This window comes from Aulostomus chinensis, chromosome 2 (genome assembly GCF_037954235.1).
Source record: "Aulostomus chinensis isolate RoL2024-O1b breed Wild chromosome 2, RoL_Achi_v1.0, whole genome shotgun sequence".
In the NCBI taxonomy this organism is placed as follows: domain Eukaryota; kingdom Metazoa; phylum Chordata; class Actinopteri; order Syngnathiformes; family Aulostomidae; genus Aulostomus; species Aulostomus chinensis.
This window is the reverse complement of record NC_141321.1, coordinates 29,372,731-29,444,819: the sequence shown is the minus strand read 5'-3', so window position 1 is coordinate 29,444,819 and position 72,089 is coordinate 29,372,731. Positions and strand designations below refer to the sequence as shown.

The 72,089-nt window shown below is 41.1% G+C and overlaps 1 protein-coding gene across 1 annotated transcript; it reads right to left on the bottom strand.

The window, feature by feature from the left end:
- Window positions 1-14,965: 14,965 nt before the first annotated feature.
- tox3 (TOX high mobility group box family member 3) lies at window positions 14,966-58,597 on the bottom strand. The gene is made up of 7 exons (XM_086195560.1): window positions 57,816-58,597; window positions 33,800-33,865; window positions 26,438-26,689; window positions 18,434-18,697; window positions 18,109-18,339; window positions 17,786-17,866; window positions 14,966-17,639 (listed from the first exon to the last, which is right to left on the bottom strand). The coding sequence occupies exons 1-7, from the start codon at window positions 57,915-57,917 to the stop codon at window positions 16,830-16,832; spliced, it is 1,806 nt and encodes a 601-aa protein (XP_086051686.1). The 5' UTR covers window positions 57,918-58,597; the 3' UTR covers window positions 14,966-16,829.
- Window positions 58,598-72,089: the final 13,492 nt, after the last annotated feature.

Sequence of the window (72,089 nt, the reverse complement as noted above, 5' to 3'; positions counted from 1 at the left end):
CTTGCCGCAAGTGCCCAAGCTGAGGCGCACTATGTGAAAAAGAAAGGTTCACGTCCGCAGAACATTACAGACAAGACACATGGCAAACAATGCCCATGGTATTGTTTCCAGTGTGGTTAAGATGGACACATTGTCTAAGTTTGTGATAATAAGCCAAATCCTTTGCTGGTGGCAGCTAAGAAAAAGCAGTTTTGAGAGAGAGAGAGAGACCAACTGGGAAGCCGCTACTGCCCAGAAAGACAAAGCACATTTAGGGACATATAGGAGTGACACCTGGTAAATTCAGTCCCAATACTGAGAAACTTGCCTTTGAAAAACCTTTGTTCCCACCTGGCCTGGTGGGAACAAAGACCAGAGCTCAAGTGACGATTGCATGGGAAGAGACTAGTTGTCTCTTAGACACTGGTTCACAGGTAACCACTGTACCTCCGTCCTTTTATGAGCAATATCTCTCAGACCAAACCATTCATCCACTGAATGATCTTCTTGACGTGGAAGGTGCAAATGGTCAATCAGTTCCTTACTCAGGATACATCGAGCTTGGTGTCACCTTCCCTAAAGAATTTATAGGGTCTGAAATCGAAGTCCAAACCTTTCCGTTGGTCATTCCACACCTCATGAACAGGTGCTTATTGGGACCAATACTCTTGACATTGTTTATGCTGACTTCCAGACAAACCACAAGCGCTCATTTTTTTTCCAGCCTGCATGTTATGGCTATTGCTCTGTCCTTAAAATTCTTGAAATGCACAAGCAGAGCTCAAACTATAGTTCCCATGGCTGGGCAAAAATAGTTGGAAACATGCCTGAAGTCATTCCAGCAAGACAGACAGTTGTTCTTGAGTGTTTGATTTACATCTCCAACGCTCACTTTGAAAAGAGTGTCATCATCGATCAACCATCAACCACCTCCCTACCAAATGGTCTTCTGCCATGCCACAAGGCCATGTCACTTACCTGTAGTACTGAAAAATGAGAGAACATGACATTGTCATACCACCTAAAATGATGCTGGCAGATGTAAATGCAGTAGCTCATGTGCTACACAAAGAACACACAGTAAAAACCCAGAGACCCCAGACTAGTCCCCAAAACCTTCAAAGCTAAGCTTTGAGTTTGGAGACACTCCATTGCCAACTGAATGGAAGGAACGAGTGACAAACGGGTTGAACTCAATGCTAGATGTCTTTTCTCACCAAGATCCGGATTTTGGGCATACGGATAAGGTAAAACATTGTATTAAGTTAAACAATAAAACACCTTTTAAGCACAGAGCGTGCCCAAGCCATCCTCACGATGTTCATGCTTTGAGAAAACATCTGCAGGAACGACTTGATTCTGGGGTTATACAGTTCTGAGTCCCCATTTGCTTCTCACATTGTTGTCTTATGAAAGAAAGATGGTTCTGTTCATCTTTGCATAGACTTAAAAAAATTAAACCTTCAGACCATCAAAGATGCTTACGCCCTCCCAAATCTTGAGGAGGTATTTCTGCTCTTGCTGGATCTAAGGGGTTTTCTGTTCTTGATCTGAAATCTGGGTACTACTACATAGGATTAGGATTCAATCGAATGCCTCAAGGGATAATAAATGCTCCGTCAACCCTCCAACGCCTGATGGAAAAATGTATGGGAGAAATGAATCTCAAGGAAGTCTTAGTCTTCATTGATCAACTGATCAGCTTTTCATCATCCTTAGAGGAGCATGAGCAGCGCTTGAAGCGTGTCTTGCAGCATCTGATGGAATACGGATTGAAACTGGCACCTGAAAAATGTAAATTTTTCCAAACCTCGGTATGTTATTCTGTTCACGTCGTTTCAGAGAGGGGTGTGGAAACAGACCCAGAAAAGGTGAAGGCCTTCAAAACCTGGTCAGTACCCACCAATCTAAAAGAACTTCGGTTCTTCTTAGGATTTGCCGGGTACGTTTGGAGGTTCATTCAGGGGTACTCTCATATCACCAAGCCACTTAATGAACTGACATCAGGCTACCCACCCCTTCAAAAGAAAAACAAGCTCCTTGTTAAATCTGTGAACCAAGAGTATCACAACCCAAAGGATCCTTTCGGTCAACGTTGGACACCTCAGTGTCAAGAGGCATTTGATCTTTTAATCAAAAAGCTGACATCAGCTCCAGTCTTGGGTTTCACAGACCCCCAGCTCCCATATGTTATACATACGGATGCCAGTACCATGGGTATAGGGGCTGCCTTATACCAGGTTCAAGATGGCCAACCAAAGGTCATAGCCTTTGTGAGTCAAGGACTTTCAAAGAAGTACCCATTTTATAAGCGTGAATTCTTGGCTCTGAAATGGGCAGTTACTGTAAAGTTGTCTGACTTTTTATATGGCTCATTCTTCACAGAGGTGACCGACAGCAAGCCACTTAACTTACCTCTTACCTCTGACATCTGCAAAGCTTGACGCCACAGACTATGGATGGTTGTCCAGTCTTTGTTTCCGGAGAGGCTGCACAGTGATCAGGGTCCTGACTTTGAGTCAAAGACAATAAAGGAACTTTGTGAGCTCTCAGGCATCGAGAAGATACAAACCACCCTGTATCACCCTAGAGGAAATCCGATTGAACATTTCAACCGTAGTCTCCTCCAGATGCTTGGTACATTGAAATAATTAACTTCACCGGAAAGATTTTGTTAAGCCTCTTGTGCACGCCTACAATTGCACAAAAAGTGAAGTAACTGGATTTTCCTCATATGAAATGATGTTTGGGATGCAGCCGAGGCTTCCCATTGACCTGGCTTTTGGGTTGCCTGCAAAAAGCTGAAAGCAGACTCATTGCGGCATTTGAGTTTACCGCAAAGAATGCTGATCGCAGCAAGGTTAGATTTGATAAATGAGTCGTCGACTCTGCCTTGGAAAAAGGCGACAGAGTACTAGTCCGCAATGTCAAGCTCTGAGGGAAGCATGAGTTGGCAGACAAGTGGGAAAATTACATTTACATTGTACTTGAGCGAGCAGGTGATATGCCAGTGTATACAGTCAAACCTGAGAAAAAGGACGGACTGGTGCACACTTGCACACTTTGCAATGTGATTTGCTCCTCCCCTGTGGGTTCTTACCTGTAATTACCACAGTTAAGCCAGTCAAGCAGCCTACGGTTAGGAGACCCTCAACAACACAACATCTCATTGTTAAGAGTGACTATGAGAATGATTCAGAGTCTGAAATTGACCCAATTTGGACATATCCTCCTGTATGTACAGCAGAACCTGAGATATTTGTCACAGTGCATGATACTCATGAGTTGAAGCATCCTCCTTGTGAAGGAACTCAGTCACATAAATTTGAAGGGCCAGTTGTTCCTGTCCCTTCAAATCCCTCTACAGTGGAACTCCCTGTACCAGATGGAGATGCACGTGTGCTGAAGGTCAACCTACCTGATTGTGAGGACTTGCCCAAACAAGACAATTTACCTTAACAGGTCAACTTACCTGAACATGACAACTTACCTGATCTAGTCAATCCACCTGATTGTGACAACTTACCTGACAGACTTGAATGTGACCATGTTCTTGAGAAAAACCCTCCTTGTAGAAGTGAGCCATTTGATAATTATAATAAATAAACAAAATTGATGATAAATAAACAATTTGGTTCCCGAGTCTTCTTGTAATTAATCCTCACAGCGCTCCAGAAGTCGTTCCTGGTGGCCTATTTTAATTCTCAAATGTGTGATACGTGTCAGTCTCAATAAACGAGTTCTTCAAGTAGCTTGACCCAGAGCGGTACAGTGGCCATGTTCCATCATGGTTGAGATAAACCAGAGCCAGGCTTTAAAAGTCTAATCGAGTGACTTCACTTTTGGTCAAAACTGAGTCATACTCAGTATATTGTGTCCTCTGATAAAGTTTCAGATTTATTTAAATCCCTCCATGGTGATGGGTCCCCATTCCCACGACTTCCATTGGGCTGCCGATCACCTCCTCCTCATTTTGCCAGTGCAGGAGTTCAGAGTAATTAGAGAATGTTACTTGAAACTGTCATGTGACCAAGGACCAGCGCTTTCCTTTAGCTTCAGGTTAGCTGCTAATCCAGCTTCACACTGGTGCAGGTTATGAAAAACAGTCCCATTGTTAAATGCCCTGAACAAATAAACAAGTTTGTGTTTTTCTTTTGCTGGCTTTTTCCTGGTGCTTGTCTCTTCAGGAAAGCTAAAAAACAAATCACATATACCTACAACCCAATGTGGCTATTTCAAAAATTTCAAAGTGTTTTTTTTTTTTTTCTAAATTTTATCCTTTCAGTGTTTACTGCTGTTAAGCTTTGTAGGGCTGTAATCAGGGGACTACTGTGACCCTCCTCTCAAAAAGACCAGGCACCTGATTAATGCACGACTCCAAGGCTTTATATATTAAACTGGTGAGTTATATAAATAGTCTGTATAGCTGTCATTAACTATCAAGCCCTCTTGGAACCACTGTAAGTTTATTTCTGCTGTCAAGTTGTGCATTTTAAATATGGTGATTGACTAGCTTCCCTCAAGTGGCCACTCGTGGAACTGCAGTTTTTGGCAAATGCACATTTGCCTCACCTCAGCTGCAGACGTTGCTGCTTGACCTTAAATACAAACTGTGCTCTTGTATTTGCCAAGACTTTCATGGTTATTTATAGAGCTAATTCAAGAACATAACATAGATTTTTAGAAAGATTAATATTATGCTGTTTTATAAAAGATTTAATGATATTATCCCTTTACCTCTATGGTGATTTCACTTTCATGTTGGCTTCCAAATTGACATTAATGGAAAGATGAATCCACTGGACCAGTTCTGAATGGATTTACAGTTACAGTCCAGCTTCCCTCCACCAGAACTCAACAGATCATTTACTGTTTATTGAACAGACCTTGAGGCAGCACTGTTCATTTGACAAAAAACAGCATGCTGAATCACTCATGAGAGATTTTCCTTTAAGCTTTTGTCTTGAAACCATTTTATTTTGGTATATTTTGTTGTAAAATGTGTGGAATCAGTACTTTCTATGAGCACAACGTTACCAGCGCGTTTCTGCAAAGATGCGCTTGCCAATTCTCACCTGAAACATTAAGATTGACCAAACAATCAATAGATATTAAAAAAACAAAGCCTGCAACAAGTGCAGGGTCACAATCAGTCTGCCAACACTGATCACTTCAAATCTGCTCACGCTTGTCATAGCTGAGGAAATATAAAACCATGATTAGAATATGAAGTCAATGTGTTTATCTTGAACTTGTCAATCACTGCATCTTGTGTAAATTCCCAAGACACGGTAATACATCATGTCACTGACACTCGTAAGATGTGATTTGTTGAGGATTCTTTGTGTTGAAGAGCAGTGAGCCAAACCTCCCTAAAAACAGACTTTATTCCACATCACAGAAACATGTGTCCTGACCTTTACAACAAGACCTTTCATTTATTTTCTAATACAGTTTCCCTTGTGAGTTCCTCTGTTCTCATAGTCATAGAAAAGGTCAAAGCAAGCACTCATGTCTGATGTCTGCCAGCTGAATTAGCTGTGTCACCTTTAATTTCTCCAGAATTAGATCTCAACTCTCTGCAGAGTCTCATTTGACTGTATTGTGCGCAGTATTAAGTGCAGAGATTGTTCTGCATATATGAATATGAAAGTATGAGGACAATAAAGTAAAAAAATACTGACAAATTTAGCCATTCAACATTGAATGCATTAGCAGTGGGAACCTCGCACTTAAACATCAATTCATTTCCTGTCCTTGCAATCAATGTGCAACCAAAACAGCATCATCATTGATTGAGAGAGAAATGGAGGTAATTGAACTGCAGCGTTGTAGCCCTTGCAAACCCCATTCTTACAAAGTGAATATTCCATTAATAAAAACAAAAGGTATTTGATTTTCCATTAATCAACAGTGACAGAGCTAGCTCATTTAGAGAGAAATTCTGAATTCAGGACATTGTGAAGAAGTGACCCCGTTATGCTTGTGAACAGCCTCTGAGAGGGGAGGAGGGGCTGGGGGTGGGAGGGGTTGTCAAAACCACGTTGATCGATGATGCTGCCTCCGATTATGAACACAGAATTAGCACATTAGAACCAGTATGATAAATAGACTCACCATCAGCCAGACCCCAAATCACCTCAAAGAGCAGCGAGACAAACCTACCGCACCGTCAGCTCACGCTCATTTCAGCCAGCCGGCGTGTTTGTATGAAAGCGCTACACCAGCCTGTCGTGGACACCCAAGTGTCATGAGAGGCAACAATGCAACCTAAAGGTCAGGAAACAACTGTACATGGTTACCGTGTTTATGAGAGAAAGATGATTCACAACCAGAGGCGGAGAGAAGTTATTAGCCATGTGTCCATGAAGGGAAATTGATACACACATTTTGATGTTAATGGAAACAGAACAATGTGCAAAAACTAAGTCAAATCCACAAAAGGGGAGGTGTGATTTGTTTTTTTGTCTTCTTTAGGGGCTTAAACTCAAACACCTACCTTGAATTAACTTTAACATATTCAATCTTTAACTCACGTAACTGCCAAGATGGTTCCTCTGCTGTTGCACTCCTGCTTATTTCCAAACTTTGCCTTCATCTCCGGAGAAGCAGCACCATGTCCATTACTTGCTGACCCCACTGAACAATTACACTCGTCCAGTTGAAAGTAATTACTCAAGACGGACTTCCTGTGTTTGCTGGTTTTCTTCTTCTGCTCTGCCTGTTACAGCCATCATAACATTGCCTAGAATGCCATTGTCTAAAGGAAATACACTCTACATTACCTGGTTTATTTCCTTCCAACCACTTGATTGAAAGACAGTAGTTTAAATTCCCTCTTTTACAGCATTTGTAAAATTTGTTTAAAATTCACATGTCATTGTATGGAAACATGGTTACTGTGAGATTTGGCCCAAGGACACTGACTGCGGATGAGGTGGTCCAACCTCGCAGAGATAAAATAACCTGTGAAATAAAATATTATGTGAAAAGAGTCAGACATTCTAAGCTGGAGAGCACCACGCTACCAGTAGAGCTGCAAACAACCCAGCTAATCGTGGGTGTGGACTCTTCCAGCTGACTGCAGAGCTGGAACTTGACTACTGGCAGGTGAGCCTGATTGCAAAATGAGTAACAGGTGAGAGAGGATAGACACACCCATGCCACACACACGCACACAATAGAGAAAGAGTGGGGGTGGTGGTCGGCTTTGTGTTGCTGCTTGCCAGCTGTTTGTTGTGAGTTTTCTGAGAAGATTTTTAAGGAAGATACTCAATGTTCCCCAGCTGTTTTCATTGCCTGTTTTTTTCAGATATTATCAGTCGCTTTGCTTCATTTATCCAGCAGCTCCCGATCAGTACCAGACAGATTTCTACTCATACATTACCCTCTCCCATGACCTTCATTAAATTCTGCCTACATTTGCAGCTGCCTTTTTTCCCCTTTGTTGATTCTACTGACAGCAGCAAAACAAATGCAGCAATGTCCACCAAAAAATAAGCTAAAATAAACACACACAAAAAAAAAAAACAGGTGGGAAGCAAAACCAAGGAACAGTAAACTGAGGGTAGTTTCACACTGGTTTGTTTGCTCTGGGTGATGAGTCCAACTTGGAGTGTTTCCCCCTTGGCTCAGTTTGCCTCACTGTAAACCACATTAGCTGGTGGTAAGACGCCTATAAGCTGGTTTAAGCACTGGTCGTTGAGTTGGAGCAAAGATGGATCACTTCTTCACCACAGGCAAACTCCATCAGAGTTTATTTGGAAGTGTAAGAGGACCTCTTCTTCATAAAGGTCACTGGGCGTTTGTTTGAACCCTTTCTGTGTTCACGCCTGCTCAGGCGAACCATTCCAAAGTGAAAGCGGCCTCGGGTGAATAGAAGAATAGCAGGAAAATTTTAAGAAAAAAAAAAAAACAACTCACAGAATTATGCATCAGTCTAATTTCTGTGAGTGTTTTTATTGAAAGCTGTCAGGAGACAAACTCCAGTCAGATGTGCAAAGGGAGATATGGAAGTGGAATATGGCATCAAAGCATCAAAGTCAGAAGTTTCTCCTGCACGTCAGGGAAGCATCTGGCTCCACACGTCATCATTCAAACTTGGCTTGTTTGTCATAATCCTAGCGGGCAGTGCTAAGCTCGCCTTTAAGCATGTTTAGAGTGTAGAATGCTACTAGCTTGCTAGCTAGCTAAGTTTGTTGCTCTTTACCATCGTGAGGCAAATGCTGAAAAAGGCGGCACACAAAGAGCAGAAGAAGCGAAGAGCGCTGGCTGAAATAGTTGCCAACAGCAAGATCCTACCTGCTCATAAATGTGACGACAGTAAAGTTGGCTCAATCGAACAGACGTGTCTGTAACACTTGTACACACACGTCAAAATTGTCTTTTCACGTATAAATATTCCGACTCTGCTCTACTTTCCAGCTTTTTTCCCAAAGCTTTTCCATTAGTGAGATCAGTCTGCAGGACTTTTAACCTTTAAGTAGCCTCATATGATTACTTGCTATCTATCTTGCCTGTTTGAATACTCAGAAAAACTCTACTAAATATTTCAGCATGCATTAAAAAAAATCTGACGTGGAGTAAGTGCAGTTCCATTAGTGTGGGTGGCAAAACATTGGCACACATAATAAACATTAGGATTTGTGGCCTTTTAGGAGTGGAAGGCTTGTAGGTGAGAATGTGTTGAGGGTAAGTGCAGACCCCTGTCACCCAGAGAGACCCTGCTCTGCTCCTACTCTCCCCTGTAGCTGGCCCCTTCTCTCTCTGTGGGCACTGAACAAAGAGAGGACTCAAACAATGGATCACTCTGAGAGCTGAATGGCTCAAGCACTACCTCAAGCACTACCCCCCCCCCCCCCCCCCTCCCTCTTTGACAGAAACACAACCCACACTTGTTCTGCTGAGGAGAAGCTGAACCTCCCGGCAAAGAAATAATGAACGCAGCCTGGGCATTAAACTGATAAAACTACTGGGACTGGAATCAGTTTGGCAGACAAATCACCTCTAATGGCATGAGGCTGGTGTCTGTCTTCTGTCCTGTCGCTCCCTTCTTCATTACAAGTCTACTGTACACTGTCCAGGCATCCACACTGCTGCCTCTCAGGCGAGTTCATAGCTCAGGACATGGCCTTATAGAGCAGCTGGCCGCTCTTTCGCCAGGCTTTATGTTTTTCTAATTTTTGTTTTTTTACATTCATTACTTTTCCATTTTGGTTCAAGGTTACTTAAAATCGTGTTACGAACAAAGAGGCTGCAGTGCGCAGCCAACTGGAAATGTGCTGGAGAGTTATTTGTTAGGCAAATTGACTGATCAACTGCCACATGAGATTGTGTTTATAATGAAGCTCTGCCCACGACATCACTCACAGAAACCCGAAGAGAGATTTGCATGTTTCATAGACAAATAGGTTAAAAATACATTTGCAAATCATTTCCAGCATTTGTCTTGAAGTATTATCTTCTGGAAATTCAGGTCATGTCAGGTAAGTTATAAATCACTGCACAGAAACATATTTTATTTCAACTGCTTCGACTGAAGCTTCTTTGCCCATAGTCTCTTGTTTTATGGGGGCAAATCACACCCCACCATCTGGTCCAGTGAGGCAGAGGAATTATTTTAATGTTATGAATCATGTGAAAATGCAATTAGATCCAGGTCTGCTCAAGGTACAATAGAATAAAACTTAATTATCCCCATGGGGACAGTGGGTAAGATCATTATAATTTACAGGTACCTCCTCTTGTTCTTCCTCCTTTTCAAATGCAGCTTCAGCCGCTGTGTTGTGTGTCAGGTGTATATGTGTCACTGTTGTATATGGCTGCTGTGACACTTCTGTGTCGCTCAAACAGTGGTTTTTACAGCTCGCCGTCTGCATAGGCAGCTGAGATCTAGAGGCATGCAAGCTGTTCGGTCTTTCACCTTCGCTCTCAGCCCCTCCCCCGGGTCAGCGGTCATACATTAGATCAAGCTAGGCCTCGCAGGGTCGAGGAACCGCTGCCAATCACATCACAATGTAGCATGTAAAACAGAAGCCTCACTGATACAACGGCACATGTACGTTTCCCCTGGTTTCAACAAGTGTTTATCCAGTTCACCCCAAGACAGCATGTATTCAACTTCATCATCATTGGTGATTGATTATCCCAGATTGTTTGTAAAAATCTATAAATTAGGTAATGAGCATATTTCTGTACCAACTACTGAGCATTTTTGTTGTGTCAGAGTGCAGCTAAAATATTAGAGGATTAGTTGATGGTCTACAATGATTCAGCTAACGTACTGCGATGACACTCTATTTTTTTCTTTTTCTTTATACAAATATTGTATTCTATATGTTCAAATTATCATTATTCATTTAATCATGAGCATTATTCGTTTTATTATAGTATTATTTACTGTGTGTTGTATATGATGTATCGATTTTTACATATATTTCTCGTATTATTCCATTCTGATTCTATCTTATGTGATGATTCACCTGTCATTGTATGTCTTCTACTTTTAAAGGGGCCGTTGCAACCTGAAAAATAGTCTCAGGGAACAATTAAGTATTTTTGATTCTGATAATTAATCAGCGACAGTTTCAAAAAAAGAACTTCCTCAAAGGAGATTATTTTATCTTTTAATCGGCTGCGAAAACTGTTTTTCTATTTGTAGACAGCACAACGGCGCAAATGCTGAACAGAATTGTTTTTTTAAATCATTAACCCCAGTACAGGTACAGTGTGACATAAAGACTCGATGGTTGCATGGGAGTATGAGTACTTGCAGCTGTACTTCATTTACCTCTGCTGCTACTCCCTGAGTATTAGCTGTGTAAAAGAATCATCCTCAGCTTGAATCTTTTATCACCTGATCCTGTACTGTTTCAAGCCTGCTAAACACACACCGAGTGACTCACGTTTAACCCTTTCCTCATGGCTCTGCTGGATGGCATCCCGCTTTCCCGACTATTACCAAGTGTAAATGTTTTCCTTCACCCTCTAAAACAAGTAATTTTTGGTACCTAACTTGTCCCTAACCTTTTCCTTCCCCCTCTTTGTTTGGCTTTTGTTTGGCAACAGCTGTTATCATGGATTTTTTTTTTTTTTTTTTTTTTTTTTTTTTGGTCAGCTGTGATTGCTCCGGGCAAAACAGGAGCAGATGGTGTTTTGCTATGCATGAATGGAGCGTTAGAGGAGTTGGATTGAATAGGCCAAGTTTTGAATGGTGTCTACACAGCACCTGCCTCTTGTAGCAGCAGGGACATCCTAGTGGCATGATCTGTCTTGGCTTTGCTGCCATCATAAGGGATGAAAGAAAGAAACAGAGGGGGAACCTTGTTGGGTACCGTCCATATTTATTGATTTTCCTGCAAGTCGTGGCATAATGTGGTGTACGTTCAGTTTGAGTTAATTGGATGTGACACAGCATGCGCGTGTAATCTATCACTCTAGTCTCCGGGTACACTTTATCAGTTTTGTTGCTATAGAAACATGTTGGCTCTGTAATAGCCTATATTAACAAGCTAAGTAAGTTGCAATAAAAAGCAATTTCAGAGTTGGGATCATCTGCTGAATTTAAAGCCTATAAAATACTGATGAAATAAAGTGGAAAGTAGCAATTGGGTTACAGCGAGACAGATTTTAAATTCTTAAAACTAAACAAGTCCAAATAAAAAAGAAACTGCTATTGTTTCCATGCAATGCAGGGACATCTGTCAACCTCTGGGGCATGATGATCTGTCACAATAAAGAAAGCTCTCTCAAATCACTGACAGCTTGCTGTGCAATTTTTGCACAGACTGTATAACTCAACAGAGAATAAATGTTCCAGATGCATTTGGTTTGCGAAATGCGGACAATGCTCAATAAAATACTGAGCTAACCATAATAATCTGAAACAAACCAGCTCCTCATACGCTTGCTGGTTTTATTGTTATGGTGATGGCAATACACCAATAAACAGTTTTTCTTTGGGCTTTAGATGTTTGTTCCATGACCTTTACGACGCTGACAGCAGGATAATGGTGGGTTGCTTATCTGCTCTCAGTCTAGCATGTATTCAACTACATGAAGCATACTCAAGTGTAGTAAAGTCAGTGGTTTTATTCCTGGGAACAAATATTTAATATTCATTAAAATCAGTCTCAGTTTAAATCTCAGCTGTCGCATCAAATCTGCAGCAAATTTCAAAATTGTTTAACAGCAGCTTATTGTTTATTTCAATCCTCTGTTGAGTGTGATTATATACTATAAATCACAAACTACTTTGAGGAAAGCGGATTATTGCAGTCATTAACAGCAGGGCCAATAGGGATATGAAACATAAATGGAGTATCAATCACTGAAGTACATGTCCACAGGTCATAGGTTTGTGCTACATCAGCGAGGCTCTATCACAATTATGATAGTGGAGCAGCGCACGGGTTAACAGAGGTCAGTAGACTAGCAGATCAGCCTCACCATCAGAGCAGGGTGATAAGCCTAATGGCTGAATCACTGCGTCGCCACGGCAACATAGTCGCAGAGAAATCCAAGGATGGAAAATGTGTGAATTTGCATGTGTGTGTGTGTGTGTGTGTGTGTGTGTGTGTGTGTGTGCGCGTGCAGATATGTTGTCGTGAAAGAGAACAGAGATGGTTAGAGGGAGATAAAACAAGTCAGTGCACATGTGACTGTGCCTGCAGCATAGAAACTGTATTTATTGTTGGTACTTTAAAAAACCCAAACGTCTAGGATCTTTGAATTATTTCATATCCCATTCAGAAATTATTTAAGACATATAAAACTGCTTTGAATCTCAATGTGTATTTCATGGTTTTTAGCAAAAAAAAAAAAAAAAAAGTTCATTTACCAATTTAAAAATTCTCAAAATGACATCTAATCCAGTCTGGCTTGTTAAAAATTCAGATTGAATGAATATATAAATATTGTACGTTTAAAAGTTGAACTGCTGCATTGGAGATGTGTCCTACATGACTGAAGAATCCATCTTTGGTGTCACTCATCACAAGTAGCCTCCTCTTTACTCTACACCAAAGACATTTTCTAATGGAGGGCGACTTTAATTAAAATTGATGTGCTAGATCAACAGACCAAATCAATGATGAATAAAGAGTTCACGCCACAATTCAAACCCTCAGTCAAGATTATCAGAAGGGTTGTACAAGGGTATCATAATATTTATACGAACCCTGCTGAATATACCATTAACTTTGCTTGGAGCCATTGTCTGTGGCTCTCCTTTAGTCTGGCAGGTCAAAAGTTCTCTAAACAAACGCTACCATTGGTCAGGGATGTCAACAATCCCAGCAGCCAACAGCCCCCAAACAAAGTTCACTATTCATCACGGAGGTCAATAGTTCTCTTCGTGAAGCTCATCATGGCAAGGTCAAGAATTCCTTAGACCTAGTCAGCCATTTGACTGCAGGCCTGATTCCTCTCTGTAAACAAGGCTTAGCATTGGACTTGTGGGGTCAACTGTCTCTGTTCTCCTCTGGATCAGGTCTTCTCAGTAAAAAAATGTCTTTTTTTTTTTTTCCCTTTTCTTTTTTTTAAGGACACAAAGTTTAGAGCCGTGCAGAGTGGCAGGTCCTGCATCTGCGACCTGAATCCAGACCATGAGATTGGCTGCAGCGTGGGTCTCATGGTCAGATGGTCAGTGTCAGCAGGGCTTTTGTTATGTTCACATTGTATCTGTGCACTGAACGGGAAAACAACAAAAGAGCCAAATAAATCATTAAAATACAGAATCCCTCAGCCTCCACATCTGACTCTGTAGTCGTTCTCTGCCGAGCGACTGACCTCAGTGGGGAAGTGAAGCACAATTAGGTCACCTCATGATTGCATTACTCAAATGACATATTAATGTCATAATGCCCTTAATGCATTTCATCAGCGGTAGTTAATGACGAGGACCGAAAGGAGGAAGAGCTATTGATTCCTTCATGCTTCTGTGGTCATATCGCACGGTGAAAACAAATATTTATCAAGCAAAATTCTACGACACAAAGCAGGTGAAATTTATTTATTCACCTATTCAAATTGAAGCAATCCCCATTACGGGAGAAGTAGTGTATTATCCTTGTAAATTATGCGTGTGTGTGTATAGCAGTGTTTTGAAAATATCTGTAACCTTTTTATTACGGAGTCCCATAACTCCAACCCTGGCTGTGAGATATTTGTACACACAGTGACCGCAGTACTGAGGGGTTATGGAATAACAAGGAGCTCCATGCATTATTAATGGGCTCTGCTGTGAATCTGTTCAGAATAATAACAGCCATTTCCCAGAGCCTCATTATTGTGTGTTTTTAAAGCATGTGTTTGGTATCCATGGACACCCGCTCTCACATTCTCTTCTTCTCCCTCCGTATTGAGATTCAGGTCATGCACAGCACTTGCTGTTTTTAATTTTCATTTCATCATAAGCCCTTTAAGACTGTTGCCAGTGCTTATTTGCAGTTTTTCTGCAGACCTCTTCACTTGGGCTTCTGACAGGACAGATGCTGCAATTAATCATGGCAGAGAAATGGGCATCGCTTCCATACCAGGCTGAAGAGCCAATCACCAGCGCCGCAGCAGCAGCAGTGGAAGAGCTCAGCCCAAATTACAAATGCTTCCCTAAAAGTAACTAATTGAAAACAAACCAGAAAATTCTATCAAGCTGCTATCACAGAAGCACAGGAGCAGATTCTCTCTCCTAATTTGTAACTAACGTTAACCGAAATGTCTCAGCTGCCTTTGGAAAGGGAAAAAAAAAAAGGCCCTTTTCTGGGCCAGTGAATTCACAGCCTATTGTGAAGATATGATAATTATTGTTTGCCTGCCTTCCCGCCCCCGCTCACCATATTATTCAAGGGAGCTCAGCAAACCCCTGGGGATGTCTTGGAAATGAAGCGATTTTGAAGGGAGTAAGAAAGAGGCAGAATCCAATGCACTGGTGTGTGAGAAGGGGACTGTTATTGAGACAAGTACCAGTTACATGCTGACCTTGTCCAGTATCAACACTGTTTTTACACACAGTTACAATGGAATTCCATTCAAATCACTGAGAAACAGAACATACTATAATGATGTCAACATGAACGGTCTTATAATCCCTGCAAAGTAGCTTTTTTTTCCTCCTCTCATAGAAGTATTCCATTATTCCATAGAAAACATACAAATTTATCAATTATATCTTGTAAAGGACTGAGCTCTATCATTATTTATCAATGTATTTGTTTGCTAACAAGGAGATGTGGAGAAATACCTCATAGAAATTATGGCTGACTTTTGAAATAAATTCCTTCAAATAAATATTTGTGATTGATAGTTTAATTCTGAACAGAGACACAAGGAAATATATAATACTTCATACAAAATTATGGCTGCTATCATATTAGTGATTAAATGTCTCTGGATTCAACTTCAAGGCCAAAAAACATTAATTACCGTTCCTATTGTGAGCTGAAAACAATGTTTCAAGAATATGCATTTATTCTATGGACAGGTTTCCAAAGCAGGTGGTTTGTAAGCAAAATACAAACAAAATTAATTGCTGCTATTGTAACTCATAAAAAAGTATAAAAGAGCAGAAATGCACTATGTGATATAGCAATCCACAGGTCGTTTAACAATGTTTTAATTAAAGCCTCACATATTAAAACTTTACAACAGGTGATATGAAAAATGTACAACATTTTCTTTTTTTTTTTTTCTTTTCAGGGTCTTCTGTACAGCTGGCAAAAATACCTCCAATGCCGTTTCACTTGGCTTTGGCAGTGCAACAGACTGGCTCTTCTACTTGTCTTTTTTTAAAACAATGATGGTATCAAGGAGCAGAGTAAAAATACATCAATCCCCAAACCATTTGCCTTGATCCTGAAATTTGTATTTACCATAAAATATCCCCCTTTGTTACACAAAATAAAAACATAATTTAATTGTTAAACATCTCAAGTAAAAACAAATAGATTAAAGAAGAATTTGTTTTTTTTTTTTCGGTGGAGCCAGTTACACGCTTTTTTTGGGCAAATCATCATCTGGAGGGTAGATTACCGGATTGAGGGGGGCTTGTCTTCCTCCCACTCTACAAAACATGTACAGCAGATTACAGCGACAGTTTGATGATGTGATGACATAAATGATTTATGGCAGTTTCTGTCTCAGTCCGTTCCATCGTACAACCAGACATCTTTGTCCTGAGACCTTTTGCTTTCAGTTCCTCTTAACTCTACAGGACATTGTCTGCATTTGAGTCCAACCTGTGATGATTTGATCAACCATTTCCTCAAAGCCATTGTTGAACAGTTAAATCTGAGAGAACCATGTGTGAAAGAGAAAGGTTGGAGTAAAGAAAGTCTCACTATATACTGGCCAGTGTGGGAACAAAGACTGATGTGTGGGTTACTGGTTTCCAGCAAGGATCCTGTGAGTCATTCAGTCCAGGCAAAAGCTGATAAAAACCCCTTTTGTTGAAACGCATTCAAAATGTCCTTTTTGCTGCGCTGAACTGACAACTCTCATAAATAAAGCTTTATTGTTAAATAAAACAGTGAAAGACACGTGTATTTCAACACATTGTGTACCCAGTCAGTTTAAATTGACAACTGAAAGACCTCACAAACAAACAAATAAACAATCGCTGGGCGCTCCCTCTAACAGGCTCCTGTCACAGCTCAGCCTATTTTATAGACAAAGACCCAGCAAACATGTCCCCCCCACCCACCTGTACACATGAGTGCATATCCGTCTATAACAATGGACAAGTTCTTTGTATAACATTCTAAATCTTACACACTTCTTAAGTGCAACTTAGAAAAGCAACGTGGAATGATGCTTTTATTCTATTCCTGTTCTTTGAGATAGGATTTCCATTTGGCTCAGTAAATGCTGACCTGGGACAGGACCTGGGCATGGGCCTGGATTTGGGAGGGGTGTGGCTGCTGCTGCTGTTGAGCCGGCTGCGGGCTGCCAAGTGATGCCGAGCCTCCCACTGAATGGGGGGTGCCTGGAGAGTGCTGGGGTGGGGAACACTGGGATTGGTGCTTCTGCTGCTGCTGCTGTTGCTGGAGGTGTTGGATTTGCTGCTGATGCAGCTGATGCTGCAACTGCATGTGCTGCATCTGCATCTGCTGTTGCTGCTGTTGTTGTTGCTGCTGCTGCTGCTGCATGTGGTGCTGCTGCAGCTGCTGCTGGAGATGGTGTTGGAAATGCTGATGCTGCATCTGCTGCTGGATCTGCTGGTGATGCATCTGCTGCTGCTGCATCTGATGGTGCTGGAGGTGCTGTTGCATCTGCTGCTGCTGTTGCTGCTGCTGGAGCTGCTGCATTGCATGCTGCTGCACCGGTTGCATGGGTGGGCTCATCTGAGACACGGCTGTGGACTGGGCGCCTGCCACCATCGCCCCTCCAGCGCCCATCTGGCCAAGCAGCTGCGGTGGCATGCCGGGGGACATGTTCTGGTGGGACACTGTGACCGAGGTCACAATCTGACTGCCCCCTAGTCTCATCTGTAGAGGTTTTGGTGCAATAGCCCGTGGCAGGGCTTGTTGGAGAACCTGGGAGGCTGATGGCATGGAAGGGTGCTGGTTGAGGGGTGAGGGCAGCACCAAGCCTGGGGAAAGGCTTGTGGAGGCCAGGGTCTGTTGTACTGAACGGATCGTCTGCGCTTCAGCTGATTCGGCTGCAGCCTGGATGGGAGACAACGTTTTTATTATCTTTGTGATTTCTGTGATGACACAACTGCAGCTACACATTATAACAAGATTTTCTGTCATTGAATTAATTTTCAGTTAAATTCACACATACTCCAGGTGAAGAGAAGAAACCTTCTCACCTTGGAAACTAGGCTGGCACGGTACGCTGCGAGGGCCTTTAAATATTCTTTCTTGGCAGCTTCTGTTTTGCTTTTGTAAACCTGCGATGAAACAAAGGTATGTGTAAACGGACAAATGAAGCTCCTTTGAAAATACAGATTCACTCCTTTTACCTCAGGCAACGGACGTGCATATTTTGTAGTTTTTGTACCCGCTAGAACAGAGCGCAGCTGAAACGCTTCACTCATCCCTCCATGCACATGATCGCGTTTCCTACGTAACTGTCAGCTAGTCCATCATGATGTAGTTGACCAATTCAAATACTTGAATTTTGGCTCAGTACCTGCTTCTGCTCCTCCCCCAGACCGTCCCACATGGACGCCACAATCTTGGACACTTCTCCAAAGGTGGCATTGGGATTTTGACCCTTGATAGCTGCCTGTGTGTCTCTGAAGAACAGGGCATACGCCGATACTGGCTTCTGAGGCTCATTGGGATCCTTCTTCTTCTTCTTTTTGGGAGTCTTCGGCTTTTTTGTCGGATCTATGGGGGCTGGTCGCTTCTCTCCAATGACCTGGAATAATCACAAAAATCTCACTTAGAGGAGGACGTTGTCATTCAACCGTCGTCCCATTGCATTCAAATGACATCGGAAGTTTTTTTCTCACCCTGTTGCTGTCGTCCTGTTCGTCTTCGTTTATGGAGCTGGAGGGAGACGGAGTGGCCGACTTGCTGGCTGGCGGTGACGGAGAAGTATGGGTGATGTTGGGTCCGGCCATGTTTAGGTTCAACTGCGTGTTGAGCTGGGATTGGTTGATGGTTGTCAACTGATTCCGAGATATCATCCCATTGGGGCTGTTCATGCTGATGATGGACTTCATCAGCATGGCTGGGTTGTGTGGGTACTGGCGAAGATGGCCTGGTCCAACATTCTGTAATAAATTGATACAAAGGAAAGGTGGGGGATGGTTAATAAAATGGAATAATAATGCAATCCTTTATTGATCCCTGTTCATCTGCTCTCAGTCTGCTCTTCTGGAACGTATTAGTCTTGCACAAGAACACTTTGCAGGGCTGGCTGCACAGACTTGCACCTCATTTCTGTAGCTGAAAGACTGACTCTGTAGTCAGTGCAGCACTCTGCTGCCCAGTGTATGAAGCTTAAGAAGCTGTATCCTTTTACCAAAGAGGAAATCAGGTCATTGGATTCTGTGGATTGTTATGTGACAGATCACATGTCACAATGTTCTGGGTCTTAAATGTCTCTATCACAGGCCTTGATAAATTATCTTGACACTCGAGGAGCCAACTTTATAAGCCATTAACCGACGGCTACACAGCTCAGTTGATGCAGTTGAAAACTATTGTATGGAAATCCGTGACACAGGTTTGACTGTCCGGTCCTGAGGGGGTAACAATGGACTCACTTATGTATCACAGTGGTACACGACCTCAAATTAGAGACGTCAAGCAAACCAATATTTAGGGACCAAGTCACTGCCGCGTGTGTGTGCGGTGGGGATCGTTTCTATCGCTGGTAAAAACTGTCTGGACCCAAACCAAGTTCCAGTATTTAGCTTGCAAACTGCTTCAAGTGAAAGAGTAGCTAGTTAACAGCAAAGCTGGTGGCGTCAGCAGCTGCAGTCTCTCAGTCTCTCTCTCTCGCTCCTTTCTGGATTTCTGGATGAAGACTTTCCCTCAAATCTACATATGCACATTGTTTTAGTAACAAACTGCCTCTAAGACACCGTGTGCAGCAGCTGCAGCTTCTTTTTTTTATATGGAATGATTTCATTGTTGTATTTCTTATTCTCTCACTGTCTTGTTGAATCTGGTATCAAGAATCTGACAACCACATTTATAATGTCATGACAACCCAGTCCAAATACCACAAAAAAACATAGTTGGTTTGAGCTGCAGTTGTATACATGTGGCTACATGTCAGTATAGTTTGAGGGGCCCAGCAGCCTGTGGTGCTCTATACAGCTAATGAACTTTACGGTTATAACTCTTTAAAACAAGAACCTTACATAGATCATGTTTGACTGCCGAAGAGTGGAAAAAAATGCCTCTCTATAATCAACTCCATAAATCAACTCAGTGAGGGTAGGAAGCTTAAGAGCTTTGGTCCCCTCCCTTCTTGCATCCAGGGTACAATGCAATAACATTCTCAAAATCTCTTTCAATTTTTTCCTCGTAAAAAACATTTGGTTCTTGAGAGAGTCTTAGAGAAGGTGCAGGCAACATGTTTGCATTGATTGTGCTGAGGATGAAATTACAAGGACTGCCAGCTCCCCGGAGGGAAGACTGATCAGAGCGCCAGCAGAGCTGACATGGAACAGAGAGGGGACGTGAGCACAACAGAAAAAGGTGATTTGTTCTCCCTGGGTACATCCATCTGGTATTCAGCAGCACAAACTCAATCTCTCCCAACATCAACACATCATAAACCCACGCACCTGGCTTTATTGAAAGAACCTTATGAATGCCCGTCTTCAAAAACAATATTGTAACACCATTTAAGAGGGGAACATATTGGATCTGCAATCCATTTTCTTTCTCATATGCCATGTCTACTGCTTATCATAAATACAATCTATGAAGTGCAAGTGGATTTACATGTGCGAAGAGGACTCTGCAAAGGTGACGCCAGAGCAAGGAAGAAACTGAAGTCATATCATCGCAATTCTTCAAATATCGACGCTTTTAGCATTCGAAAATAAAAGTTGCAATAAAAATGCCTGTGACCAAATAACTGTGATTTGCATATCTGTGACCCGCCATCTTCCAAGTGCTATTGTCATCTTCATTACTGAGAACATGATGGCTTGCCGTTTGCTCCCTGCTCAGCGAACATCAAAGACACACACACTGAGCTCATTAGTAGTGGCCATCTGTATAAAAACACTTTTACTCAATCCCAGTGATCAAAAATATCCACATTTGTATACCCGACACTTAACGTCTATTGAAAAGCTGTGCCGATGTATTATTTTTACCACATATTGTTGCAATAATTCACAGAGGTTTAAATTTCATGAGTGACGACAGCTCCTTCAGAGGAACACCGGCGTTAGCACATGTCTGATTTGAATGAGCACGGAAAGATAACAGCTAATAACACACCAGTGAATGAGATCATCGTAAGTAACAGTTGCCCTGAGTGTGAATATAAAGCTGTTACTAGGATCTTCATTTATTCCCTCTGCCTCTTCTCATTTGCATTTTGATTGCAGTATTGTCAGCACTCACAGCAGACATCTAACTAGATATTTTGATAGTCATCATAAATCTGCAAATAAGCCCTTATCTTGAGTACACAGTGGCCAGATGTGCCCTCCTTAGCCAGGTTTCTCTGTCTATGTGTGCTTACACATCAAATACTACGCTGAAATCTACTCTCTCACCAATAAAGGTTTGGGTTTTTTTTTTTTAAGTGTCAAGTCAGTTTGTTATATTCCCTTTTGTATCCCTTTCAGTGTGAAATATGACAACAATATGCTTCAAAAAGAAAACAGAAAAGATTGTTTTGAACATGATTGCTGGCTCCATTCAGTAATAACACAGCAAACACTCCACACAGAAAACTGGTAAATTATATTTATAAAAAAAAAAAAAAAAAAAAGTAGGAAAAACCTTGGCGCAATAAACACAGAAGCAGAACAACATTACGTATTCACCAAGTGTGGTGATAAAAATCTTAACACTGATTTCAATGAAAGCAGGCTCCAGTCTGTTCTTACAGATATTGGAAATCAGAATTTGGGGAGAATTTATGAACAGTGGCACCATGCACTAAGCTGTAACAGGCTGAAAAGAATGTTAACAAGTTCAATTTCCATTCAATCAATGCGAGAGCTCTTGGAAATGTTCCATGGCAGGAGAGGGGTAAAATCATCTATATGGTAATTATAAGGATGAATCCCCCAGTAACTTTCGCCAGCATGAAAGGTCAGTCCTATTAAAGATAGTTTATCAGTGCTCTGCACATATTCCTTTACTCGCCTTCTAAACGGGTACATCATTTTATTTTATTTTTCTTCCATTTTCAGCAACCTGACGAAATCTGTGCTTAAGCCAAATGAGAAAAATGGAATTTTGAATGCCAGTAAAGGCTATAATAGCATGAAGATAAATAGTTTTTCTTCCCTCTGCCCTGTCTCAGTCAAATACACTTCTCTCTCTTTCACTCTGTGCTGCGCAAACTCAGACCATCTATCTCTCTAACCTCTAACCCCTACTTTAAAAAAAGGAAAAAAAATCCCCCTCCACCCCTTAGTTTGAGGGGCCAGTTTCCCCTTAGTCCCGCACAGCCACTGACCCCTTCTACCATTTCTCTTGATGCATTATGGGTATTTAAAACTTGTCCAACATGACATCATTTTATTTTGAGAGCTGCCTGAGAAAAGTAAATTACAGAATCAATCATGCAGAAGGTCAAGCTGAGACTTCATTACAAGTATTGCATGCCTGCATGAATATCTTTCATTTCTGACTGACCCAATATGTCACAATAGCTGTCTGTCGAGGGAGGAAAGAAAAAAGAAACGGAGCGAAAAAAATCCACTCTCTTAAATTGATGTACAGCTCATGTCAGTGCTTCTTGGCTTGGAAGTGAGATAAGAGGGAAGTGTAGAAAAACATGCTTTCTGCAACAATGCTCACATTTTCCATTTGATCCAGGATATAGTGAATTTGACAGTGAAAAGTGAAGGTATTATATTCAGAGGCAATCTACACAATATCAAATCATGAGAACAAGAAACTACAAATGGCTTTTTTAGCCTCTGAAAAAAAAAAAAAAAAGCACCAATCGCTTCAAACTCCTTATTTTATGTTAGAGGTGCATATCTTTGCTGTTGGAAAAGATAATGAGGTGAAGCAGCTTGCTGACAATGGAAATTTGAACATTCATGACAAGCATTGGGGTAAATACACGAAGGCAGAAGGGCTCAGGCGTCTGAATTACTGATTTTAACATCCGCTACAATAAAGTGACTACTGTATATTTCAAATCAAACAATGGAGGACACAGAGACCATTTTAGTACATGCTTACATGTCAGGAGAGAGAAAAAAACAAAACAACAACCACGGTGAAGGCACCAGGTGTTTTGTGAAATAGAACCCAGAGACCCTTGCTGTGCGGCAGGGAGAAAATCGAGAAGAAATTGTGAATAAAGCAATACTGGCAGCTCTAACTCCAGTACTATTTGTCACAAATCAGGAGGGCACATGCTGGGAGACAAAAATGAGAGTCAGAAGCTTGTTAGGAGAGAAGATTAAATAAATAATGACTTCAGATTCAGGGCTTGCCAGAGACACTGCAGCTGAGAAAATGTATTTCTCTTTGTAGAAGCCCAGCATCTGTGGCCAATTTGCGAGACATACGCAGAACATTATGGGAGAGGAATTAGCAGAACACTTGGCAATGCAATGACATGGAAGAAGTTTTGAAAATAGCCCAGGTATATTCACTGCTTGGGTTTCTCATTACGCTGAGATAAGAGAGAGGCTTTCACACACTAAATATTCTCTGCCAGTAAGCTAGTATAGAGAGAAAAAAACCTCAAGACAAGCGTTTGGGAAATATGAGCATGGTAGCTTGATGAAAAATGTAATTGCAATATTGCATGGTTTATTTGTTTGCCCCTGCAGCCATAACAAATAACACAGAATGTAATCATGTATATAAGGTTGTCATTCCTTTATCAGTGTGCTGACAAAAATGACAAAACACCCCTCTTAGGGCCTCGGTAAATCATTGTCTCTGGATATAGAATGCAAAGACAACAGCGCTGTTACTTATCTCATTTGAAGTTGTGTTCTTTTTTTCCAGGCGAAGATAAAAACATAGATGAATGGAATCACTATAGGCATTGTCACACGACTTTTGGGGATCAATCCCATTTACAGGGAAAATGAAGGACCACCACAAGCTTTCCCGCAGTACAATGTGTGATGACTGATAACAAGCGAGTAGTGTGCTGACGACAATGCCACGAGGCAAGGAGCAGAAACCTACATTCTCCACACAGTTTTTAATAGAGTCTCCACACAATCAGAGACATGAGCCATGCAAATGGTGTTAAAGAGGAATAATGTTTGAGAATCAAATCTAATCCTCCAGCAAGTCGTGAGAACAGTCAGGAATGTAATTGTGTCAAGGTTCCGTTTCTTCCAGATGTAGAAAGCTTAACTGACCATGAAATGAAAATTCTTTAGGCAAAAGCCTTCTGGGGCTCACTTACTGTATGCCGCATAGATATTTTAAAAGCTGCAATTATCTCACATGCCTGAAGCATGAAAGCAAGGAAGAAAAAAAAAGCAGTAAAAGTTTATAGCCCCTTCCCATATGGAATGTAAATAAATATATGTAATATCATTGTGATTGAACAAACATGTTCGGGGGGAGAGAGGGAGTCTAGAACATCTCATTTATTCACACAGTTCAAATGGTTATGGCACCTCTTCTCAACAGTGTTTCATGTTTCACAAAGCAAATTCAGCATCAGCATCTCTGCCATCATGCCTTCGTCCTTTCTTTTCTCCTAAATGAATCTTCCATTTTTGTAATAGGTCCGTAAGACAACTAGTCAGCCAGTGACATTTCCATTTTTCCTCCTCAATGCTTCTTTGATTGTGGCATTTGAAAATGCCTTTCCAGCCCGAGACAACAATCTCACATCTATAGAACATAACAGTATCAACATGAAGAGAGAGATGACTTGTCTGCTGTTCTTTGTTTGCCCATCTGTATAAGAGGAAGCTAAAGCTAGAGGCTTGTTCGAACTATGAGTAAAACACAACATAAAAGCTGAAGTTCACTCCCGAACAAAGACGTGTCTGTTTTTTGAGGAACTTGCGTGACTGGACAGGAGTGACTGAAAGCTTCTGGGGGTAAAATGTGCGTCTCCTTCCCTGAGACGGATGCAGTTCTCATCTCGATGCATCGCCGGCGCTCTAAACACCAATCTGTGATATATTCAGTACCATTGTGATGCAGCACGAGTTCATTCAGCAGAAAAGCATCTTATCATACAAGATGTGACGCAAAGCAATTTGATGCTTTTGAGGAACGAAATAAGATTTTTTTTTTGCACATATCTAATATGTTGATATTTAACTTCTAAATAGTTTTCTTTATTTCCAAAGCACGTTGAAAAAGCCCATCAATCACATATTTACAGTTGTTTCTTCATCACTGAGCAAAGCTGGGCCAAAAGTAAACATCAGGCCGATACCATACATGTCATATAACATCTGCCAACACTGCCATGCATCTGGATGCCGTGCAATTCCAAATTACACAGGTAGTTTGATTTTTATATTTTGTATATTTTGTTTATTAGCATGTCACACATCAACTTAAAAATGCACTTTTCATACTTTTTCTCTGGATCTGCTACTCATTTGAATTTGTCATCTCATCTAACACTTTTCCTTTTTCGCTTTTGGCTCTTTTACACATAGACGGACTGAAAAAAGCAGAGTAAACCTGACCTGCCTGAAATATACTGATGCAGGTTTTTTAAACATCTGCTCCAGCAGGTAAACCAGGTTCTGTCATGACAAATGCCTCCAGGATTGTCTGTCACTCAGCAAGAAAAACATTAAACCAGCTGCAAAAAAGAAAATAGAAAAGAAAAAAAAAAAGCTAAATTGTCTTGTGTGTCCGACGTGGTCAGTGTAGGTGATCCAACCCATTACACTGATAACCAGCTGCTGTGGCCGCCGCTACATTCACATTCAATCTAAAAGGTGAAGCTCTTCTTCTCTGATAATCTGAGACTTCCACACGCACAGCTAAGCCTCCATAGCAGCCACCGTGGGCCAGACCTGGCTTACAGACTTTACAAGAGGTGACCACTGATTGCAGCGAATATTAGAGAGGGAGTGGGAGGAACAGTTCTAAGAGGACCAATCACTCCAGATGTGCAGTTACTGGTGACATTTCTATATGATCTTGAGATATAAATATATTGGATTTTACTGCCGCAAAGATTTTTTAGAAATCATCAAACTTATCTGGTGCGCACTTTTTAAAATTTTTTTATTCACATTGTGAATTTCTCCTGCCGGTGCACTGACGTGAATAGCTGATTTGTACCATCCTTATGAATTATAGATGAGCACGTGAAACGGTGGCACTTTCAGGTCCCGTTTTCACTGTCCTTTTGGGGCTGAATGAGCTTTGTACTCTAAAACCTGTGATCGAGTCACATCTGCTCACCTTACAGAAGGGATCATCCTTGGCCTGAGTGCATTAAAAAAAAAAATCCTCACAGTAAGTAACATAATATCATGACATTTACTCAATGTGATCATATACCGCCTGTCTTGTAAACAAGTCCAGATGCTGAGCCAGATGTTCTGACAACAGGAGGCATACAAAACTATCAAGGTGACATTACGGTTCAGTAATAGGGCTCATTTAAGAACTGCATGCTATCAGGGGTCTCCGGTAATATATACTTTTAACAATATCTCTTCCAGTGAATTCGCCTTCAGAAACCACATCTGGAGGTGCAGCTGCAAGGACACACATTGTAACAGCCCTGGTGCAGGATTTCCTTATGATGGGGGTGAAAGAGGGACCCTGATCAGCTCACATTGCAGAGAGAGCCAATAAGCTTTGATTTACTGGAGGTACACATACATGACAGTACTCACCACGGGCTGGCCATTGTTGACAGACATCCCTTCCTGGTCCATCATGTTGCGTGAGATGGTAATAGAGGGCAGATCCAGGCTCTGAGGAGGGAACTGAGGGATTAAAGGACCCCTGTGCTGAGCTTGAGGCTCTGGCATTGCTGGGAAGGGGGAATCCACCTCAGGTAGGCCCAGGCCGGACTCCGTTTCAGGTGGAGGAGTAATGGGAGGAATCTCAAACTCCTCGTCTCCCAAACTGGGTGTATGAAACGTCTAAAACAATGGAGAGAAGAAGAGAATCTTGGGATCTGGCAACACAAAACAGCTGGGATGGATTCACCGAGCATGGCCTTATCTAACATGCAGGAAAAATAAAAAAAAAACCTCCAGCAAGAAGCCTTCAGGGATTAAATCAGACAACTTTGTTTAAGAGAGGTTGTTTCAGTAGAGCGGTAATACACTTGTCTGTAAGTGCACTAAGATGTAACATTTCCTAAACCTATTTAAAGTCCACTTTGAGAAGAAGAAGGAAAAGGCGAGTGCGGTACGTCAAAAGCAAAAATATCAAGCAGCAATCACGGGAGAGAGAGAGGATACATGATAAAGGCCCTTAATCTTGGGAATGGAAGATGTTGGGTTGAAGTGCACTGAAAATACACGTCACAGGGAGATGGGTTTAAAGAACATTTTCAAAGATTATTACGCTTGGCCAGAAGTGTTTCTTTTTGTTCCCCTCGCCTGCACCCTTAAATCTGCTCATCAAACAGCCTAATCCTTCTGCCGTTCGAATTAAAGCTTTTGGACACACTTAATTTGCTTATGTGCCTTCTTGGAGATGGAACTGTTCACCCACTTGGGTCTTGTTTTCATCTGCACATTGCATTAAGCTACTCTCTGCAAAGCCCATATATTCATATCCTCACAATGATCGCACCACAGGTCGTCACAAATGTGGCTGAACACAGGTCCAAACAGCGTGGTATCCAGGGTGATGAGCTGCTGCTGATGAGTTACTGAAAACCTCTTCAAAAGCATGGTTCTTTTACTTAAAGTGAAATGATTGTAACTTCTAGCCTTTGGCATACAGCTTGGAGGCATGGTGGCTAAGTGCAAAATCATGTTAAACTCCCAGCACCATTAGAAATTTGGAGAAACATGTTTTTCCATTGGAAGTGAAGATAAAAGAAGCAAGTATGATGAGCAACTGGAGGAAAAACTTCTTTTTTTCTCTTTGGTCATTTTTACAGCTAAATTTCTCAGACAATCTTGGCATAATGATTGGCCTAGAACCCAAAATGAGAATAACTAGACATTTATATAAGTTCCATCAGCCACAGATGAGTCCCTCGCATGAAAACCTGCCTTTTCGCACACCTGCATTTCATTTTCAGAGGGATCAGGAGTCCTGGAGAATAGATGATCATTCATCACCGACAAACCCAGCTTTTCATGGAGGCTGAACAGTTTCTCCTCTCACTCTTCTCATCATCAACAAAATAAAACATATTGGAGTATAACTCACCACCCTAATAGTGCTCAAGCTCAAACGTATAAACCTGATATTAAGACCTGACGACCTGCCCAGCAGAGCGAATTACTACAACAACCAAGCCAACGGAGCTTGTCTTCCCTTGAACTGCTGGGCTCCGTCTCCCTGTCACCAGTAAGGGATGGAATAACAGACGGGAGACAATGAAGGGAATATGCCAATACAGCCCTTGATTAGGGAGTATTAATGTTCCCCTTGCTTGCTTTAGCACACAGACACTTGAAACTAATTCATTGCCTACTCAGGGCAGCTGTCTTGACAAGCACTGATGAATTCAGTAGCAGAGGCAGCTAATGGAGTTTTCATTTCTTTGTCTCTTCCTGCTTCCTACCACTGTTTCACTTTCCGACGCTTGTTTCACCGCTAGAGAATATGTTCACCTTTCAAAAGGAGCTAAGGTCATATTCATTACAGCCCTGGCCTCTAGCTCCGAGTGCAGAATAAATCACAAGCACCTTCAGTAGGAACCATTTACTAGGAGTCCTCTGCTGTCATATTATGCTTCGACCCATTCAGAAAGCCCTGGAACTTAGTCCACAGTAGCGTCTGATGAGCAGCACGTAAATAAAAGAAAGACATTGAGGGGTTCATTAACAAATGGTCATGACATAGGATAAAAGAGTTCCGGGAGCCTAAGGAAAGAACCAGAATCCTACATCTTTCATGCATCTTTTTTTACATCCCCTCTCGTGCAGAGTGATATAGAAAAGAACAGAAGGCGGTTGCTGTATAAATCCTCACAGTCTTGCTTTTACAGCAACACATCACTTGCTTATGGACACTTTCTGCCAGATGAGAAATCTAGACAACATGTATTTATCATCCACCGACTGGAAACCAGAACTAAAAATCAAACAGTGTTAATTTTGCCAGCTGTTCGTTATTCCAATCTTAGTTCTTAAACATTTTAGTCTCATCTAATATCACTCCTACATATTTGTTTAAATCTTATTTTAGTCATTTGATGAGTTAATTTTAGTCTAGTTTTAGTCAGTTAACATCTTTGAGTTTTAGTCTCATTTCCGTGTTTCCTGTGTGTTGCAGTGCATTGTTAAACTTAGACTACAGTGTAGCTATAGAACTACAGTATATAGGCCATTGGGATCATATAGGCTGGTGCATTGTGGCCTGAATTTCAGGAACAGCAAAGATATTCGAGACAAACAAGGTTGAAGCAGCACAAAGCTGACATTTAAGAGAAGCACATGAGAGCATGAATGCTTGTTTAGTGTTTGATAAAATACAGTAGCATAGATGCGGAGTAGTGGAGGGGAGAGGGAGCAGTATCAATGCCTGGGTATGTGTGCGTCTCCTCCCTTTGATAATGATGATACAAATTAACATCTGCACCAGCGGCGCTATAATGGAGACATGGTGTTTGTGTCTAATTTGGGGGAGGTATGAAAGATGTCAGCTGTCCACAGAGAAATACCCTCTCCTGGGGAAGAGGTGCCAGATCCTACTGGAACCCACAGAGTGTTACAGTGTTGCACACTGTCTCGTGTCATTTCACATAAAGCCAGTCTAATTCTGCACCAGGAGCAGCTTAGGGGGCTCTGATTGGAGATTAAGAGATGCACAATCCACTTTCTTCGCATCACCAGCCTGATTATCCATTTAAATTGTTCTGAAAGGCTCAGTAGAGCCAAGTGCCAAGCCAGATGCCGGCTTGGGATGTGTATGCATGTACATGTTAGGGGTGGGCAAGGAACACTACAACAGAGATAGACGTGTGCGCGCGCGTGTGTGTCCATTGGCAGCCATCAGGTTCAGGGGTATGAGGGCAGAGCAGGGCTTGTAACAGAGATGCCTAATGTACCCAACATTAGCATCCCGAGCAGGTGTGTGTGAAATCTCCAGTTCTGAGCTCATTACAGGTGGTAAACCTGGACCCAGTCACAGAATATTGTACTGCAAACCATTCTCAGCTCAGTCTGCTCGGGGGTTTATCCATTTTCTGTGGTTTATTTACCTAAATATGAGTGAGAAGAATCAGATGTACTGCCAATTGCAAATACGGTTTAATGAAATCCAGATACTTCCTGCACAAATGTTACAATTAAGTACACTGAAGAATACAAATACCACATTGATACTACTTGTTTGTGTACAGTATTATCTCAATGAATAGTGTTTTGTACTATTATTCGTCTGAGGACAACATACAAGAATAGTATGTAGAAGGCGATAACATATGCATATACAGTTTATACATTGATTTAATTGCATAATATCTTAAACCTTTGAACAATGTCTACAGCACGATGGCATCCAGGGAGGAGACCAGACCACATTTATCAGTGAATCTTCAGATGTTCAATCCCTGTGCTGTCATTTTTGTCTTTAAGGGGGAAAAAAGCAACAAAAAGCTTTTCAGGCAATATTCCCAGTCCTTCAATAAATGCAGTAATGCAATTCACAGATGCAATAACGGAGACTTGTTAAAGGCAGCAGCATGCGATTACTGAATATAATAAGCCTCAGAATCAATAAAGGCACGAATGAGGATTCAGTTTCAAATAACTAGATAGGCAGAGTGCAGCTACTCAAATGACAACATCAACCACAGAACCCCTAATCAACATTATTTCAAATTTGGATCATTTGTAGTCCATTTCTATATATTTATAGTTCATTACACTTCTCTAATATGATTAGGAAAGTAAAGTGATACATCGGAGTGGAACACAATCCCGGTGTACAGTATCTTTTACCCTGATGGAGGCAGTCAAGCTTTCCCTGCTAAGATGTATGCTTTACCAGGCACACCGAGGTCATCTTATCTCATCCTCTAAGTGCATAGGAAAATGATACTCCGGCCATCTAAATAGCAAAGCAGGTCTGTTGTGGCGATGCAAAAGCAATCTGACTCTTGCTCAAAACAAGCGCAGTTTAACGATACAGTAAACGGCGCTCAGACTGACAGTGACTAGACAGTAGACAGCTTTTTATTCAGCTTTTGATTAAAAGACCAGCGTCTAAGATTTAGTGGCATCTTGACTGGTTACAGATTGCATCCAACTGGATACCCCTCCGCTAGCACCCCCCCTCTCCAATCATGTAGGAGGAAGAACAGTGGCTCAGTGGTTAGGACTGTTGCCTCCCAGCAGGAAGGTCATAGGATCGAGTCTCAGCTTTTCCAGGTTCTTTCTGATTGGAATGTTGGCGTGAGTTTTTTTTTTTTCCCAAGCAGAGACCTCCAGGCCGAAGCCAACTAGGAGGTGCTACAGTTCCCTGAGAAGCACGTTTGGAGACCGACCCAAAAAACTTTTTGTTCTAAAAAGTTTATTTCCACATTCACGAAAATTGTTCAGGGAGTTAATTTTCATATAACTCAGCAATTTGAATTGTATCAACTCTGTCTGCGTTTTCTCCAGAAGCTAATTTCAAGATATAAATTCAATACCATTGACCCTGATTGACACTGGTGGAAAAACCTGAATCGGTCTCTCTGCACACAACTGCCCACTGTTCCACAGAGGGTTGAAAGCCGTAAGTAATCCGTAGGGTAAAAATACTTTCCTCTTCCAGAGAAGCTGAGGGTAGCTTTCAGGTGTTCTCATAGAGAAATGTGTCATTGACTGGGAGGTGAAACTGTACAGGACATAAATGGAAAAATAAAATACGTCTTTTGAACCCATGTTTGAAACATGTTGGACAGCTAATAATCCCTGACACACAGTGTTTGGACTGTCCTGGAGACAATGTGGATGTTACTCTTGTAGGAAAACCTGTTGCAGTAGGAGATCATCCTTCAGGAGATGTAAATGTTCTAGTTTGTCTAAAGCAAAAACTGAATGCAATGTGGATGCATGCTAGAGCTGAAGCTTCATCTAACAGTTTCCAACACAGACCTGAAAAGGGGACTTTGTGGCATTAAGAGATCATTTTCAGAGCTAATTTCAGAATTAATCTTTCTGCTTTAATTTGAATACAAAATAATGACCGAATGAGTTGATGTGTCATAGCTGTCAATGTTACTGTTTATCATGGCACTCATAAAGGAGAATTCCTATTCTCTCACCCCCGGGCCGATACATAAATTAGATTAATAGAGGATTAGAGTTCTGAGTGAAACTTCTGTTGCTACGAGCAAATATTCCATGGCTTGAGAGGAAAAATCTGCCTCTTGTTCCTCCTTCACTTCTTCTTCTTCTCTCTCTCCTTTTAAGCACAATACCATCTGTGCCCCAACACTGGAAACAGTTGTTCCTTTTGATAAAATGCAAATGAGCTGGCCTGTTTTTTTTTTTTTTTTTTTTTATCAAGGAGTGAGCAACCCCCGCCCCCGCCCCCCACCCAAAAGCCCATCCCCCCTTCACGAACTGCCACAGTGGGCCCTCACAGCTGGGGGCTGAACACTCTCCACGCATCTTGTGTTGGCGTGGTCTGAGCTGCAGTGGGCCCCTGCAGCCCGTGGATACAGAGGATGTGTCCACTCAGTGGAAATATGTGTATGCGTGTGTATAGTGTAAATGTGTGTGTATGTGTGTGTGTGTGTGGGGGGGGGGGGAGGGTGTGTGATTAAACTTCTTCCATAACACTCAGTGCCTTTGTTTTTTGTTTTTGTTTTGTTTTACTTTTTATTTTTTCACATTAAGGACATTCCATGCACTCATCAAATAGCATACATAACATAAAACAAGCAAAAACACAGACCAACGCTCAGTGCCTTTGTGATCAGCCACTTAATGTACATAAGGTCACCTGCTCCAGGCACTTCTGTGTAGCTGAAGTTTTATCCCAACTGACCTTCTGATGTCAATGAAAACCATAGCGTTAACAATGACATCTATCTCGGTATTTTGGAGCTTTGTCATGACGCTTTGCTGTGGGATTTGGAGCCCGATCAATCTCCCCTGCTAAACTGGATGAGATTGGCCGGTTTGAACCGCAGAAGATGACGGGTATTTTTGGTGCACTTGTCTCTAATGACAGGGCAGCCGAGTGGGTGGAGGGGGAATAAACGGGTAAATTTAGCACACTGTTAGGTCTGCTACGGCTCAGAGAGGTGGTTATATACCTCTAGAGAAACAACTCTTCCCCTCTTCCTTTTTTAAATGACCATAGAGTACACAAAGTTATTCCAGAGGCTCTAAAAATTCAGTGAGTTGGTGACATTTCACTTTGTTATATCAGAGTGACAGGACTAAACTTCTCTGGGCTCCTTCAGTATGTCTTTGAAAAGAGGAAACAGGTGTGTTATAGGATATTACAGAAGCTGAAGCTACTTTTCAATTGGCCGAAAAAAAACCAAAAATAACAAATGCTAACACTCGCTAACATCTTTCTTTTTCTGCATCCAGAGAGGGGCTTCACTGCCTGGCATTCATTTCCAGGTGAAATGATGCTGCAGCAGGAGGTTTGAATGTATGCAAATGCATTGCGGGTCATTTCAACTTGATTTTTGTTAAAATGTGAGAGCCTTAATGTGCATGGGTATGTGCTGTGGGAGGAAGGTATTACTGAGTGCAGTTAAATCAGATCAGCTTTTAGAAATTAGCTTGAAATATAGAATGAGTCTAACTCAGCTGTGCGTCCCGTGGGGGCGTCTCAGATTGAGATGCAAATGTTTCAGGTGATAAAAAGGAAAAAAAAAAAAGTGGCTTTTGCTTTATTATTGTGATACTTTGCTTGATTAAATTCTGACTCATGAGCAACAAATAAATAAAAGAAACATTGTTGTTTCTGCAATCACACATATGAAAAGGCTTAACTAATTAAAAACTATGTTACCAAGGAAGAAAAAATATATTGAGGAGTGTGTCTTCATTATTTGCATTTAGATTCAAAGAGTAATTTTAATAAGAGAAAGGGAAATGTAATATACTCACATCACCAGCAGCAAGCAGGGCACCGTTAGCCTCTGTCATGTTCATGTAGTTGTTGTTATTCTGGAACTGCAAATAAAGACAAAAAAAAACACCCACACACAATCAGCTTACGAGTCTCAAGATACCATCAAGTGTAACTGGAGTTGCCACCTTTATAATGGACACCTGTCACTCAAGCTCGACCGCCACACTGAGCACTAAATGTTTACATTCCCTTTCAGCGCTTGCACGAGCACATTCTGCCACTTTGCCGTTATTGTGACATGACGAGAGGCATGTGAGAGGCCCAGGCCAATTCAAACCAGGGTAATGAGAATCTGGTCAGGTCTATTCAGCTCTTATGGGATAGCAATTAAGGATATGTTTGCATCACAAAGCCAAGTATCAAGATGCAGTGGCAGGTTATTAACTTCAAATAACCTATGGGAGAGTAGTGATACTGAGGGGAAATAAGGAGGGTTGAGAGGGTCTAATATGGCTTGAATGCATTTTTTGGTTAATGTGAGTTTGTTTAAACAATTTATGGTCATCAGCATATTTTTCCGTATTTATCCACGCTTTATTTGTTAAGTTGGCATGAGGGTAATAATGGTGGCCAAACTGAGTGTCACACTTTGAAGACACATTAGTGATTAAGACTGGTGAGAAGCTATTAAAACCCTACACTTTGGTAAGAAATAACATGTTTTCACAACATCCCCCACCTCTCTCAACCCACACATAGCCTGCTGGCAAAATGGCAGCCACTTCCTTTCTTTGGAGACACAACCATGCTGACAGGTAGGAACAATAGGACATAGAATGAAGAATTATGGGCTAGCAGCTGGGCCCAGGAGCACAATGCACCTCTCTGTGAGTGAGGAGCGTGGACCCAACCTACACGGATCGGAGGAGAAAGAATCACAGCGCCGTGCGTCTTCATGAGTTTCCACTGAGAACACCCTCCCTATTTTTGGTAATCTCTTTTGTGTGTTTATTACAAAATCCATCTTTTAAAACATTATGAGTGATGAAGAACTCCCAACAGATGCAGAAAAAGACAGAGACAGAGAGAAAGAGAACAGGGACTTCTTATCATAGCAGAAGCCAAGCAATAGTAGAAACAAATTAAGATCAGAGTGTACCGAGAAGTGCATTCGTACATTTTCCAGCTCTTTGTGTTTTTACCCCTCATCTCTTTTTCTTCCAAGTGGTTAGTATGCGAATGTAATTACCGAAAGAACTGCTGCTAATCAACTACGAATGGTATCCATTAATTAGTCTATGCCCTGGAGAGAGACAGGGGAATCAGCAACAATGTTAACAGTGTTACGCACCAATGAGAAAGGGAGCCACGAGCTCTGCTGCTGAAGCAGGTGGTTTGTGCTCTCTAGGCCTCCAGTGCCATCTTACCTGAAGCTGCTCTACTTAACTATATTTGACTTGAGCGCTGGGGTTTACATGTTTGCTCTGATGCACACCGATGTATAAGACACACACTCAGAAAGCCCATACGCCTCGAGTGAGAAACTTCTGTCAATAGGTGGTACCTCCTTCACTTTCCAGCTGCGTGTAACTTTGAGACATAACATGGCTGGGTTACGCCAGGCACTCAGCTGGTAATTAACCTTATGCTGGGCTTATCTTGGAAGTGTTACTCCTTCCCCCTTCTTCTTTTAGATAACAAATTGAAGTCTCAGAGATATCCCTCTCTATTCAAGCACTAGGAACATTGTTCTGATTATGGACGGAGATACTGCAGCGCTGTCTCTGGTTCCACCGGTGTCTCTTCCAATGCGAATACCATTTTTAAGAGTGAGAATATGAAAGGCCTAAAAGCAATAAAGATGGAGGTGAAATCTCAATGCAACTGGTAATACATTTTGAGCCTGTTGCATGGTAGGAAGTATATGTGAAAGGTTTCCGCTGTAAACGGACTAACCTTGTCTCAGGTTTGTCTCCGTGCAAATTTCTTGGTGACATTAATAGTCACTCAAATTCAACTCAATTACTTGCCATGTTACACATGGCTGGTTAATGTAGATGACAGCTTCATGAGCATGTAAGTGTTTATAAACCAGGAAGCCATGTGTCATTACAACAAACACCACCCTGAGATGTGTGGTTGGATTACAGACTGTAAGCACAGACACTGATCTGGATCACATTAGCTTCATTAGAGAAAACACAATCAAGGTAAGTCCAAGAGCTAATTATAAAAATCCCTGGGCTCGATGTCTGTGTGAGTCATGTTTTATTGTGTTTCAAGGGCCCTTTAAGAGCAGTTCCAAATCTCCTCGGAGAGCTGTGACTAACATCCCAAGAAATGTCCCCTGGCACTTGCATCAATCTTCACCATTAAAAGATGTACCACCACGTCTCAGAGCAGCCCGGGCCAGAAGCCTCAGCGGACACCCAGAGGAGGGAATTGAGATTGTTATTGTTATTCCCAATTCTTTTTTCTTTTTTTTTTTGGTAAGAAGAGGGGGCATTCGCTGCTCGTGTTTGTGGCAGTGCCGATTGAGTCAAATGCCAGATGAAATTAAGTGTGAATGGAGGGACCACACAGCTGATGGTAAGGGACGGCACTAAAATGGGTCAGCACAGACAATGAAGGCTCTGTAATTAAAATGACGTGACGAGCCAGACGAGAGCGGCAGCAGCTATGAGAGGGGCCAAACAACCCTGCATGCATGACATGCACTTGCTTGATTTCTGCAACATGTCAGATACTATATAAACATTAAGTAAATTCCAATAACAGCACCCTTACTTGCATTCAAGACATTAACTTCATGTTTAAGAAAATCATGACATTCTTTTACCTTGGTGAGAGGGAACTAAAGGGCAGTCATTGACATAGGTGATTTAAAATAGCTGTCAGACTTTTATGAACAGTCAATGGTTAAAAGGTGCTGTGTAATACGAGTTGCTCCAGCAGTAGCCAGGCTTTGCTTCATGGCACGGCAAACACTGGGTATTCTGTGTTTTTACTTGTCCTTCTGCACCAACAGCACATTTCTTCAATGTGTGTTTAACAGGAGAAAATTAAAGGCTTATATGGACCCGGATCCTGACGTGAAAAGACTCCAGTGTCTATTTGATCACAGGAAGACAGAAAAACCCTCCAACCTGACAGTGAGTGGGATGAATATGAATTCTTAATATTTATTGTAAGCGCACGGGAATGGTTCTTTTCCTTTGGCTTATTCATTGTGAAAGCTGACATGCAATCAGGTTATTCATTAGATTAGTTATTCAGACAAACGCAAACACAATCAGGCTGAACATTGTTCATACCAATACTGCACAATTCTGATGGTGGATTTTTCCCCGCCTTTTAAATCCCAGTGCAAGAATATTTGTATGAAAGAATGTCCAGTGGGAAATAAGGTGTTTTACAGCTATTATAGCAAACAAAATTATTTCAACCTCAGGGCGAACGTAATATTGCACCAACATGACCCCCCTCACCCCAAATATGATGGAGTAACCACACAGATCCTATCAGCAAACATGAACTGGACAACTAAGATCCACAGAATACGCGCCTGAAGAGCCTGTGACAGCACAGCTGTCATCTCTGCATGCATACAAATGGAAATGAACGTGTTTAAGCTGAAACCTTCTCATCCTCACATCAAATACTGCTTTGCTGATGAGAAAATGTTTTCCATTAAAAATTCAAGAGGAAAAATGTGACCTTAAATTTGCATTTACTCATCACCTCGTCAAATCTCTACCTCAAAGCATTTTGACCCCAAAATTAGCTCCTGTAGGCAGTTTTTTTTTTAATGGGTTATTAACTGTTTTTCTGTTGCCAGTGTGGTGGAATGTCCAGGTTCCAATTGCAGACAAATGTCAGATGTTAAATGTCAGTCAATAACGTTAGAGGGGTTTTTCTTTTGTCCAGTGTGGAAGGATTATATTGTACAATCAAAAAGTCACAACAGCAGTGCCATCCATCAGCAGGTAAGCAAATTGGACATTCTTCCTCCCCAATGAAAACCACTAAACTAATTCAATCAAGGGCCCCGGCTTTTCCAGAAACACATTGACTGCTGACAAGCGATTTTACAGTTCAGCTTAGCCTAGCATGTGTTCTCTGGAACATGACACTTGTGCTAATACGTTCTCCAGTGGGCTCCATGAGCAAAAACACCACAGTTAAAACTTAACCTCCAATCCAGAGAAAGCTGTGGTAATTCACTATGTATTACTTTATTAAATTTCCTTTGCAGCTCGGCCTACCGCCAAGTTTGAGCCTCTCAAAAGACTCAAAGGCCCAGTACTGTTTCGTTTCCTGCAATCTTTGTTGGGCACTGTACTACAGCTATCTTCAGAATCCTTAGGCCCCCCCACCATCAAATACATGGTCATTTATATCCTAATTTAGCATAAATACTCTGCAGCTGCCTCTCTGGTGATCACAAGGCCTATTCACGCCCAGCAGGCTCCCTTGCATGCAGTGCAGAGCTGACATATATAGATATATTCCATCCTATGTTTGCAGCAGTCAATTTGTAAAGCGACTCTACAAAACAGCATGTCCACACAGTTGGCTCGCAAGCTGTGTTCTGATCTGCAGGCCGGATCAATAGGTAATTCTGTTTAAAGCTAAAATCATTACTCCCTCAGCCCAGCGCCGTCTCCCACTATTAGGACTGTAAGTTCTCAACTACATAAGGTAGCATGAGGGGAAGTTTGTTGTGCATAGCTCATTCTCCACTGGCCTCTCAGTGTGAGTACCTGAGTGAAGAAAAAAAAAGGCTTTATCTTGGATTTGAATCAGGCTGATGACAGTTTAGTTCAGGCCGTGTACTTATTATCTCCCCTCTCACACCACACTGCCACACTAGTGTCGCCACAGCTTGCTTTGCTTTAGTAAACGCAGAGCTGGAGGCACAGTCTCAACCCGTGCTGGGATATTAAACCAGCCACACAACTCCTCGTGTCTACTTTTATTTAGTGCTACAAATCCGTTTGACATTCAGGTGCCCATTCTAAATGAAATCCGATCTGTACTCCTTTAATATTATGTAACATAAATTTCAGATGGATGTTGTCATGAATAAACCCCAAAGCTGAGCCATTGTTCTTCAAATGACTACATGGTGCAGACACATTCAGTCACAGGGAATGAAAGTAAGTTTGCATATCCAACCAAAGTGACAAGCTCCGCTATCAAAACAAGGGAAAAACTTAAAGCGATTTTACAGTTCAGCAAATATGTATTATGTTTCTATAAGCTCCCCATTCATTATGGCAGTGTTGAAAGACGGTAAAAGGCAAGCTATAGTTTGTTCTCTCAGCATATTCCCTGGGGCAAGAGTGATAATATGGAGAGACAAACAGACCGCGAGAACCAGTATTAGAAAGATTCTATTTTTTTTTGGACTTCTTTTAAAGTATTTAAGAGATACTTCACTGTATTTGTTTTTTTCTAACTCAGGTGGAAAACAGACTATCACTGGAGAATAAACAGTATTATCACAATCCCCTCATCTTTTACAACAAGCTACTTAAAAACACACACTATGAATCTCCTCCACTAAGAATGAAGTCTCCTCAACACGTGCTCCACCACAGCAATGGACTCACACTGTTAATAACACTCTGGTTTTCAACGAGGCCTTTCACTGAAATATGATATTCTGTCTTAAAAGAAACCAATAATAAAAAAAGCCAATACACTTTTCTGTCTTATTTTTCGACACGCTCCAACATAGAAGTACCAATGAATACCTAAAAGGATACAAATGCCTGTCGCTGGGGGGCGTACCCTTTTGAAAGACTATTATGTTCCCTTCAGTGAGTTTTAAATCGATTTGTTACCCTTCCTTAAGTCAAAAGTTGCACCACAAAGTATTTTGAGGGAAGATTTTCAAAGGTTTACCTGCAAGTACAGAACTGTTCTTGTTTGTCACTTCCATTTCAGGTGTGTAACACTGTTTTTGTAATATAGTGGTAATACAAGTGTTTTCTCCATCATCAATTGATGTGCAAACTTCATTTTTTGAGACAAACACAAAGCAACTCAGTCACAAACTTAAGACGGGCACTAACCTCATTGACAAAACTCAAAAATCTGGTCAAGATAAATAGCTAGATGGATAGATAATGGGTCCTTCCTCAGCTCTCGCTGCACCACTGAGAACAAAAGGTTTGCAGCAACATCACGTTACTTAATGGAGCTAAAATACACTCAAGTTCACCATAGCTACTCTTCTACCAAAAGAAAGATGATCGAAGCATTTGTCATAATGGGCCCACAGCCTGAGCCCAGTTGCCTCAACGCTATGCGGGTCAACATCCAACATCCCTTTTCTCTTCTCGCTGTTGAGTCTGCTCTGTACTCTCGAGAGCAAATCCTAAAAGAAAGCACAAGCTAAATGGGGTTCTATCTTTGATCTGGTGGGGTGCAAAGCCATTGGCCGACAGCCACAAAGGAGCTTAGGCGATGGAGAGGGCCTGAGAAACATGGTGTAGCTTCCTCACAATAGTTGCTCTTGCATGGACACAGAGCTCTTGAGGAAGCAACATGAGAGAGAATTGGCTCGGCAGTCTTCTCTCGCTTTTACTGCTAAGCCATGTCTGAGAGCTGTTTACTCTTAGAAGCTTGGAAGCAACTCCAAGACTGAATCAGAGGTATAGATTTTAAACACGTCGTCTCCACCGCTTGCCATTCCTCCAGTGTCGTGGAGACGGCTGCCGAGGGGTTAAGGGGGATAATAATTAAAAATAACATGGTTAAATGTCATACAGGAGACTGGAAGTGTGTTTGTTTTTGGTGGCACTAATGGTGATGGTTGTGCTACTTTTCCTCCTTTATCGGATGGCGATGAGCTCTGGGACTTGGATTCACATAAAGCTCGGATGAAAGCTGCTGGGAGTGAAGTCCTCTCATTGCTCTAACAGCACAGACACATTTTTCTATTCCCAGAGTGCAGTTACTGGCTAATACACTCATTATAACTGGCTTTGGGAATGTACACAGTCAAGAGCTTTTAGTGATGGACTCAACATAATCCACTATTTCCTATCAAGTAACGCCAGCAGAAATAAATATTTGCTTTTGTGAATAAAAACAACGAAAACTCATTTACAGTGCGGATGAAAAAAACAAAAACAAGCGTTTCACAAGCAACAACACTAAGCTGGGAAATATCTAAAACATCTGAAAAAAACAAATTCAGTCTAATAACAGCCTCAATGAAAACCATAGAATGCTCTTATCATACACTTGCTTCCACAAGCTTTCACTTCTGCAAAACAAAGGCGCTCATTTAGGGTCCGCAATACTGACTTTTCAAAAAGCTGAAGAAACATCTAAAAACTACCATTATAACGGTAATAACCAAATGAATTCTTATTTTATCCATTTATGCTGCCAGCTGGATGTCTACCAAGGCTCTGGAATGTGACGCAAATAGTAACATACTGTATGCAACTCCTTTTTTTGTGAATTTGTGAGTGGAACTTTCACACGGTTGCATTAGTGCAAGTGCATGATGATCATGTGTTTAATGTATCAGCCATTGTGGTTTAAAAGTAGCACTCGGGGAAACGGCGCCAGAAAAGAAACAGGTGCTGCAGCGCACCGATGGGAGAGTAATGAGAAACAAGTGGGACATCGTGGTACTCCATGTGACAGTTGTAGTAGTAGGGGGATCAGGGTATTCCATGTAGTAGTAGTAGTAATGAAACGTTAACCAAAAATGGGAAAGGGCATAGTAAATAGTAGAATTATACACTGCAGAACACAAAAGAGATGTTAGCTACTGTATGAAGTGTGCATCAGAATTTTCAGAATAAGGCTCTAAAAAAAAACAGCTGTGGTAGTAAACAGTAAAGCAAAGCCTGCTTTTATTTTGAAGCTAATATCACTGCTGTGGAAGTAGTTTTGCTTATTTCTGATTTCTACTTTAACCACTACTTCTACTTCATATCAGTATTTACTGTTTAGGACATATACACCACGCACAAAGTACAACGGGTAATCATCAATAATGATATGTCATCAACAATTGAAGCATATTTTTAGGTGAAATTATAGCGATCAAGTAATGGTCTCAGACATTGCAGCTTTCGTGTGTGTCTTTTCTGTTATTCATATCATAAACCTACAGTAAGCACAACCCAACCAGTTGTTCAATCTCTATAAATCTGAAAAACACAAACTGCTGAGCGGTGACTCATATATCAGTCTATTATATACTACAGGGCTGACTGTATTAAACAAATGGCTAGGCCTGCAGCTGGAAAAGAGAGGCAATATAGAGAGAGCAGAGGTTATTGTCTAATTTAAATCTTGGCTGCTTTCCCAGAGCTGTACCACATTCCAATTTGTGGCTGTGTTGCTTGGCACTACAGACAGAGGTCCGGCTGCAAATACTCTCGGGCTCCACTCCAGAAATGTGTCTCCAAACTGACAATCAACAAGTTGGCACAGATCAACGGAATGACTGGGGCAAATTAAGTGAAATGATGAAAATGCACCGTTATGGATGTTGTGTTTAGTGTCACATGCCTTTCTTTCCTTCTACTGTGGTTGCAATAATCTGTCTCAAAATCATTATGACTTGATGTGAAACAACACAGACTCATAAAGAAAAACACAGTGCAGTGCTACTTTAATATCGTCGAGCTCCATAATGAAATAGCAGCTGGAAAAGACATCTGTGAGCATATAGCAGTTCTTGAATGGTTGAGCAGCCTTTTAGAAGCAATTAGCTATTTCATGCATTTTCTCCTTGGCATGCTATTGTCTGTTCATCTGCTGGATTGACAGCATGCTGGGACATCATTAGCAAACGTGACGGCTGTTGAGTTGCAGACAGGATTTTTCTGGTGTCAGGAATCATCAGGCTAAGTGCCTTGCTTGTGTTTTTAGCATTATTTAAACTCAAAATGTCACTAAAGCATTTTCAGTTCAAAAACAATGCTCGATTAAGATACCAGCTTTGAATAATTACGAAAGCTGAGCTTCAAATTTGATTCCATATTATTGTACTGACATTTAAAGGGATTCGGAGCAAAAAGACGATACATCATCAAAATGCGGTGCTGTCTTTCCCTCTGGAGATCAAAGTCACTTAGAAACCAGGATGTCTGCTTGTGTATTACAGCAATCTTGTCTGAGGGAACAAGGCAAGTTAGCAAATTGTTCATCCACTAGTTGGAACAAACTACTTTTTCTCCTGCTGATCACACATTTAGTGTATGGCAAATGAAAAACAACCATTTCCAGGAGCGATTTGAACTTTTAGGACAGGGCTAACATTGGTATGTGCACTATGAAACTGAATGACCGATTCATCCTTTCTTCCTTAAGATCAAGTTTTGACAAGTTCTTCCTTCACGCATGAAAGCAAAACACTCTGAATCAGTCTCTCCTTACAATTGAAAAGAATTTGTTGAATTTACACACGTTGCATTTGTCCAACCCCCGTTTACTACTGCATTGATTTCCTCTTCTTACCACCGCTCCTTTTAGAGCCCCACCTCACCCCCATTTCTCCAGTGCATGCAGCTAAAAAAGAGGTCACTGACATTTTCTGTATTTGAGCCTTGACCTCTATTTTAGGACCATACTGTGAGTTTCTCCTCTGAAATAAATGAGAGCAGGGCACAGTCTGCTCTGCACTCGCACCTTCCTGTGCACATGTTCTCCCATCAATCTTCATTCGTCTTCATTACGTGCATGTTTGACCCACTTCGACAAATCTCTGCCTGTATATATAGTCTGCAGCCAGCTTTGGATAGTGGGATATTGAACCTCAGATATCCTGGTATCCACTCAAGTGGGGGGTATTCACACCAAAAGTTATGTACTGGCGCCAAATATTGATGTTTTATGAAAATAACTACCAGTACGACTAATTTCCTCTGATGCCTGTTTAAAATTGTATGCGTATTTACGAGACACTAAAATAAGATGAGTGGTTCATCTCCCCAACGCTGTGGTTAGGGATGTAATTCCTGATTTCTTTTTTTTTTAGCTTTTTATTCTTCATCAGATATCGGTAAAATTCAGCCTCATACTTTTTGCATAACCTTGCAAACAGACCAACAGTCAGCAAAGAAAACGGCTGATAGTGTCAACAAAAACAGAAATGATCAGTTCTGAAAAAAATAGAATTCCTGGCAGAGCTCGTGTATTGGATTGCATCATATCATCTGACTGCAGCGAATGAGCGAGCCAGGTCACAAACAGATTTAGAGCAACAATCTAAAAAAGATGTAAAAATCTTCCTCACATCAGCCAGGTGCAGTCAGTCAATACACCATGAAAGCTAAACATCACTAATCCAATTTATTAATATTTACGATGAGAAAATCAGTTATTTGAACAGGAAGCACCACGCTGGAAATACTGCAGCTCCAAGTCAGAGAAACAGAATTCCCACTGTCAACCTGTCATCAGCTAATTTACCTGGAGCCAGAGGGGGAGATTCGCTGGACACATAGGGAGAGTTAATCTTTTCATTCATCTTTACTAAAGAGATTGACCCAATTAGCTTGCCACAGTGACTGACACACCCCCCCCCCCCCCCCATCAGCTTTTTCTGAAATCGGGGACTATGCAGGGTATACCAGCTTAAGGCCTTTTAAAGTTATTCAAGGGTACAGTACAACAGTAAAATAATCAAGATGTCTTTATTCAAATCTGTCGAGTCGGAAATATTCACCAATGCAATTTGCTGTGACTGATTAGCCAATGGAAGGGTTGCTTGGGGATACCTCTCCAGAGCTCTGTAATTGAGCAGATTTGACTTGGGAGTTTTCCTGCTGATAACTACACACATTCCGTTTTTAATGTTCTTCTCCCTTTTTTTTCCCGCCTCTCCCAAGAGCCGGTGCTCATCGTAATTACGACGCCTACAGAAACAGCAGCGGGTAGGCCAGGTTTTTTTTTTCCTGTTTTTTTCTTTTTAAGTCTGATTTAGCACTGGTGCGACCCTGAGACCAGTCACTGTTGGTTGGCCTGGTCACTTGAGAGATGTCAGATCTAGAAACTCAAAGATCAGGGACAACTAAAGCCCTGAGGACTGCCACGTGGCCTCTGACTTCCAACAATACACAAAATATAGAGAAAGATGATGCAAATGTCTGTGTGCCACTGCCAATTTATCCTAACCCACAAAGAGCTATTTCACCAAACAAAGCAACCTTTTATCTTCCTTTTAAAAATAGGTCTTTTCAGTGAGCATCTCTCTCTCTCGAGGTAAAGCTTTTCTTAACTATATTACATGCTTGCTAGCCTTGCGACACTGACATTATTTCAACAGTATGGATATATGCTGAAGCTGGCATGTAGGGATTGTGAGGCTTAGAAATGGCTGATAAACAGTGCAATAAAAAGTGTAAGCCATTAAATCATTTCTAATAATGAGCTGTTTCATTATAATCCTGTATGGGTAATTAGGAGATTAATATGTCAATCCTAGTTTTGGCAGGTTCTGCAGCCAGGCGCTTCTATATTTACCACAGTCTGGGTGCCACAATGCTCTGAAAACATCCTTCTTTCACATCAAATCTCATTAATTTTGCACAGAAAATAAAATAGATGTTGTTATTCTTTTTCCAAAACACACCACTAATGCTCCGAGGCGTGATTTGTCATTGTTATTCAGTGCTCGTTCACCTACACTTAAAACATGATCCTTCTGGATTTTAATTAAGCACCAAGGTACCTCCCAGGGGAGTTCTTGCTTGGCAAAGGAAACTACTTTGATTTATGTACTACTTTGTTGTTTCTGCTTGAAGCTTGCCTGTTATGAGAGACTGTGGTGACGAATGAAAGAAGCAATTATTCTTATTTGTTAATTAGTCTCTGTTAGGCATGTATTCTTCTGACAACATCAATACACATTGATAATTAAACTGAACAGAGAGGTGTTTCCGTGTGTCATCCCTCCCCCAGAACAGCCATGATCAGGCTGCTGAACAACGGGAATCTTACTGTAAGCTGGGGACATTTTCAGCTGGTTTCAATGACAAAACACGCAAAAATAAATACTTGAGTAATCCTGGTTTAACTCAAATCTATCATCTCAAACGCTCCAACTTCTTTTTGTGCACGTTTAATTGATTTGTGTCTATCTTGAAGCCTTAAGTTCTGTCCATATCGGGGCTTTACTTCATTTACTTTTGTATGTTTCCTTAACTGCTGTCATTTCTCAGTTTTTGTTTCAATTTCTTTTGTCATCAGCATCATTGTAAATGAGGTCGTAGATGATGAATAAAGGCAAAGGCGCCTCCGTCACATGGACACAGAATATCACAGGTGACTGGGGACTGAGACCTCAGCCGAACCCTAAGAAAATGAAATTTTTTGCTGCATTAAATGAAGTGGCCCAAAGGTTAATGGGTAGTTTCTTGGCCAGTGCTACACCCTTCTTCCAATTTTGGTGAGAAGACAGGCTCTGTGGTGTGTGAAGTAGCCCTGCTGTTGGCTGGACAGCAAAATATTTCCATAGTTTTCTTTTTGCTTCTGCTTTGTCAACAAGCCACGAATGGTCAGCAATGGTGGTCAGCTACGCTACCGTTGTCAGAATTGGAGTTTCAACTCCTTCCTGCGTACAAGCAGCTGATAGACTGCATACAAAGTACGATTTGAAATTACATTGACCTTTCCACGCGGGGATGGAGGACCAGTTTTCAAGGTGTGAGCCGGAACAGTAGATGGTCGACCAACTTAAAGACGGCAGAATTAGCGCTTGTATGAGGAAAGCTCTCACATCACGTGCTAACGGAGTCTCAAAACTACAGGGGTTCTGCAGGATCGCTACGATTAGCTCATGGAACTGCTGAAGGTCACGACTGTTGAGCTGAGCAGCCACAAACCTTCATAAAACCAAGCAGCGTATCATTATTTTCAAAGTGTTTCATTATGGGTGGTTAACCTTGGCTAACTCTGACCTAACACTTTAATCATCTGCCTTTGAAACAGTGTAATCAGGCAGTTTCTCTTTTTGTTTATCAGAGGGAGACACAGGCATGTAGCGGTGCAGGTATTTGTAGGTTACACCAGGAGTCCGAACCTCCAAAGATGAGGAACTCCGCTGGTGTTCTTGGAAGGAATGTCATTCGAAGGAATTGTCAGTGGCATCCATCGAGGGAAACCCTGCCAACGCTCAGGCCTCGCAGACCTTGATCCTATTTCTACGTCTGCCATCCCACACCATGACCACATATGAGAGCTCACAAGCCAGAAGAAACACACACATCCCAATAAACAAGGACGTGCTGTGAATGAGCCTCAATTTCAACTCCTGAAATATCAGAAGTCAGCTCAAGAATTCCACGGACCCCATTTATTATCCTAGTTGAGGTTTCAGGGACTGGACCTTTATTATGTGGCCCGAGATTTTACTGAGGAGATGTTGATTGTTCCTTTTGATCCTTTCGCTGAATGACAATGAGATAGATTCATGAATTCTAGAAGACTTTCATCTTCTGAAAGTGGTGATATATCAGAGGCATTGAGAGCTTTGTTCATGTTAGTAAAAATAGACCTTGACAGGCAAAGCAATTTGGTGAAGATATATATGTCCATATAAAAAAACCCTGCCAATGTTGCAGTTTCTAAATGAATATAATATGATTCTTTTTAATTTGATATAACAAACAAATAGCAGACCTACGTTTCCTCTCCTCCAGGATGTTCATATCCCAGTCTGTTTTTATTTACGGTCTCCACTTGTGTCTCTTTCCCTGATTCAAGGTTTAAAGTAAATCTTTATTGGTCTTGTTCTGGCCATTTAAACAGCCCCTAATTCCATCTTTTATCAGAAAAGCCTTGTTTCATCTGATTGGACAACAGTCAGAAGTTTGAAACTGATGTTGAAGCGAACCCAAGTTTTGTTTTGTTTTTTTTGCTCACAGGGATTACTTTCACACATGTTCCTCTCATTATCTGAAAACAGTTTTACTACGAACAGCTTGAATCTATGAGAGGAAATTTAAAAAAAGAAAAAGGGGACAATTGGTAGGCATCTGAAGAACAAGCCCCTGGCAACAGATGTTTCTTTTTTCACAGTGCTGGTCTATTTTTGATGGCTGTGCGGAATAACACAGTCCTCCAGGCATAAATAATCACAGAAACTATACAGAATTATGTAAAAAAACATGATTAAAATGAATACTTCATTGTATCAGAGGCCATTCAAGGCAACAGTGTAACTCTGTGGGTTGTTTGTTCAATTAAAACTTTAGAACAGCTACATCCACTCTATGTTTATACATGAGCCTAAACTGAAATGATTAATACAGTACAATGGAAGCTGATAATGTCTGCGAGATGCCGGTGGTGCAAACAGCAGGGGAACTCATTCCTGAATTTTAAGAGTAATAGAAGCACATGAAACTGTTGCAGGGTGAGTCATCGACGAAGTTCATTTAGGAGAAAAGACGTTTTTGTTAAGATATTAATATCACCCTGCTGGCACAATCACATTATGTTTGAGATTAGGTTACAACTAGAAGATATTTATTGGAAAGTTCCCCATGTGTATATATTTACCAGGAAGAGAAGAATCGTGTTCCAAGGGGACAAAACTGAAACAAACCGTATCTCATTATCAGAAAATGATTTTTTTTTTCCCAAATGGAATACAACAATTTCACCAAACTCCTTATCATTTCATTGAACTTTGCAAAGTTGACTTTTAAAAGCTATTTATCAAATTCTGTTACTTGTCATCTAACATTCTGGGATTGCGCCACCTTTCACAGAGCGACGCCAAACTGTTTTTCTGCGAGATAAACAAGCTCTACTTAGAGTCAGTCCTCACAGCAACAGTGTGTTCCAGCATGCCGTCTATATAACCACTCGAAAAAAAAGAAGAAGTTGTATTTACCTCCAATATTTAATCTCTTTGTCCAACAGGTCTGAGGGATATTTGCACACCTGCTACTATTGTCAGTCCTTTTACTGCAGCCTGGTAACACACGGCATTATGCTAATGTGCGATGTAGGAGGGAGGCAGGTGAAAAAGGGCAGATTAATCACACAAGGTAGCATGTAATACTACACAGCCCATACACTCCTAATGAGAAATACATTTTCATTCAAACCGATACATAAAGCATTGTTGGACCAGTGACTAATATTTCTATGCATGTGATGCTTTCTTTAGAACGGTCACAGCTTGATTGAGGCGTAGAAAGAAACTCTAAACCCAGCCAATAATTCCTGTGGGCTGATGGAACCAATTTATCTCTTACAGGAATAATAAAATGTGTTATTCTGCTTTAACCCTCGCTGAAAGCTGTATTGGCAGGAACAGTTGGTAAAGGAGTCAAACATATAGTGATGAATTCAACTGGTGCAAGCTGGAAATATTAGCATGTGTGAGAAGAAAGACATTTGTAAATGGTCTCCGCTCATTCAAAGGACTCAATGGACTTAATCAAGCTCGTGCAGTTAAAATAAAAAGCTCATTTTTTGATACAGTCATGAGCCCATTAGTAGAACTGGACACTATCTGAAACACGTCTTCCTCTCTGGAAAGCTTTAAAAATGAATGAGTCTTAACAGCGAGGCGACGAACCACTATAGGGACACAACACTTATTGAATCAGCCATCCAGAAGTGATTGACTGGTCCTTTTGAAAACTGCTTAATTCAGGGTAAAAGCCGTTTTCTGGGGCACAGGGAGTTTTTTCCCCTTCCTTTTAATACGTCAGCAAGGTTGAAGCTGTCAAAGATCTAGTGAGCCAAAACCAGATTAAAGTGGTTTATCATGGTGGAAAAGCATCTCTAGTGGGGGCCCAGCTTTAACTGAAAGGGGCCCAGTATTAACCAACAATGAAAAGACCACCTCACCTACAGATCAGCAATTTCTCCAAATTGAAAATCAAAGATAAACAACCTGAATAGTACAGGAAGGATGTGCCAGGTTAGCCAGTGGTCATTTTAATTATCAGTATCTGCAAACGCTTCTCTGATTCAACACTGAAGGTTTGTCTCCACTACACCTACGTACACACACCCCTGAGTGCGCGAGAGAAGGGTTCAGCTGTTACAAAACCCAGCCGGTAACGACATAACGTCGTTGTTTTCTCTGTGTCGCTCACGAGGACACACTCAAATCCTCAGATAACAGCGGTCTCATCATAGGGAGACTTTATTTCGCCATGCAACACGTCTCATCACACTTTAAATTGACTTCCACAGTTGTGCTTCACTTTCAAATGAAACTAGGCCAAAAACAAAGACTTGTGTGGTATTTAGTAACATCAATTTATATTTTCTGGATAAATCCAGACATTTCCTATGCATATGCTTTTAAAAGATGTTTTTGCTCCAACTGGAATTGGTAACATGACTGCAGGCATTACTCATCTAGCACATAGTTCAGTATAAGGTGAACCTCTGCAGGTAATACAGAGCGATGCATGTCACAGTAATCACTCCGATGAAAATAAACATTTTATAAACGTATTTAGTTCTGCTCTTCAGTTTGGTCAAAGTTAACAAGCCGCTTGTGTATCCAGTTTATTTCGTCACTTGGCGTTTCAGATCTTTTTACGTTCAAAAAATCCATTCGGAGTGTTATTATGCTCTTTAATTTTATGCTTAGCAATTTATGATTTACACAAAGTTTTATGAAACATCTGTTCGTTTAAAGGCAGCCGTGTGTTGGAGGTTTTTTTTTTGGTTTTTTTTGTGCTGTTTAACACAACTACTTTGAAATTTATTGAAGTGAATATTGGGCCCAAATGTTGGCCTTCAGTGAATCAGAATCAATATCTCTGGGAGAAAGCAAGGAGAAAATCAGCCTGCCCCTTTTAGTATAGTAACTGCACTACTTTGAGTCAAGTGATATATCTCAGTCTTGTTTAAAGAAATTAAAACTCCGACTCAGCCCCCTCACTGACCCTGACTTCCTCTCCTTTATAGACACCTGCAGGTGAGCTTAACAACGTCCCTACAGATGACTTCAGCATGTTCTGCATGGAAATATGACTCATGGCTGTTTCTGGAGCGGGTCGAGCTTCAGTGATGAATCTCCTCATTAAAATAAATACATTACGAAAAAATTTACATATGTTCTTGCCGTCTCACCACTGCAACATAAGTGTGGGAGGCTGTGTGCGGTTTAATTCTCATCTAAATAAATTAAACATTGGAATTCCAACTATGTGTCATGTTTCATTTGCACAATTGCAGAAGAACAGAAGTATCAAATAATTACATCGTTTTAAGATAATACGGGGTGATTTTCCTTCCAGCAGAATATTGTACTGCATTAAACTCTGCAACAAATCTATGAAATAGCTATTAAAGCAACATGGAAGATATTAACACAAATAAAGCATCGACAGGGTTTTAAATAACAACATTAAACTCTCCTGCTGATGACTTTGGATGTCAACATAAACTCTCCTTCCTGAGGCACGGATGCATGCTGCGAACGTGATCAAATAACAAATGTGACACTTGTGCATTCATCCTCTTTGTACCACTGAAAGAGACGCTTTTGAACGAGTCACGTAGCTACAAACAAGGCAGGATGTTTTGTTTGGTTTGTGTAAAGCTGGGAGGCTCTGCGGGGACTAACACTGCCATAGGTGGGGATGAGTTCAATAGCGTTTCATCAAATTTCAATCTAGCGTCAAATTAACTAATCAAATCTGATTTCCTTATGGAGTCGTACCGAGTTTACCATTCAACATCTGTAAGTAACGAAGGACTAACATAACAAGAACCAAGAGATGTCTAACCACTCTGTGTTGGCGGCAACATTACAGCAGCTGAATCTGCCAACCTGACAATGAGATGAGCGTCATGAGATATGAGATGCTGATTGAATCTATCTGACACTGTCAAATAACAGCTGTAGGTGTGTTAACAGCAGTGAGTCAATACGTGCACACAAGTAGCTGAGCGCTTAAAAAGAGAAGCAGATTTTTCTTTTCCTTTTTTGTAAGTCTTTGAAAATGCATCAAGAGCACAGAGTTGCTTGTTGACAGGAGAAAAATCATCAAAGGCAGTTGGTGACAATGGGAGTGTTTAAAGTTCAGCAGGTATTCTCATCTTTCCATATTAACAACTCTGTGGTGCCGGCATTAGCTTGAGGGCCAGGGATTGGATACCATACATGGTTCCCATACAATCTTATTATGATAAATTGCGAAACAACATGACAAATATGACTATACGCAATGTAAAATCACTGGAAAAAAACCTAAATAGAGCTGAAAAATACAACTTGATGTGTACCATCTGTGTATTCTAGTAACATCTACATAGCGATAAGTCAGTTTTATTTGTGTAGCGCCAAATCACAACAAAGGTTATCTCATGACAAGTAGAGCAGGTCTAGTACCTCACTCCTTCAATGAATTTACACCCAACAATTCTCCATGGGCAAGCACATCCTGCAACAGGGGCGATGAAAACCTTCCTTCTAACAGACAGGAACGTCGAGCAGATCCAGGCTCAATGGGGACGGCCTTCTGCTTTGACCGGTTGGGGGGGAAAGAGAGCAGGAGAGCGGGGCAGAGACAATACACAAATGAGTCAAAACTATTTCATTCAAGATTTCCACTCCCGTTTCTTTGATTTATATTTGCAAAGTAGCACAATTGTATCGATCAGTATCAATCAGCCTTACTGGCTGGTGTTAGTCTAGTCCTTAATCCAGACAACGGTGGACCATGTGAGGGGAGTGAGGATGGAGAAGCGTGCTCGAAATATACAAACAACACAAATATATTGTGTTTTGCTCCATTCCTTCATCAGCATTTGTCCATTACTCACAACAACTGCTCTTCACACAGCTGTTTTTGTTTTGTTTCAGTTGGTGAACTCTTGAGAGTTTTAGTCCGCGTGCACTGTAACTGCAGTCCAAGAATGTTAACACAATGACACACAATCATTAGTGGACAGCTGGAGAAAAAAGGGTATTTTAAAAACTGGCTTTTGGAAAATACAGTACGTTAAAGTTAACACTGAAGTCTATCTGTGCTCATAAAAAGTTTGGTGAGTGTCCAAACAACTACCGACCTTAAAAAAAAAAAAAAAAGCAAAAAAAAAAACAGATGTATTGCGTGAAGTCGAGGTGGGTCGACAGAAGGAAGATTTACTCCTGGATTCCCTGCTAGCTTTCCATCAGAGAACCAATCTGTCCTATAATCTCAACCTAAGGAACAGTAGAAGATAACTTTGTCTCCAGCCATGTCAGAATGACCAGTAATGCCAGCAGGTCCACAACCCACCAGTTGAGGAACAGTTTAGAGTGTGTGGTCTGCCTAAATGAACCACGCTGAGTAATGCCAGAGGAGATGTAATGAGGTGGATTTATTGGCAGTGATGGCAGGATTACAGAAGGGCTGTGCGAGTGGGTAATGGTCTACGCATGTCTAAGATTTCAGAGCCTTTGTCATGTCCACCTCCTGAACAAAGCAGGGAACCTGGTCTTAAGTTTCCCACAGGTTCATATTATCAGATTATAAAGGTAAAACAGGACTTGGCCGGTGTGTTTGTGCACACATATCCTATATGTCAACATCGCAACATTGTCGACAAAGAGAATCACAGCTGGGAAAAGGGTGCGTTCGCGGTTCAATAGGAGGCGGCTACGGCCCTTTTCGGGTCCGAAAATGTGTGTCAACTGTGTGTACACTGGGTGTCCATGTGATACTGGCAATACATCACATATATAGGAAGGACACCTGTGTTGACATCAGGGGTTTTTAGCCGCTACGCTAACACCATTCAGCTGTGCAACTGCTGGTTTTGTTTGTAACAATGTGTGTTTGATATCTGCAGGTATCCACGGATTTAGAAGCAATAAAGACTCTGTTTTTCCTGCAACGTGAAACACAACCAGCTGATTGTTTACGGGATGCAACCCGCTGGATGGCGGTGTGTGCAACAGTGAAGGGCATCAATCAGGGATAAATGAGGCTTCTGCCAGGCATCTAACTCTCAGTTTTAACTTCCATTAAGTCAGATGGGAATAAAGGGAGTTAATCTTACCATTTCTCTTGACGTTTTGAATGTTATTGGACTAAACAGATCAAATTACGATGGCTAAATGAGTCATTTTATGGGGGTTGTGAAACAAACCAAACAAATAACATTTTGAAGACGATTATTTCGCCATCTTATTGTATAGGATAATGTCTATTTGAGCCAAAGTGCATTGCATGAAGAATGTCATTTTTCTAATTACATGGTTTAGTCGCTGTAAAACTGGCTTCAACAGCTGGTGTACGTCCTGTACCCAGCGAACATCCATCCATCAGCCTTGACCGCTCGGGTCTATACACCTCAGTAGCTAAAGCTCTTTTAACATCCCCGTTCTAGGTGTAAATAGAGTCCATCAACACACCTCTACAGGTGACTCCTCTTTGTAAGATCATGGCAGCCATCATCTACTTTGTTCATCAGACATCACACGGGACGGGAAGAGATGTGCGTTCATGTAAACATCTGCTGTGTGGAGACATACGTGTTGTGTGCCTGTTTTTACAGATCACAAAACAGTCAGACAGAGCCGTCATTCTTAAGAGGCAAGTACAGCATGTCTTAGAGCAAACACGCTAAAAATAACCCTCTCTAATCTCAGTGGGAAATTTAGGTGTTTAATAAATCTGCTGGAACTACACTTCCTGACAAGCCACAATTAAATGCCTCAGCAAAACAAATCAGCTATTCACTCACTGGACATTTCAACATTTTACATGCACCTTGGAGTCATATCTTTCAACTGTTGAGCTTGAAAAAGAGCTGAGGTTACACCCCCACTCCACTCCACCCCCCCCACCCCACCCCAACACACAAAACACACACACATTTAGGTTGTGTTTGGATATGTTTAGAATGTGTGTGATGAAATGGCACCAGCTGTGTACACTGGAGAGATGCACAAGCCCCCTGGTAGAGCAGCAGAGCGTTAACCCCTTCCCTCCTGATCAAGCAGAAAGGAGACGAAAGGAGCCTTGTCCCAACACAATGAGAGGCTATTGTCCAGAGAGTTTTCTGCCATCAAAGTACAGTAATTCACCGTAATTTATAACCGTTGTCTTACTGCACAGCTACTGTTTCAAAAGCACAATACAGGATTTGTCACCAAGACCATTCCAAGGATAAAACAACAACAAAAAAAATCAAAAGATGCTCTTGGTTTGCAGGTCTGGTAATGATTTGTCCCTGCCTGAGGGCATTCTTCACTAAAACGGGCTTTTACAGTATCCAACGCCAACAGGATGATCTTCATTTGCACATGTGCTATGAAGGTTTATCGAAATGTTTGTCCATATGTCTCACTGGCGCTGGAATTTGAAAATGCACCTCGAGTGTTCGCACCACTGCAGGTGAGGAGTTTGTATTAACATCTGTTGGTAATTTCAATCGCTCTGTGCCTGGAGGTAATGAAATCCCACACTAAATGGGTAGTGGATCCGAACCATTATTAAAACCTTAAGAAGAAAAAGACCAGATGGTCATAAATATGGGAATAACACTGGGTTCCTTTCATGAAACCATTAAAGTCAATCACAATTGACTTGAACAAATACCAAAGCCAGAAAAATCCATACAGCTTCTTGTCTTTGGTTAGTGTCAAGTTTGATGTGTCCAGAGAAAACACGAGTCGAAGTTCTCACATTCACGAGCACGAGAGGCAAGACAAGAGAGAGTTAGCTGCATAAATGTATGAAACTTCCCCAACTTTAAAGGCAGCTTTTAAATTTTACTGACTACAACCAGGTGTTCTTTACACAAGCCAAAGGGCCAATAAAGCCAAGAGTCATTAACACAGATACAAAACAATGCAACTGCTCAGCTCTCGAAGCAGCAACCAATCAGTGGTAAAGAAGCAGAGGCTGACACACTGCTTGAGCATCGCTGATGGGTGCTCAACTGAACTGAGTCGAGTCAGAGAAGCGGACGCTGCTCAGCATTACGTGTGTTATCACGGAGTGAAACCTGTCTATCTTTACGGATCAATCTATTAGAGGAGCACCAGAGCAGAGACAGGAGTTGCTCAATATCTTTAATAAGCATGATTAAGTAGTGTAAAGTTGTGGCTTGTTTCTCCGCCGTTTCTCCATCTTGTCTTCATTAGTCATGACTGCAGCTCCTAATTAAGTCTGTGCCACTCGTTTGGATTTTTCTGTAAATTTAAAAGAATCTCTGATCTTTCAAAGTGCCTGTGGGCCCTTCTATCTCCGTCGTCATTAAAATTGAATATTTTCTGTGCCAGCGTTTTGAGAGGGTATCGCCTGTTTACATGATCAAAACTGTGAATCCAGTCAGGTTTTGCTGTTTGCAACGATGCCATGACACTTTTTAAACAGATTAAACACGCAACACTTCAGTTCTTGTGTGACTTGTAAGCACGCTACGTCGTTTGGATGACTAACCGCTGGGTATTACGCTACCTTTCAGTGAGATGATTCCAATAAATTGGAGGCTTATTTGAAAGATGCATGCAAAAGAGCGCATTTGTTCACCACGGAAAGGCATTGTAATTAGCATGAAATGCATGCTTTGTGCTGGCTCCCTCTCCCTCTCCAGCAGAACTGGTAGAGATACAGGATAAGCACCCTCTCGCTAACCTCCCTCTTGCTCTCTGCCTCCTTTTTTGCGTTGTGGCCAATTACTGTTACAGATGGAAAAATTTCACTTGACCTGGGGAATTTATGAGCAGGAATAAAATTGCGTTTTCACCAAATCAAAGTAATGTAGTTAACATTTCTCAAAGCTGATGAAGACATGATGAAATTGGGCAAAGATGACAACTTGGCCACGCGACAAGGAGCTGATGAAACAGTGAGACAAACCTGGTAACTGTTTTGAGAAGCATCAGATTGCTGGGCCAAAATAAAATGGAATAATGTGGGAGGGGTGTGTGTGTGTGTGTGTGTGTGTGTGCATGTGTGTGTGGAAGGGTGAGGGGGTGGGGGGGGGGCACAGGGGCAACCATTGTTTAGACTTTATAAAAACAGCACGCTGCAGTTGTGTAATTTTGTCCTGTCAAAGTGATGTTCCCACTTACAGGGGGAAAATGGGAGTCATGCTGCTGATGGATAATGGGCCCAACAGTTCAAACGTTACATCACTGACATCATATCACCAACCACATCCACTACACCTTACATAACGTTAGACTTGTGTTCATCACACCAGGATTTAGAAACTGGGCTGCTTCTACAGGGACTTAGTGAGGTTAATATAACAACTTGGAAACAACAGGACAACATCTGAGCTGGCACCAGAGGAGGGTGATAGTCTGAGCGTTGACTCCTATCATGTTAAGGACTCTTGTTTAACTTGTCGCTGTAGATGAGGAAACCTCAGAGCGCGCAGACGTATAAATAAAGGTTTGAAACTAAATAAAAGATAAGAGCACAACACGTGTGGGGAAGGTTAACGTGCTCTTATCCTGGGTTTGACTCTATCAGGAGCCGTGAAGTGTACTGGTAATCACAGTTCTTTTTCAACTGTGTGCAAAGCTGCAACCGCAAAGCTGTTTAAAAATAAAACTATAAAACCCAATGCCCCATAACGTGTCCATTTAGACACAAAGAGTAACACTTCCAGCTCTCAGTACTGGACCATCTCACTTGGAGGCTCATGAAACAGGATCCCAGCCTCGCAGTGCAGTTTATTTGACACTGTATCTTACTTTTATCACTTTCTAATGTTTATACTGTATCGTGCTGCCAGAATGATCCACCACCGACACTCAGGAACATGATACAGCACAGCCAACAGCGCCCATGACTGTGGATCACATCACTCTGGTGAGTTTGGCAGTGCAGGGAGGCTGGACAAAAGTAGCACGGTGTCACCACATTAGTGCTCTCGTTTCCATTACTAATACACGACAACAAAGTTTGTGGCAACCAGGGAAATAGTCTGTCAATTAAGCGACCGCCTTAATTAGAGGTTGAAGTGGAGGCAATTTGGAAAATGAACACAAAAGTAATTTGGACAAATGTGTAGTTAACGTGCAGCGCACTAATTCAGCAGCAGCGTGGAGGACGAAAAGGCAAAACAGAGGAGTTTTCTCACCTTGTTGAAGTTGTAGTAGCCCAAACAGTGGGCAAAATCCAGGTTCGGTGGATCTCCTGGAATAGAATTTCCACCGGCAGTCGGATAAAATCTTACATCCATGGTGTGTGAGCGAGTCGCGCAGCTGTACTATAGCTGTTGGCGCACGGAGCGGTTTGTTTCTGCCGTTGACAATCCAAGCGCACGGAGAGGCAGTGAGACTGACCCCAGCTTTGTTGAGGTGAATAGTGCGTGAGGGGGGGGGGGGAGAAAAAGAAAAAGGTTTTAGGTTTCAATATTCCTCTTCTACACCTGGTCCATTTCTAAGGTTGCCCACGTGAAGGTTGGACAGTGCATAAGCTGTCCCTCGAGAAGAAGGAGAGGCGGTGTGTTCACGCATTTACACACAGCTGCTGCTGTATACAAAGAAGCCACGAGACCACCGGCGACTGAGCGAGCGAGGGTCCACCTCCTTTCCTCCCCCGTCACAGGCAGCACAGAGAAGAAGAAAAAAACACGAAAACTGCAATGAAGTGTTGATGAGAAAGTTAGTCCGCGCGTTAAAACAGCGCACTTGCGTTATATAATGTCCGTATCCGCCGCTCAGAAGTTTATTTCTCCAACTTAGAAAACTAGAAACTTGAGTAAGGAGCAGCTCGCTAAAACGGAGGGTTTGGTTAAAAAAATAAAAAAAAAAACCAACACAAAACCACAAGAACCAGCGCTCCACAGATGGTGCAATTAACGGATGGAGTAGGTAGAGTTAGTATCCCAGTTCAGCCTTCCAGGTCCGCTCTGCTGCTTGAAACAGAAGCAGAGTGTGCGAACAAGCCAGCCACTCCCCAAACACAATAAGCCACGCCCACACAAACTCCCATGTGTCAGGTTGGCCTAAAATAATTAATTGCAATTAACCTATTATGTACAGTTAGGATTGTTTGTAATCCACAACACGTCATTTGCATGTGATCTATTGTTGTCCCTGTTTTGTGTCAGTACTTAAACCCCCCAGGACCCCACGATCACGCTGTAATGATTAAACCACATTCATTACAATAATTCTATTACATTTACCATGATATTCTGTATTCTTGTATTATTGCGGCATGGTGTATGATAACAGGCTGACAAATAAAGCAACATACATTACCAAGATTTTCACCCGAATAGCAACTGTGCTGCTATTTGATCATTTTGCTGAAACAAAGTATAAACAGTTTCTGAAAATCATTTGTTTTCCAGTGAAACAGTTGACAGGGGGTTTTCATCACAAAATCCTGAAAAACAGAAAGCAAAGCCATGAAAGTCTAACAGTAACACAAAAAAAAAAAAATTTAAAAAAAAAACTTTAAAAAGTTTATAAGTTGTTTTAGGAAATGGGTTGGTGAGAGTTTTAGACACCCTGGCCTCCAGGTTCTATGAGTCACCTTTTTATCAGGGGTGCGATGCTGCACTGCGTTAACGTCAGACAAGATGAACTATAACGCGATGGTTTATGTAGATTTATTGATGTGAGAAATTCTATCATCAACCTTCACATTAATTCAGAGGTTTTATACTCTTAGAATAACTTTATTAATTTGTCAATTATTTAATTAATTTACTTTACCAACGCTGTTGGACAGTGAGAAGACTTTCCATTCCCCGTTCATCTTCCGCTCTCCGGGTGGAAGGAAGATGTCAGAGTAAACATGAAAATCAATGCTAGCTTTGACGTTGGTCTGTAAATGTCACGTTATCTGTATCACAACTGAATATCTGCTTTGGAATACATATTTTTCAAAGCCTTTCATTTTATTGACCTTTGTCAAAGCCCGTGCTTTTAAGGTCAAATTAGCCTCAAAACTCAGAGAATTTATTATCTGAAACATGCAGATATAAAACACAAAAGCATACATAGCAGCGCCACAAAGATGAGTCATATTATCAGGTGGGTTCATTGATGCATGTAACTTAAGGAACTGTTCAGTGCAATAACCTTTTTAAGAATACAATCCTAGATAAGTGCAGATTACTAAAGGAGAGCCCTCGAAAGGGTGATATACCGATCTTGTTTTTCTACGTACAGGAATCCCATCAAATTAAGCATTCTGTTTTCTGTCTCAGGCGACAATAATCACTCCAATTCATGCCCTGATTTATAACTAAAGGAGTCAAAACAATAAAGTCAAGAGATTGTATTGTTCATTTCAAATACAGTGATTAAATCATGCTGTATTTCTTTACATATTCAGAATGAATGTGTGTTCGCTTCTCAGAGATGAGGGTGCTTTTAAGCACTTATGTTGTGCGACAGAAGGAGACACTTTGCAAGTGAGATATGTGTTGGCATATAATGTGTGCACGCTTAATCAATGACATACAGTGCTAAACTCTGCTGTGCTGCGCTGGAGGAGATAATCCTCATTTGAACGCTTTCCAGTGCTTGCTTAGAGATGGTCAACAATCCATAATAGTCACCAGTAAATCTACTTTGTAATTATGGACACATTGATGTAGGCCTATATGCAAACCATTTTTTTTGTCATGTTCTTGTTTGATATCAGGTCTTGCATGCATAACGAAGTAATGCTTTCACATACTACACACACCGATACGCCCACCCAATCAAATCTCATTCACTCTTGCTTCTACAGAAACATAAAAAAGAATCCCACGCAGTCTCCCACACACACACACACACACACACACACACACACACACACACACACACACACACACACACACAACATATCAGATAAGCAAGCCCCAGTACATTCCCAATTCAGCCTGGTTATTGGATGTTTGATTTCCAATACAAGTATAGTGTGTGTATTTTGGTTGCTGTTGTTATTTATTCCTGTTTTTAATGTTGTTTGGCTGTGCAGCCAGGCAGTGGAATTAATTTCCTTTCTGATGGTTGGGTATCAGAGTCTCAGGCAGATGAATTATGCTTTTCTACCATATGTCATTTCCTCTCAGCCTGGCAACACTGGAACCATTTGGTAACATGAAAATAAATTATCCTCCGCTGGCTCCTGCTCAGATTCAATTAAAGCAGTGCAGGGTAATTATATGGAGGTACAGAAGAGTAATAAATGCAAAATAATTAATTAGCCTAATAATCTTTATTTACTGTACAATCCCCTTCATATTGAGGGGTTGACTCCGTCAAGATGAGACGTCTTCACAAATAACTGCTGTCAGGTGTTTATCCGTCAAGTTGCAGCAAAGACTGTTGGGTGTGGCTTCATTACGGTGATTTGCTATCTCACTTTTGTCATTTTAAATCAGCAGCAGCCTGGGGTACTTGTCATGCTCAGCACTATCATCACAGTAGAAAATATGCACGCTAGCTAGAGCTAAATGTGCTGATTGATTTACAGGCAGAAACGTATCCTGAGCGTGACACGCATAGATCAAACGCATTTCTGTAATCAGTGAAAAGAAACTTGACGCGGTCAGTTGCCAGGACCCACCTGGTGGATGTGCTGGATGCTGCATCCTCACACCATTCTTCAATCAACAAATCCATCAAGGCATTTTAGGATATCTTCATGTCTTTGTAAAGAAAAAATCTATAATCCAATATTGCCACAGGAAGTCAACAACAGTGCTGTTTTGTTTTTGTTTTTTTTTATATATAGGTGCTTTATTGTGAAACTGTTCTTGAGTTGGAGCTTGGACACAATGAAGAGCAGTGGAGGCAGAAGCAGCAAAAACGTGGTAATTTGCTATCACAATAAATACAGCTCCATATTTGACTTTTTATGTGTTTATTGTTCTAAACTGAGAGAGTGCCAGATGCGATTTTGTTGTGCTGATATCTCTGCCAGGGCCGATGAGGTCATGTTTCCGTGGTGTTTATTTGCCTGCCCAGCATTATATAAAAACTCTGACACCAAATTTCACCAAACTTGATGAAGGGGTGTAACATTTGCCAAGAAAGAAGTTATTACATTTTGGGGCAGATCTGTAGTGAAAAATTGCTGTTTTGTTTTTCAATATCATGATTATTTCTAAATGTGGCTGGGTTGAGTTCACCCTGGCGCAGGTATGCCCTCTCTGAGTACCCTCCAGGTGTTTTGTATTTCCCATGTCTTATGTCTTGTCTTGCCGCTGATAACGCTTCATTGTAATTAACAACACACACCAGTAAAAACTAAATCAAAACTACAAAACACCCAGGGAGCAGGTATCTCCCCCAGGACTCTTACTAATGCTGTGGACAAAGCAATATTTTGGATCCTGTGTTTACAATTTGACCCAGAATGCCTCTTGATAAATTGATATTGCCTTTCTTTCTACCAAAATTCATAAAAAATACATCAATTTGTTTTTAAGTTTTCTTGCTAACAAACAAACATATTAAAAAATGTGAAAAAAAATCCCCATCTGCCCCTATATTGCAGTAAACTCCAAAAATGAATGGCTTCTTCCTTGGCCTGTGTGCCCCACATCCACCCACCACAGTAGTAATGGGTGATACAATTGTTGCTTGCGTCGTACACTCAGCGTAGGGGTGTGTTTAGTTGGCATTAAGGTGTCCACTGTTAATTCACCCCTCTCTTAACAAACTTGTTGTTTCCTCCTATTCCCACGTATTATAATCTTATGAATGGGGTAGTTTTTTGTTTTAAGCAAGAAGGAAGGTTTGTCTTGTCCTAGATGCGGAGACGGAAACAGTCAAGGCTGGCAGAATATGTAATGAATTCAGAGTGGAAAGTTTTGTGTTCTAAGGCAAACATCATTCATACTTGCCATTCAAAGAACTAAATGAGCATGGTTGCACATCACTGGCAAAATAAGTCCAACACACTCTGCAGAAAATCAATGAAAACACACTTCAGCCCCCATCAAAACTCCACATCTATTACTGCTCCGAAAACCCGGCCTACAGTACATAGAGTAAAAACATGAATATTATCCTCTTCTTCCTGAGCTATGAGACTAAATTAAAGCTCATCAACAGCAGGAATGATTTATTTAACAGGTCAGGGAAGTATTTACAGTTATAACTCTTGGAGGTATTTGTGCTGCAGACAACAAACGCTGAGCAGCTGGACACATTGCTGGCTACTTCATCGCTGTGTGGACCAATAAGAAACAAGGACTGCACACTGACAAATCTGCAGGACACTTCATTATTTTATTCTCAATTAAAATCTGTCCTCAGCAGCATTAGTCATCTTAGCACTCGTCATTCATACTAATTAGCACTTGCCTTCCATGCCACATGCTGGAAGAGGATATTTCAATATCCCATTAAGCGATTCTGAGATATGCCCTTGATTGACGTTCCCTTAAAGCCGGGATGTAATTACATTATATGCTTCAGTTTTCTTTTAATAATTCCAGATTTCCTGAGGTTTTTAGAGTTGTGTGAAATGTATCCACATCAACACTGTGTTAAAGGAAAACAGAGCTGAAAAACAACCTGCCACATTGACTCACTGAATTGATAAAACTTACAAATATGCAGTTTGTGTGTGTACATGCAGGATGGTAAATATGTCAGCACACATTTGCTGGTTAGTCAGAGGGTACACAGCATGAACTATGTATCAGTAAACCCTATGAAAGAAAATAGTTAAACCGCATCGTGGACTGGAGTAATTTAATTCGCACCTTGTCGATTAATTTACTGTCTATGTCTGTATTTCTTGTGGCACATTTGCACAGGATGAAGTCTGTGCAAAATTTACTGACTTGATATTTTTAAAGAGCAAAGAGAGTGTCCTAAATGAATGTCCACACTGAGCAGCTGCACGGCATTAATGGACATCCTGAATTTTCATCCAACCAAATGTCTGATTTCACAGAGGGTAGACGATTACTTTCTATTGAATGCAGCCTCCTGATTTGAGACAACTGCTTAGACATCGTGGGCTGGCATTCTGGGTAATAATATATTTCTGTTTTTTTGTCCTTATTATATGCTGTGACATGGAAGTCTCCTGATTTTCCCTAAAGGATAATTGCAGTATTTTTCAACCAGGACACATGTGTTGAAAGTCTTCTGATATTTATGGCTGCTCCAAAGCAGCTCATATCTAATAAGAGGCAACTGCCCACGTCATAGTCCGCCCACTAGAAGTGCTTGTTCAGATATCAGTGTCTGACAACATCACGGATCTCTACAGAGGAAGACGTGTGACTAATGTCTTGCTCAAGGAGCAGTCTTGTCCTGGAATCTCACGGGAGGTGAGTTGTTGCAGGAAGTTAATAGCGTGTGAGAGTAGCCATCCAGGACAGAGTGGGGTTGAGTTGGAGTAACAATACACAAACAGCTTAGTGCTATCTGAACGATTTTAAAAGAAGGAAGGTTTTTGTTTGAGGATTTCTGAAATGTGTCACCCAGGCGTGCAACAAAGTTAATGTTGTAAGAGGAGGAGAATCAGGAGCAAGGAGGAGAAGCCATCTGGTGTCTGGAAGACCGAATTAGGGGCTAAAATAATCTCGTATGTGTAAAAACAAATTTGTGCATGAGACTGTTTCATCAACGAGAATCACTGGCACACCATCATGTTTGCAGCGTCTATTTGGATCGAGACGACCACTGAAACAGGAGAAGAAATCCAACACTGATGCAATTTTTCCTGGCTGCAGACAGTGGAGGTAAAGGTTATTAGCTAAAGTTATTGTGTTGACCTGGCATCTGTACACACAAAAGCATGGCAGGATACAGCCCAAAACAATCATTCAATAACGTATTCTGTTAGGAGATGTCAGAGAGATACTTGCTGGCAATGAGTGATGATAGTAGTTATTCAATGAGCTCCAATCTCGGTAGGGATCCTTCCAGGATGCTGTCAGATACTGATAATAACAACCAGAGCTTCGCTGTGGCAAAACAAGCACCGGCTGGACTTTGATGGGGACAGTTGCCCCTTAAAATTACATTTTGAAATGTTCTCTCAGGATTGGAATGGGTCCAACACATTGGATCCCTGTCACTCATTTCAAATTGAACACAAAAATAGGGTTACTACTAAAAAAAAACCACAAAAAAACCCCTGAATTTTCCTTAAAATTCTCACAGAAGAAGTAAAAGTATATGTCAGAATTACAAGGAATGATTTGTTGGTTATTTCGATTTTTTTATATTTTCATACTTGGAAGTATGCAAAATTGTAATATAAATAAATGTCTTTTTGTAAAGATGTTGATTGTGATGTACATTTAGATTTAATGACTTTTACTGTGGGATTTTTGATTATTTTGTTTTTTATTCAGCTTTGATCCACACTGTTACAATAAGAATCCTGATTCTATGGTTCATAATGAAGCACATTCACGCCCATGTGCTGCTCCCATTTGAAATATTTACATCACTGCGGAGAGTTTGCCACCAAAATATTAATTATCTTAGATTTTGACAGAACATCTGTTATCCCGGTAATGTTTTCTGGGTTGAAAATATAATAAATGTCCGTACATATTCTAGATGGTCCATTGTAATGAGTTTTTAGTGATGAAAAAATGAATGTGTGATGATTAATAGCTCCCAGCTTTTATTTGTGGAATGCAATCAATTATTCTCCAACATGTTAGGGCAAATGTCTTTTTTATCTTGTATTCTCCATAGAAGAGAAACAGTGATTTGTTTGGGTTTTCACACCTAAATGACAGTGTTCTCAGAGTAATTGTCACCTCATCATATGAAAAAAAGAAGCTGTCACCTGTCACGCACATTATAACCTATTTTTACGAGAGTGTGAGTGTCCAAATACCACAAAGGGTGGGACTGAATAATAATTAAAAAAAAACAAAAACCTCACCTGTGTGACTCATTTCACATTCTGCATAATCTTAGTTGATGGGATCCAGTTTAACAGATGGGAGTATTGGTTGAGGAGTGGTCCATAAGCCTATTGTGCCAAGCCAACCGTCTATGGAGCACCCAATAGACAGACCTGGCCTCAGATCCAAAACCTCAGATGAAAGTGTGGGCAAGGGTGGTGCTGACTTCTTCTTTGAGTCAGGGAACGGGGACGACTGATCGCCTTTGGCACCACTGAAAAGGTGAAAGATCAGATGCCACAGAGAGGACAGAGAGCCTTCCAGATGTGAGAGGCAAACTATGGCTCCTGGTCTAGCCCCCCAGAGTGGCTGTGCTCTTTGCTGAGGGCAACTGAGTCACCGTAGGAAAATGAGCCATCTTAAGAAATTGGGCCAACGCGGTTAGAAAGGTAGTGTTATCTTCAGAGGGGGTTAATCACATGATTAGTCTCAACATCTCTACCGAGCTCACTCGTAGCCTGTTAGCTTGTCGTTGTGACCATGATCTATCGAACCTCTGTGGCAAAAGATCGCATTTTCAACATACAGAAAGCGAATACTGGACTGAGAATGAATGGCAGAAGGAGCTTCAGACACACTGGAGATTACAGTATGGAATGAATGGACTTCCTGTGTAGGACACAGACGAATGGACTCACAACATTTGTATGTGGAAACAAAGCGGAGGAACAAAAGGCTGAGGACAGGCAAAAGGTTTAAGCACAAGGACGACACACTAGGAGCTAGGCTCAGGAGAACCTAGGGAGTAGCAGCGTACAAGAACCTAAATATGTGGGGAACCAACGCGTTGCTTCCCTCTCTTCCATATCTGAAGTCCCCAGGAAATATTTCTGGAGCTGTTTAGTTTAGTTTTAGTGCAATAATTTGACAATTTTGAGCCTTAATTTGAAAAAAAAAAAAGAATCCTTTGTGTGGCAATAGTAGCAGTTTCAATCTTTCTTTTTACAACACAAGCCCAGTCAGATGATCATCCTCGGGTTATGATCTGTTCGGTTGGGTTACTACAGATAGCCTCATCATCCCTCCACACTTGAACTCTACTTTGCTTATGGCAAAACTGGCTCTGACACGAGTGTCATGAGGGGAAAGATATCTTAACAAGTGCCATTATGCCTCATGTATGTGCTGTAATCACGGTAACAAGACCGATATCTCTGCTGCATCACAAACATGTTATTCTATTTGGGCCAATGTGGCCATTCACTAATGCCTGTCACTAGCCATATTCTTCTGTTTATATCATGCGTTTGGAGGAATCCTCATGAATATTTATGTACGATTGCGACTGAATGCTCAGCATGAAATGAAATACTGCGCTGCTTTAGCGTTGTTTGCCTTGAGACACAAATATAAATCTACACAGCGCCCCTTGCATACAAATAGAACTGCTACAAGCTTGAACCTGCAGGCTATACTTAAGTCAGGCTGGTCAACTTTAAAGACACTTGATGCTACTCATTTAATGTGCACACATTATTTCTATCATCAAATCTAACTTTAAAGTTCTGTTTTATTGAGATAGAGGTTTTGCAAAAATGACACACACATACATATATACATATATATATATATGTATATATATACATATTTTTTTTCTTTTCTTTTCTTAATTCCTCCCACACTATACCTTTACAGCCACAATCATGTTTCCTGGCTGACAATCACATCATGCACTGAGCACCAAGATGGATACTGTGCATGGACTCTATGAACAGGGCATCGTTTTCCAGATACATTAAAATAACTGCATTTTCTCTTCCATGGTCCAATAACTGAAGAAAGGATCTTGATTTGTTTTCCCCCTATGGCTGCAAATCTCATTTTTATAGCACAAGATATTATGTGCAAACCAATTCCAAATCCACTTTTCCAGTCTACTTTTCCATTATCACAATAAAATTGGGGCTCATTTTTATGATGGCTGAATGTTGAAATACATTAAAATGGTTCTGAGAATAGCCTTGCCCTCTTGGCCGTTGTCTTTTGAATTTAAATGTCAACATAGGTGTAAAACAAAATGTAACCTCATATTCGGGTGAATATGAATGTTCCATTTGCTGATATAGATGAGTCTGGAAGAGAAAGAGGCTCATCTCTGTGCTCATAAATTAACTAGAGGCTGTCCGTAGTTGAGTGACACATCTTTGATTTGTAGCAAGCAGTTAATTTCAATCCAAATCCACCATGTGGTAATTTCTCATGGCGTCTCGCTTCCCTGACTGCCATTCAGAGGAAAAAGGAATACAGCAACCTCTAATAAATGACATGTCATGCAACCTTTCAAATTAATCCATTTGCTAATATAAGCTAAAGCAAACTTGATACAACAGACCTTCATTTGACTAAACTTGAGCAGTCCGTTAGCTAGTCACACCAAATTGCTGATGTTGCCTGGTGGAAACCAATTTAATGATTTCCACCACTGATATTTTTCCAATGTAATTGATTTCCATAGTGTAATTATGTTGGGACAAATGCGGTGTGTTCACTTGACTTGTGCTTCCAGTAGGGAACCATATTAAGCTGTGCAAGACAAGGCTCAGGAGGGTAGCCAGTTTGGACAGGACAGAAACAGAGTGGTGGCTGGATCCGAGCCATGACCCTGCTACCGTCTCTCTCCAAAACTGCCATTTCCATTAGTGTAGAGCCACCAGTGATCAGAGAGAGAGAGCAGACAAACTCTCTCATCCCCTTTCGATTGGACAAGCACTGGACTGTGTTGTTAAATCCTTCATAAATGGCTGTTTTCTGAGGCATGAATAGCTCCACAGGGCAAGTAAATGAAATCAGTACACGCTATATAATAGTGAAGTTTTTTATAATGCTGTACCTTTCATTGGGATGTGAAATAGGGCTTAAAGAGAGTAGTGATGTGCTACAAGCTGGAGCTGGTCCAATATGGGTTCTTGAGTGTTGGCATTTGGATTTATAATAATGATAGGCTTGGGATCATTTCTGTGAGCGGAGCACAGGGACTATTAGGGCTGCATATGCCATTACAGACTGACTTTGAAAGGGCAAATGAATATGCCAGGACGTCAAGGGCAAAAATGCTGCAACAAATCTCAGAATGACCCTAAAAAAAGCTGACTGAGGGGCAAAAACTGCCCCAGAGTTTTCAAGACAAATCACCGTAGTTTTACCAGTTTGGGTCAATCGTCCAAATCTAAATTCAGCCCTCATTTTAATTGTAGTCAATTCATTAAGTTTGTGTTTCCATCCATAACAAACTGTACCTCAACACTACACGACCACGACTAATGATTCATAACAAAAGCTCCAACAGTTGCTCCAACTGAAGACAGCAACCCAGCAGGTCCTGAGCCGTCAACACCACCAGCCCCAACAGGTAAAATAAAGACAGGTAAGAGGGCAAAGAAAGTTGCAACTTCAATTGATAAAAAGAAAAATGCAAAAGAAAACTGGTCGAAGACAGCTTTTCTCTTTCCCTGCATGCAAGAGGGTCGATGTAAACATTCTGGATCAGTGAAAAAGTCATCATAAACAGATCAAACATATTCAGCTCATCAGCACCAAGCAAGCAAATGTGTGAAAAATGTTTATATATTCTTAATATCTTTGCAACAATTCGTCAAAGGACCGGGGCGGGACTGCATGATGACAGATAATCATGGTTCGTACCAGGAACTTTGCCACGCTAAACTAGACCGATTCAAATAAAAACAACATTCAATGTTTTAACTTTTTATTTAACAGAAACACGAAAGCGATACTTTGCCTGACATAACAAAAAAGAGAAAAACTAGAAAATAGCAGAAGAGAGAAAAGAAGAGAAGGGAAGGGAAGGGAAGGGAAGAGGTTCAAAGATAACATGCTCTCTCCAGACAATCCATTTACTCCCAAACACACCTTGGGTTATTGAGAACAATAACAAAGCAACAAGAGCCTTTTGTATTGCAGCACACAGACACATGTTTCTCCTAGCCTGACATAATTGCCATTCCTCCTATATTTTCTATCTGGGTGAGATCAATCCCTGTTGCTGCTCTGACAGAACTGTCGGAGGCTCATCAGGCTTTGTGGAGCGCTGGAGTTAAGCACAAGATTCAGCTGAGGATGAGAGATCATACAACAGCTGAAAAGACTCCGTCCTGCTCTTTACATCATACTGTATGTCACCAGATAGAATTATTGTAAAACCTTACGTACTGCAGGCTGACAGAAACAAAATGATTCTTGTTGTCCCTGCAATATTTAATATCAATTTGACAACATATAAAATGTAAAGACAAACACAACAAACACTTCTTGGGCTTTATTTCTACTTGGGGAATCATTATACTCTTTCTCCTGCCTCTGCTATTGCTATTTTGCATAATGAGAACATATTGCAGCTAATATTTCTAGACTCATACAATAGTTCAAATACAAGACTTTGACTTCTAATGAAGTACTTTTATACTGTGGCATTTCTACTCTTACGCAACTGAAAGATCTCACATAAATTCTTTTTCATCTGCATATTTACATGTTGAACTCCCATCATAAATCTTTTGAGCTCAGCTTAAGTGCAACACACTTAAAGAATATTTTGTACACTGTGAACATAGACTAATCACTATCCCCCCACCCCCCAACTTCGGTATAAAAAAGACTGAGGGGAGAAGTAATATTTCACTGGGTGAAATAGGTGCAGGCAATCTGCCTTTGGAGTGGAGAAGGCAGCAGTGTTTTATAATGGAAGAAATTCAATGTGACATGTCGAGAATGAATTGCTCAGTCAACCAGAAATATCCCTTGTTCTAATGGCTTGGGACATTCAGTGGCGTGTTCTCTCCTCCTCTAAACCCTCCCCCATATTTCTCTCTATCTTTCCTTCCCTGTATCCCTTCCTCTCGAACTGTAAACAAAACACACATCTGTAACGAATAAGGATATGAACAGTCCTTGATTGCAGAAATATACAGCAGCTAAATTTGAACAGCTGGTCTTGAGGGACTTTATGGGAGCAGAACATAAATGTGCTGCAGTACTAACAGGAAAATGAATGGCGATAATTACTTAACCTTGATAGCAGATCATTATGACTCTGTCCAACAATTTCAGAGTGACAATGAGCTATTTCACAGCTTCATCTGCATCTGTAGGCTCTAAATGCAACATAAATGAAGACACTGGATTGAAATCAATTGGGAATAACTTCTGATTGGGGTCTATCTGACCAATTTTGCTCATTTAGGCAAAACTGCTGAGGTTTGGAATTTTTGCATATTGCATATAACATATTCAAAATAAGTATTTACATGTAAGACACATGAATAACAATCCTTAATGCTTAGTCGCTGTTCATTAATTATCTCGTAATTCAAGGGTTAGCCAAGATGGATGGAAAACTGGGGGAGGTTGAGGCGGGGTTCATACAATAAGACTCACAAAGAACATCAATAACAGTTTCAATCATTAATATCAGCACTGTTATAAATAGCAAAGCATTCACTTACCATTATCATGTACCTTTATTGTAAAGTGTTAGAAAGGTAAGTGAGTAATGGAAATAAAACTCCAGTGACACAAGCATACAAGCATGAGCTGATGTGCTTCAAAGTTCAACTGGGAGATTCGAACAACTATTTACCAGATGATTACCAGTGACAATAGAATAACGGAATCTGCTGGCTGTCTGCAGCTGAAGTGTAGGGATCCCCTTATACTGTATATATATATATTAAAAAAAGTATAAAAAATTTCTGTGTTATTCAAACATCAGTTTTCTCTTCAGCAACAACAACAAAAAAACATCTGACCAGTTTTAGTTGTGTGACACTACCAGGCAGAGACCACATGGACCAGAAGAAAATCCTTTTTTGTGGCTCAGGGAATAAATATTAATTAGCAACGGTTGAGTGACAGCAATAGCTGCTCGTATGTCCAGTGAGCAAATGGCCGTTGCCTTTTACTGTCACTTAACTCATTAAAAGATGCAGGACTTGTGATTTCAAAACATCAAGAACAAAAAAAAATCGCCATCAGTTATCAATATTTTTAGCAACCGTCGCTAACTCTGATTTGTAAGTAAAAACTAGTATTCAGGCGTTCGTCGTGCCAATGTCTTCTTTTTCAGATGTTGTAGTTTCATGTGAAGCATGCTTAACTAGTCATGTTGCAGTATTATCTGTGAAGCGGGCTGAGCGTAATGCGGTGGGGGGTGTGCTCTGCAACAATAGACATGTATTTTCTCTGGGTCACTGCTATGTTGTGATACGTGTGTCCTGCTGCTGATACAGAATATTTATTCTCTCCCTCGTCGAGCTCCAGGATGCACTGTCATGTATCTGTTTGCATTATTGGCCTTTGAGTGTTTACAGTCCGTGATTGGCACTTGAGATATTCATCCTGTCCACAGAGCATGTCTTACCTTACATGAATTTTCTGATTCCTTGAAAAGTGTAATCTTGGGTTGGAAGATTGCTTTCTATTATCCCAGAGTGAAAATGATGAATTGGTGCTGTGGGGAAAATGTTTCAGATGTCAGTGCTATTGCAGGGCTATTTT

Excerpts from the sequence above, each read along its gene's own strand:
- tox3 (XM_086195560.1), bottom strand. The coding sequence starts at position 57,917 with ATGGATGTAAGATTTTATCCGACTGCCGGTGGAAATTCTATTCCAGGA. Across the intron at positions 18,698-26,437 it reads TCAACAATGGCCAGCCCGTG|AATGTTGGACCAGGCCATCT; the intron begins GTGAGTACTGTC and ends AATTTATTACAG. Across the intron at positions 17,867-18,108 it reads TGGGGGAGGAGCAGAAGCAG|GTTTACAAAAGCAAAACAGA; the intron begins GTACTGAGCCAA and ends GTTTCATCGCAG.